Source organism: Schistocerca americana, chromosome 5 (genome assembly GCF_021461395.2).
Source record: "Schistocerca americana isolate TAMUIC-IGC-003095 chromosome 5, iqSchAmer2.1, whole genome shotgun sequence".
NCBI classification, from domain to species: domain Eukaryota; kingdom Metazoa; phylum Arthropoda; class Insecta; order Orthoptera; family Acrididae; genus Schistocerca; species Schistocerca americana.
Genome location: NC_060123.1, coordinates 344902496 through 344974584, shown reverse-complemented (window position 1 = coordinate 344974584; position 72089 = coordinate 344902496).

Here is a 72089-nt window from a genome sequence, read left to right as displayed (position 1 = left end):
AGTGTGACGATAGGAAGTTTCACGGAACCATAAATTGAGCCAGCACTTTGCAGCGGTGTCCGGTGGCAGACAAGTCTTCCCTTTGGTGTTCCTAAATTTTATATTCATTTGTGTCCTTTAATCGTAAAAATAATTGATTCTACTCAGGAAAGTTGATTAAAAGTCATATTTTGTTTTCCGAATGCTGAATTCCTTGGTAACCGCTTATTCTGCATGCTCTCTGCATTGTGTATACTTGTTAATAAACTGATTTTGTTATTTTGAGCACTGAGTTCTCTGGTCATTGCTTATTCTATATGGTCTCTGGAGCGTTTAAATCTATTAATAAATTAAATTAGAGTTGCTTAAGAAGTTACGCCAACCCAATCCCCAGCTACTTCCCACTCTGATAAGAACTGTGTGCCACAATATACCTGTAAATGCTTCTGTATCACACTCAGTTTTCTCTACAGTTCGCTGTAGATCGTCACCCGCTATTCTACACTCAAAATGTACAACTGTTTCAATTTTACTGTTCTACTGCAGCATTCCTTGGCTAAAGTAAAATTTTGTTCCTCGCAAACATCGTTTTCATCCACTTGAACTGTCATTATTCCGAGTCAGAGCTCTCTTCGACGACGAGTGCTGCTGCATGATGTTCTTGTAATTTTTTCGGTTGAACAGTTATGTAACTGCATTCCATTTATCCCGCTCACAGTTCATTAATAAAATTCTGATCCAGCCCTGTGGTCCGTTACGCTGCCCAGCCTAGTGACTTAACAGTTGGTGTCGCTCCCCTGCCTTTCATCCCCACATACCTCTAGTTCTTTCACAAACACTTCATTTTGAGATAGTTCTCTCAGTTCATTACCCCCCTCCCACGCCTAATACTACTGTGCTGAAACTCGTTCTTTAGAACAAAATGAATTAACATTTTCTTCTAATTCCCGTTTTAACTTTTAATAACAACACGACCGGTGTCTTCACAACTATGGGTCAGCTAAATTTGAACACAACACATTAACATACACTCATATTTTTCTACTTATTCGTTTAGGCTTCATTCTGTTCTTATACAGCAAAACTGTTCCTTTATCTAACCCACCACTCCATCTATTTCGCACGATAGCCGCCAATTGACTACTACTCACCAAAGATCCCTGTAAGGGAAAGGATACCTTGCAGCTACCAACTGGTACCCCAGGGAGACATGGCATCCCAAGTCAAGTGCACGTACAGCTTATCGCCGTTCTCCAGACGTTGAGAGAGATCGAATCATTCACGTGAGGGACGTGGGAGCATCATTCCAAGAGACCGCTTATTCACCTGACTGTAAAGCAATGACTGCAAAACAAGTGGTGGCGAGATAGACTCAGGGCAACAGTGTGATAAGAGTGGATACGGATCCTTCAAAACGACTACACCACGAGAAGATGGTAGGATTATTCGTCTGGCCCTGATGGATAGGCGTTTGACAACAGTTGAAATATTGTCAGAGATTACAGGCAGACTGTCCGCAAAGACAGTAGGGAACAGACTAGCGCAAGCTGTGATCTCTAGTTGTCATGCGTCGTCCATTGCTGACAGCTTACCGCAGACCACTGTGACTTGCGTGCTGCAAAGCGCCGCGCGGGATTAGCCGAGTGGTCTTAGGCGCTGCAGTCATGGACTGTGCGGCTGGTCCCGGCGGAGGTTCGAGTCCTCTCTCGAGAATGGGTGTATGTGTTTGCCCTTAGGATAATTTAGTTCAAGTAGTGTGTAAGCTTAGGGACTGATGCCCTTAGCAGTTAAGCCCCATAAGATTTCACACACACTTGAATACTTTTTTGCTGCATAGCTGGCATCAACTGGGGCATGAGTGTCGCTACTGTCTGTGGCAGTCAGCTCGACTTTAACCTGTCGGTAGGCGACAGGCGGCAGTGAGACCCCTATCTCTCTACCTCATGTGGGGAACTATTGTATAAAGGAACAGGAATGATTTGGTAATTGCTGGATTGTTGAAACGCAGCTGAATCTGTGGAGTATAAACTGGGATGCCTGTGGATTCACTGCGTGTAGTACGGATAGATAGTCTTGTGAAGTACATTAGAACACATTTTCCGAAAACTATCTAGCGCATCTAGTTAGATAACCCACACACAACGGAAATATTTTGGACCTTTTAGCTACAAACAAGCCCGACCTTATCGACGGCGTCAGTGTAGAGACAAGGATTAGTGAGAAGTACATCATAATAGCGATGATGCTTACTAAACTCTTAAAACCATCATGTAGGCTAGGAAAATATTAATGCTTTCCGTGTGGAGGATATAAAAATTGTCATCTGTAATGTAGAGATGCAACTGAAAGAGTTGAAAACAATTCAGTCACCATGCCCAGATGTAATCCCAATTCGGTTTTACAGAGGGCACTCTGCGGCATTGGTCCCTCATTTAGCATGCTGTTATCTCGAATCTCTTGCCCAGCTTAAAGCTCCAACTGTCTTGAAAAAAAAAGCGCAGGTGACTCTGTATATCGGCCAGATAAGAAACGGATCCGTATAATTGCATACCAACATTCTTAACATAGGTCTGCCGCAGAATTCTTGAACACATTCTGATTTCGAATATAACACACTTCCTTGAGACAGAAAACCTTTTGTCCATAAATCAGCATTGATTTAGAAAGCATTGCTTTGGCAGTTTCCCACATATCATCTTACAAAAGATAATCAATATGCTGGCGAGAATTCGGTCACGTTTAAGTTTAAGATGTTGAAATTCAGCCGGGATGAGCCTGACCGGTGCGGACAGCAGTGGGAGAGGGAGCTTCAGCGACGGCCTCGCTCTCGCCGACAAAGAGACAGCTACCGGAAGCTAAGCGACTGTTTTTCCCATGGAACGTGGCGGCCAGGGTGGGCTTCTGGCTGGCATTGTGAAAGAGGCTAAGCAGGAAACGTGTGTTACGGCGCTGTTAGCCAGCTGTTGGAATACAGCGACATTCTAACATTCTTGATTCTGTAGTGGTTCACATGGCTCTGGGCACTATGGGACATAACTTCTGAGGTCATCAGTCCCCTAGAACTTAAAACTACTGAAACCTAACTAACCTAAGGACATCATACACATCCACGCCCGAGGCAGGATTCGAACCTGCGACCGTAGGGGTCGCGCGGTTCCAGACTGTAGCGCCTAGAACCGCTCGGCCACACCGGCCGGCAATTCTGTAATAATTAGATGGTTCGTCGTAACACAAATGCAAACATACCAGCGTAGTTAAGGCACTGAGATGCATCCATTGGAATATTAAACTTATGCATATCTTGCAACTATAGTAGCGTCCGCCCCGGTAGCTGAGTGGTCAGCGTGACAGAATGTCAATCCAAAGGGCCAGGGTTCGATTCCAGGGTGGGTCGGAGATTTTCTCCGCTCAGGGACTGGGTGTTGTGTTGTCCTAATCATCATCATTTCATCCCCATCGAGGCGCAGGTTGCCGAAGTGGCGTCAAATCGAAAGACCTGCACCAGGCAAATCGAAAGACCTGCACCAGGCGAACGGTCTACCCGACGGGATGCCCTAGCCACACGACATTTCCAACTATAGTAGCTAGATGTAGACAGCTTATGAATATTATCAAATTAATCAATGAAAATAACTTCTGAATGCCAGAAAATATCTTAATAAAAAAGTTATGCGGTCATAGCCTATCTCTACAGTTATCATTCCCCAACGCCTCATATATAAACTTTTTTTATTTATTGAGCTATTACATCATTTATTAATGAAATATGTAATATCGTTGAATCCAAAAGTCACAAAGTAAATGAATGCAGCTGGGCAAGCCTCGGATTCTACTATACATTACCATGTTGTATTTGTCAACACTGATAATTAACAACTAATTTATTTAATTAATAGTCAGTGGCCAGCAGTGAAAATAATTATAATTTTAAAATGGAACGGTATCCAGAAGATGTGATGGTATCAGTAGTTTGAGTGTGAGATGACGTTTCATTAGAGCAGGCCAAGTTCATTTATTTATTTATTCTAAATGTTCTATCATGTTCATTTGTTATAATCAGCACTGTGCTCGATATTTTATGAAGTATTTATGTGCAAAATTTTGTAAATAGTATAGAGGGTTTGGCATCAACAGAATCGTAAGATAATGAGTTGTGACTTAAGACCTATGTCTAATTTGTATATCTGTTAATAATAAAGTGGCGGTCCGTTTATTAGATGTTAAGTAAAGCTGTGCAGTAATTGGTGCGAACATTTTGGTTCTGGGGAACTAAGAAGGATGTGTGAGGCAGTTTTGAAAGACACTCTCTGTGGGGACTATGGTGAGGAATTATAGTAGATTTGAGTGACGAGACTCGTTTTGAAATGGACTTTTTAAGGGACACTGAGGCCTCAGTGGACGATTTGAATGAGGTAAAGTGTTGAATTAAGGGTGGCAAATATTTTAACGTTTTCTGATACAAATTTTCCGAGTCTTGTGGGACTTAGTCTCAGAGAGTCTATTTTATGGACCAGTGATGCTTACTTAGAGTATGGGTATTCTGCTACAACTTCAAAGTCATTATTAATTTTGTTGCATATTTAAATGAAACTCTGTAGGACCTCCATTCTAACACTTCCGATGTTTTTTTCTGATTGAATAAATCAGTACATCCAACTTAAATCACTTGTTGTCTCCTACGTCAATTATTCACTGGGATTCATCCGTTTTTCTTTTGTTATTATTATCCTTAAAATGTTTCAAATTGTTTTCTTAATACTCGCGCTACATGTCAAAGCTTGGGTAATTCGGCTGTAGGATAAAAAAAATGGTTCAAATGGCTCTAAGCACTATGGGACTTAACATCTATGGTCATCAGTCGGCTAGAACTTAGAACTACTTAAACATAATTAACCTACGGACGTCACACAACACCCAGTCATCACGAGGCAGAGAAAATCCCTGACCCCGCCGGGAATCGAACCCGGGAACCCAGGCACGGGAAGCGAGAACGCTACCGCACGACCACGAGCTGCGGACGCTGCAGGATGACAGGTAAACTACAATACGGCTGTGCAATCTGTCGTTGCGCGTGAAAACAGACGTTTACGGCTCAACCCAATGGCTATATCAAGCCACGTATGTTAATGGAGCTGTACATCGCCCATGTACCGATCCCCACGAGAGTCGCAGATGGCTTTCTAGTCGGGAATTTGGTTAAGAAAACAACCACAGGTAAGTCGCACCTACAAACCATGGGTGAAGGGCAACACTCAGCTTCCATATTCCTAGATTCGCACTGCAGACTGAAGATCCGAACCTACGGCTTAGGTTCCCAGATACTCATATATGAGTTGCTCGAAGACTAAGTAACAGAATTGAGTGAGTTGTCCTCAACGGTGAGTATTCATCATCGACAAGGGTATCGTGAGGAGTGTCGAAGGGAAGTGTGATACGACTGCTCTTATTCTCTATGTAAATAAATGCTCTGACGGGCAGGGTGAGTAGCAGTTTACGGCTGTTTGCTGACGACACTTGGTTTTACTCGAAGGTATCGCTGGGTGACTGTATGTGGGTAGAAGATGACTTAAAAAGAGTTTCTATTTGGCGTGATGAATAGCAGCTTGCTCTAACTGTAGAAAAATGTGAATGAATACGGAAGAGTGGGAAATGCAGTCCTGTAACGTTCGAATACGGCATTAGTAATGTGCAACTTGACATCGTCACATCGATTAAATATCGAGGTGTAACGTTTCAAAGTGACATTAAATGGAATGAGTACATCAGGTTGGTATCAAGGAACACGAATGATCGACTTCTGTTTATTGTAAAAATTTTGGGATGTGTAACTCTTGGGATAGTGTAAGAAGGCGACGTACAGAGCGCTAGTGCGACGCATTCTTGAGTACTAATAAAGTCTTCGGGATTCCCAACAGATTAGGTTAAAGGAAGACATCTGAGCGTACTGCTGGATTCGTTACCGATAGGTTCAGTCTGCATGTAGGTATTAAGGAGCTCCTTCGTGAACTCAAATGGAAATCCCTGGGAGGAATACGACGCTCTTTTCATGTGTCACTGTTGCAGAAATTTGGAAAACAGGCATTTGAGGCCGACTGTAGAACAATTCTACTGCAGCCAACGTACATTTCGCATAAGGACCACGAGGATAAGACGAGAGATATTAGCGCTTGTATGGAGGCTTGTAGTTAGTCGTTTTCCCCTAGTTGTGTTCGCGAGTGGAACGTGAAAAGAAATGATTTGTTGTGGTACACGCTACCCTTCGCCATGGAACGTACGGTAGCTTGAGGAGTATGTATGGTAGATGCAGAATGCTCTCTAGTACTCACATATGGCACCTGTGGTTCCCTGTTGTGATGCCCCTCACGGCCAGTTAACATATGTAATACACCAGCAGGCCCGGGTTCCCGGGTTCGATTCCCGGCGGGGTCAGGGATTTTCTCTGCCTCGTGATGACTGGGTGTTGTGTGATGTCCTTAGGTTAGTTAAGTTTAAGTAGTTCTAAGTTCTAGGGGACTGATGACCTCAGCAGTTAAGTCCCATTGTGCTCAGAGCCTTTTGAACCAATACACCAGCAGGATAATATAAGATCACACACTGCAGTTTTCACAACAAACGCTCAGAGGCGTATACGCGTACAGATCCTTAAGAGGACTGCCTGGTTCCCTTATTTGTCGTCCAAAGAGCATGCCTGGAAGTTCATGGAAAGAAGTATACTTTAATACCAAACTTCAACCAGAAATCTTTATAAACAGACACAGCATGCGCTTCAGGAATGCCAAGATATTCCTCATTCTGATGTTCAGGGTCGTTGCTTCCATGCCACAACGAATAACTCATATGTCTCAAGAAAAATTCATTTCCATCAGAACACAACAATGTTTTCGTCCTCGTGAGTGTTGAATCCTCACACGTATTCCGATGACGTACATCAGTCACGAATGGGATGAAGATTTAATAATTTAACGCCTGATGTGTGGTGGATATCGCAATAAAGTTTGATAAGTAACTGTCTGGTGCCTATGTATATACTTCTATAGTAATACTTGTTACACAAGTTTCGAGTGAACATGTTAATATTACCGTTCTGGAAAGATCGCAATGGACCAGAGACTGAATGTTACCTTATGGACTTCATAGGAAATAGATATACTTGTTTGCGACTACTTATTTGCCCATTTTCCTTTCATTTGTTATTTCGAGGTGAGTGATGATTTTTTTTATTTACTTTCATCATGTCATCATATTCACTTAATGTTTAAAGTGAAGATGATTAGGTAATGGAAATAAATCCATTCGTCAGTTACCTTGAAGTAACACGTGAAAGAAAAATGAGCAAAGTAGTCGTAAACAAGATCATTAAGACTGAGGCCGTAACATTTTTCAGATATTTGACGGGCAGATAAAAACTGAGGTCGTGAGAGAAACCATGATAAAACAGGAGAGTGTTATGGGTCAGGTTCCACAGGAGAACGTATTGCCATAACCCTTAAGCCTCTCCTTGCGAAATAATTAGTTGGATACATTTTTTGCTGTAGATAACCATCGTAGAAAACGTCCTTAATTGCTGTGCAGCTGATATTTCCAGACAGCGTAGAAAAAAAGTGATATTACAGTCCAGTGGAGGGGATAATACACGGTCTTTAGGAACCTCGCCCCCATGAATAGTTTCGGTATCGATAACCGCGGGTCCCTTGTTTAAAGCCCTCGTGCAACCGGCGCGCTTCCATCGGTTCATCGAGTCGTTTCGGACTCAATTCGCCGATCTGAACTGCCTCGCACGCACATTTGCGTGCAAAGGAGTTGCGCTGATTGCCTCCGTTATTGTCCTCCCTGTTTTCTCATTCAGCTCTTTTCTTTGCTTCCATCAACCGCTTCCGAATGAAAAGCAACGCGCTGGAGCTGTGGGAAGTAGCTGGATTTCCCACACCCGCGTAAATGCATTTGAAGGAGGAAATATCCATACCAGTTTATTATCATCGTACTGTTTACATTGCACCCGCGCCAATGTGCACATTAAATAATAATTTTGACAAATTCCAAACAATTCTCCCATTCCTTTCGACTCGGGTATTACGCCTCTAATTCTTTGCGGGAGCGGTGCAAATGCGTATGTTTCTCTCTGACGTAGACTGAAGATGTTAAATACATCAAAGTGTACGTAATCCGAAACGTTTAACAACAGACCTTCTGTAAGCTACCCAAAGTTGGTGCGCTACCATCTTTCCAAACAGCTTTGTCCCCATTTTCGCGATGCGAGTACGTGAACGACATGTCAGTGGAGGGGGAGCGGGGTGGCATGAATGTAGAACTTCAACTAAACTCACCGTCTGCTGAGACTGTAAGGACTAAGACTCTAGAACTAACTCATCTTTCGTCACACCGATTCATTTTCCTTTAAAGAATCGCAAAAACGAAAGAATAATACACATAAAGCGCGTAAAGGATTTCGAGCCAATAGTTCTGTGTCTGTCTACTATACGCTTGATGTGATATTGGTAATGTGCTCCATGCACACAAATGCCACAGCTCACAAAGTACAGGTATCTGCAACACACACATTAACCACGCTGTTCCAGAAAAAGACTCTGCAGATATCCAGAGGTAAGACATAATAAATGGGCGAACGGTTAAGTCCGGAACTTACAGCACTGTATGACCAATACGATACTCAGACTTCGCTTAAAATAAAGATAAATTTTCTTTTCTGGATGAGAGAGACTCTACACAAAAAATTTATGCGAAGTGCAGCACCTAACGCTGAACACCTCAGAACGGAGTGTACAGAATGGCTTCAAAATGGTTCAAATGGCTCTGAGCAATATGGGACATAACATCTGAGGTCATCAGTCCCCCAGAACTTAGAACTACTAAACCCTAACTTACCTAAGGACGACACACACATCCATGCCCGAGACAGGATTCGAACCTGCGACCAGTCTGGAACTGAAGCGCCTGGAACCCCTCGGTCACTCCGGCCGGCCTGTACAGAATGCGTGATACCTCAAATTAAAGCTTTTCCAAGTTTACGCAGCGAGGAGAATCTTAGAGCCCAGTGGCAACCTATGCAGTTTCAGCGAAGGAATGCGGTAAGTCTGGTACCATTGTAGAGAGCTTGGGTATGTCAGGTGGATGATGGTGGTTCGAGATGAGTCAGAGGTCACTCAGAAGCTGTATAACCCTTAATTACACCGGTTGTTTGTAGTACGTCTCAAGTCCACATCAGGCTGGAAGGCAGGAGCGACCCATAGACCCTGACAGAGAACTGTTGTAGTGGAACCCCAACTGCTGGGATGCTAAACTTGGCCCGAGTGCAGCACAAGCTTGCGTAGTCAACAGTTAAGATCACGGCTGAGCAACGTCAGTTTCACATGACAGACTGTCAAGGCCTGTTGAGTGCGGAACGCAGAGTCCCACCCGCCTATGGCAAGTGACGGGCGCCGACGGCCAGGGAACGAAACACGGACTGCCAGCAGATTGGCACAACCAGGAGGGCATCAATTCGACCTTCAGCTCCTCAGGCTGAGGCTGGAACCAGTGACAATCAGACCAGTCAGGATGAGGGGAAAACCGGCGGCAAACTCACGGCAGGAGGCGACGCTGTAAGGAAGACTCGATAACTTGTTGCTAAAGCGCATGACAAGCCTGGCCGGACGGCCATTAATTATTAGTGTTAAAAAGGTTGTTTTTGTGGAGCTTGTGCTGCAGAACTGTTGGGTACTGCATCCACGAGTGTCCCTAATTGCACTAACCATCCAGCCACTGACTGGCACGCCGACGGCGATGCCCAGTGACCTCGTCGCACAACACTGGATCATTGAATTACCATTTGTGGCCAGCTTTATGGCATCGAACCCTAGAGTGGTGGGGCTGGGTGTACTCTGACTCACTCTGCATTGTCGCCAGATCTCCTTATGTAAAGGAACACGTGTACATTCAACATCACATTCTTCCCTTCCACTTCCTCCCCCCAGCCCCCTCACCCCCCCCCCCCCCCCCCCAATTCTCTGAGCTTCACTCAAAGACTTGAGTTGCTATCAGGTCTTCTAATGAAGCGCTAGTGTAACGATTTAATTCAGGAAGTTCATGGCTTTATGGGTCTGTATGACATTTTCGTTAATTTGAAGAGCTGCGTATTAGGCTTGAAGATGGCATAGTGAAATGCTGTAACCGGTAACCTTCAAAAATAAAGACAATAACGTCTGAAGTTGCACGGCTGTCGGTGAACTTCATCGACACTGACAATTACATAACCAGCCGATGTCCACTGTCCATGATGAACCAACAGGGACTGTCTGTTACTGTCGCAGATGCATGGATCCGGGGGTCTTCCCTATCATCCCGCGTCAGGTCATCAGCATTCCTGATACTTCGGCGGACGGGCCAGGGCCTACCTAATCGGCAGGCCAGTACTGTTGTACTGAAGGGCAACACGACAACCGCCGTAGTGGTTAAACAGATAAAGAAGAACGGCAGTGAGTGGAAGGACACAAAGCACCTCCCGTATCAGAATGCGCAAGTCCAACACACGCTCCGCCTTCACTCACTGCTGTGGCATCGCGGTAGGTCCAGCGCCAAAGCCACCGTGGACGGCATCTGCCATAGCAGCAGCCGGTGAGAACTGGGTATGCGGCGTCAGCGTCAGCGAATCAAAACATTGCTTGTAACTTATTTAAATAAATAACTAATTCGGAGTTTTCTTTCACTGCACCTACCTGCGACAACAGATCACCACCATCCTTCCGAAGGAAATGGGCAAGGAGCGAATTGGGAGAGTGCCTTCTGACCCCCTGACGCAGAAATATCTCTACTTACGCCCTTCCAACAGTCGTCTCTTGCAGTTCTGTGATGCAAGCCTATCTCAGAACAAAACCTCTTAACCATGTCGGAAGTGAAACATGTGGCATTATCAGTGATCAATGACATTCGCAGGCAAAAACATATGTAATGATTGTGTGGAAGATTTCGTGGTAACCACCACAGTGCGACGAAATTACGTAAAATGCTAGAAGACATCAACACAGGTTAGAATGGAACAATTACAGTGTTTAGTTCAAGGACATGGACCTACAAAGTCGGCATACGTTATATCTAACATATTTTCTACGGGTTTCAATGCTAAGTATCATATTCTTGTATTCTGTGCCGCCTTGCTTTTAGCAATTGCTGTACACACAGCCCTTCTCTTCTTATGTCCCGTCACATAAAGTTCTCTGTTACTTTATCTCTCGTTTTGAAGACGCCCAAATATCTATCAACTGGTGACGAGTGATGATGATTAAAGACGTATGGGAACAATTCCTGAGGCATTATAATTTTTGGTTTCTTATCTTACTCGGCAGTACAACATACTACCTCATCTTTCTCGTATCCCTTAGTTCTTCTAAACACCTGCGACGAGTCTGTGAGTATAGAACTCACAGGATATGGTTGCTGTTCGGACAAAACTCAATAATGCTCCCCAGGGTCACTGAGAGTTGAAATGGCTCTGAGCACTATGGGACTTAACATCTGTGGTCATCAGTCCCCTATAACTTAGAACTACTTAAACCTAACTAACCTAAGGACATCACACACATCCATGCCCAAGGCAGGATTCGAACCTGCGACCGTACGGTCACGCGGTTCCAGCCTGAAGCACATAGAACCGCAACGCCACACCGGCCGGCAATTAAGAATGACTGAGCTGGTAAACATCAGCGTTATTTGATACTGAACGGCTGAGTGAAACTGAACGTACTCAGACATTTTTCTCTTTAGTTATTCTGATCATCACTAAACTGACACACAATATTTTTACCGCAACGCAGTCTGACTTTCAGTAATCCCTACAAAAGAATAGCCCTGACTAACAATAATCTGCACCCTTCATGAATCACTTACCTCACGAAAATCTTCGTTACTCGAACTACTGCAATTCAGCGAGCGCCAGTACTGCCAGGTAAATAAAAGATTCTAACTACTGAAGGCACTAACTACTGATAGGTATATAGTTAACAAATGAAAGATTTTGATAGAGAACAAACAATGTATTTACCTTAACAGTGTTCAAAAATCATAACATATAAAAATTCGTGACATCCAAGTTGACAAATTTCCTTTTTCCGACGGACACACGTCCAGATCGTCCGCTCATATTACAATCCCAGAACTCTGGCATCTCTCTCCCCACATCCACCACTGCTGGCGGCTCACCTTCAACAGTCCAACGTTACACGCATTTCACAACCAATTGCCCAACGCTACACAAGCGAATATTCCAGCAATGACTCCAACCAGCCACAGACTGCACACAGCGCAGTCAGCGATTTTCGTACAGAGCACTACGTGGAGTTACCAACATAAAAACCTAAACAGTCTACTTACAGTTTAAAGGAGTCGCCTTATGTCCAAATCCCAGCGTAAATTTTCAAAAAAAAATTTGTCATTCCAACTAACCGGCTAATACTCTTACAGTTTTCAAGAGATGTAAAGTCTAAGATTGTTCTTATCCTCTCTGGATCCATAATGGCTCCTTCAGGAGACACCCCGTGACATAAAAGCCGCTTGGTAGGACAGCCTAATTTCGTCTTGCCTGGATTAACTGTGAAGCCAGCTTTCCGAAACGATGAAAATATCTGACAGTAATGCAGGAGGCGCATATCAGTATTCTAACTGTAGAGAACCAAATATTCCTATTACTTTTAACACACACAAATCTCAGAAAATATCTGATTCACGAGTTGCTATAGTACCGCTGCTCCTGTAAATAGCCCAATGTAAACTCTAGTAAATTTATACATGTTTCAATCGGTGGGAGAGGCTGTAAGAGGCTTTGGTCTCTCATCTAAGGTATCTTATTGTAAACCTGATTAAGAGACAGTGTGGTAAATACCTTTTCCTCTCTAAACTATCAACCATCATAAACTAGAATGTAGGTCTGGTGAAGGAACAGTGATTTTCAAGGACGGATTATCTCTTTATGTAGCACTTCTTCAGTAATTTGTTTTAAAACTTTTATTGTTGGTGGCGGTACCCTGTACGAAATTTGCGCACTGGAATATTGTCCGCCAACTCAATGGAATGCTCTGTTAAGGAGGTCACTCCCAGCTCAATAGTTAGCATATGAGTACTTCTTGTCAGATGGCGACAACCTTTTGCTTCACCTCACTTCGTAGATGAAGATATGGGTCATGTTGATGTTGCGTCAAGCTATCTATCTGCGCTAATTGTTGCCCGCTTTGGCTATATTCAACTGTACTGTGCGTCTTTACTCTGACAAAAGGCCGTCTTATATTCCAGTTTAAACTTGAGATAGAAGTTGTTACCTTCCCGATCAGAAATCAGCCCTACTTCGACCAGTAAAATCGGATCGCGAAACACATGATATGGCAAGTCGTGTTATTATCCAGGCTTTAATTTTCGAAGTCCAATTACACGCATACTCTTACTGTTTGCTGCGATGTAGCGTTCGAGCTCATTGAGTACTGACTGCCATTTATAATACATTTTATGTTTGTTATATCACTGTTCATATGAGACCGTCACTGCACTTCTCGAATCTAGTAAAACACATATTAGATCTTTGTTTACTGAACAGCGTACGAAATCAGCTTACCTTTATCTCTATAAGTAATCCCTTAAATCATATTTACTGGGGTGACCGTTTGTTCTTTGCTGTTAATGGCCCCCTCTTTACACCGTCATTCTCTTTCGCATTGAACGTCAGTGTTACTATAGTTTCTTCGAACGCATCCATCCTTAGCGCAATGGCAACCACGCAGTATCCGTTTCTGTTCCTCTTCGAGCGTAAACGTTGTACTAACGGTTTATGGTTACAGTCTGGAACTCTGTCTCAGGCTGATTCACACGCAAAGCAATCTAACCTCGTTTTGGTAGTTATCCCCTTACGTAGCTTTTCCTCGCCTTTCATCCACGTATGTTACCCCATATCTGGCGCACAACTGTAATTCTTTAAAGATTACCGGACCACCCTCCTTCTTTCTTCTGTTTTTAAGCCGTCCAGTATATGTTGCGTAATTTCTGTCTCAGCATATGGTAGACAAAATTGACTTCCCGTTTTCCGTATTCTGTTCATATAACTATCAACTGTTTCTTGCCATCCCTGCTCGCGACGATACAGAGAGTATACTAACGGTTGCAATGATCTAGGTGGTATCATGTCGCAAATTGCTGCCTGCAGTTCATCAATTGCCTGCTTTTGTTGAAATGCGTATAATACTCACTAAGATCAGATTCATTGTATTTCAACAGCCAAAATTTGTAGCAGGTAAAGCTCTGTCTTTCCCGTTATTACTGGTTGGTCTTAAGATCTTAATTAGCGCATCCACTGAATCACCTGACATAGATCCAACCATTAACAAACACACTTCGAAGCGATTGGATGATTTATTAAACATACTTTTCCCATCGAAATGCGTAGGGCCTAACGTCTCTGTTCTCGTCAAATCACATAGTGTAGTACATGACACTGTAACCCCACATAACCACAGACTAATCTCTGCTATCTGATTTATAGTTGTAATTTTTGATGTCATACCCAATCAGGCCTGCCAAGTCTTCCAGTCTTCCTGCATAGTGATCTAAACGATCTTGTAACCTTCTGATTTGTCTGCTAGTAGGACTAGATTCCAGGAACAACATTCTATTGTATTGCACCTCACTGAACGCAGCACGAACAGCAGCGACAGCCAGACGTGCCTCCCTATATTCGCGGAACAGAATAATAAACGGTTTACCCTTATTTTTCCGTAATTACTGTATTAATTCCTCAATGTTTCATCGTGGTTCAGTGACTCTCCTGCGTACTTCGTACTGAAGTTTATCTTTCCTCAAGTAGCCCGGATCTTGTCCAATAGAAGTCGCCTTAATAATACAAAATAACAGGAATAATATCTTGTATTTGTATGTATTACTCTGCCCTAGCTCGCCAGAACTTTTCGGCCTGCCACATGTTTTGCATACTTAAAATGGTGTAGGGCTAGCGTCTTTCATTAATGATCAAAATGTCCTCGGTCCCGGGTTAGAAACCTACCACTGCTTAAATTTTGATTAATAATCAGCATTGGCAGCCGAAGGCTTACGGTGTAAGAAGTTACCCTCATTATGCCAACGGCTTCCTCAAATAGGGCGGAGGAGCGGACAGACGTTCAGGGCTCTCACCTGTCCTTGTGGTGCAAAACTGCCCCTAAAGGCGGAAGAATCAGCAATGATCAACCGCATGAGAATGCAGAAGGCAATGGAAACCACCGCATTAAACACATGTAACGTGCACCCACCGGACGTGTGGCCTATAGCCGGAAAAGTGTCATGATGATCTCTCCATTGGCAAAAGATTCCGGAACAGTCCCTCAGTCGAATCTCCGAGAGGGAACTGCCAAGCCGGAGGTGACCATGAAAAAAAGACTGAATAACCAACGGAAGGATACCGTTTTACGGGTAGGGGTGGGCAATGTCAGAAGCTTGAACGTCGTAGAGAAGCTAGAAAATCTGAAAAGGAAAATCATAAGGCTCAATCCAGATATGGTAGGGGTCAGTTTAGTGAAATAGAAAGAAGACAAGCATTACTGGTTAGATGAGTATAGACAGCAGAAACTGATGTAATGGGAGTAGGATTCGTTACGATGAAGAAGATAGGGCAAAGAGTATGTTACTGTGAACAGTTCATTCATAGGGGTGTTCTTACCAGAATCGATATCACACCAACACCGACAACTCTAGTTCGGCTACACATGCCGACACCGCAAGCTGGAGATGAAGAGACAGAGAAAATATATGACGGTATTGAAAAGGCAGTACAGTAAATAAAGGGAGATGAAACTCTTGGAAAAGGCTAGGTGACACGGAAAGATTTCAGCTAGATTACGTCGTGGCCAGACAATGATTTCGAAATCAGATACTGGAGTGTAAGGCGTACCCAGGAGCAGATATAGACTCAAATCACAATGCAGTAGTGATGAAGACTAGCTTGAAGTTTAAGAGATTAGTCAAGAAGAATCAACATGCAAAGACATGGGATACGGAAGTACTAAGGGATGACTACATAGATATATACATGAAGTTCTCTAAAGCTATAGATGCAGCAATAAGGGTTAGCTCAGTAGACAGTACAGGTGAAGAGGAATGGACGTCTCTAAAATGGGCAGTCAAGGGAATTGGAAAGAAAAACATTGGTACAAAGACGGCAACTGCGAAGAAACCATGGGTAAGGGAAGAAATTCATTACTTAATCGATGAAAGAAGAGAGTATAAAAATTTCCAGGAAAATTCATAAATACAGGAATACAAGTCGCTGAGAAATGAAATAAATAGGAAATATAGGGAAGCCAAGACGAAACGGCTGCATGAAAAATGTGAAGAAATCGAAAAAGAAGTGATCGTCAGAACGACTGACTCAGCATATAGGAAAGTCATAACAACATTCGGTGAAATTAAAAGCAAGGGTGGTAACATTAAGAGTGCAACAGTAATTCCAATTGTTAAATGCAGAGGAAAGAACGAATACGTGGAAAGAGTACATTCAAGGCCTGTGTATGGGGGGAGAACTTGTCAGATGTGGTAGAAGAAGAAACAGGAGTCGATTTAGAAGAGATGCGAGATCCCGTAATAGAATCAGAATTTAAGATAGGTTTGGAAGACTTAAGATCAGATAAGGCAGAAGGGATAGATAATATTTCAACAGAATTTCTAAAATCATTGAGGAAGTGGCAACAGAACGATTATTCACTTTGGTATGTAGAATATATGAGTCTGGCGACATAACATCTGACTTTCGGAAAAATATCATCCACCTGATTCCGAAGACAGCAAGGTCTGACAAGTGCGAGAATTATTGTACAGTCACCTTAACATCTCATGCATCACAGTTACTGGCAAGAATAACATACAGAAGAATGGAAAAGAAAATGGAGGATGTGTTAGATGACGATCAGTTTGGCTATAGGAAAGGTAAAAGCACCAGAGAGGAAATTCTGACGTTGAAGTTGATAATGGAAGCAAGACCAAAGAAAAACCATGACACGTTCATAGGATGTGTTGACCTGGGAAAAGCGTTCCACAGTGTACAATGGCGCAAGATGTTTGAAATTCTGAAAAAAATAGGGGTAAGCTATAGGGAGAGACGTGTAATATACAAAATGTACAAGAGCCAAGAGGGAATAATAAGTGCGGACGACCAAGAAAGAAGTGCTCGGATCAAATAGGGTGTATGACAGGGATATGGTCTTTTACCCCTACTATTCAATCTATACACTGAAGCGGCAAGGATGGAAATAAAAGGAATGTTCAGGAGTGTAATTAAAATTTAGGGTGAAAGGAAATCAATGATACAATTCGCTGATGACATTGCTATCCTGAGTGAAAGTGAGGAAGAATTACAGGATGGACAATCTAATGAGTACAGAGTAGGGATTGAGAGTAAACAGAAAACAGACGAAAGTAATTAGAGGTAGAGAAACAAGAACAGCGAGAAACTTAACACCAGGATAAATAGTCACAAAGTAGATGAAGTTAGGGAATTCTGCTACCTAGGCAGCAAAATAATCCATGACGAACGGAGCAAACGACATAAAAAGTATACTATCTCTGGAGAAAGGGGCATTCCTGGCCAAGAGAAGTCTACTAGTATCAAACATGGTCCTTAACATGAGGAAGAAATTTCTGAGAATGTACGTTTGGAACACAGCATTGTATGGTAGTGAAACATGGACTGTGACAAAACTGAAAAAGAAGAGAATCGAAGCATTCAAAATGTGGTGCTACAACGAGTGTTACAGACGAATGAAAATTAGGTAGACTGTTAAGGTACGGAATGAGGCGGTTCTGCGCAGAATCGGAGAGCAAAGGAATATGAGGAAAACACTGACAAGGAGAAGGGACAAGGTGATAAGACTTCTCTGAAGACATCAGGGAGCTGTAGAGGGAACAAAAAACTGTAGAGGAACGTAGAGACTGGAATATCCCGCAAATAATAGAAGATGTAGTTGCAAGTGCTTCTCTGAAAAGAGGTTGGCACAGGAGAGGAATTCGTGGCAGGGCGCATCAAACCAGTCAGAAGACTGATGACTCAAAAAAAAAAAAAAAAAGTGTGTTATGTAAAGTGTGGTTTGGTTGCAGAACGTACAGAATGTCAAGTCCTTAGCATTTTTTTAATTGAAATCATGGAATTGGGAAATAAAATAATCTCTAGAAATAAGGTTTATTTGTTGAAGAGTAATCCAAAATTTTGCTACGCAATTGCTTACTAATACATTTTTAGGAGCCATTTGTTTTAAGAACCATGCTTATTGGTCCAAAGAAAGCAGTATAGAATTTGTGCAAACTTAATATTGCAGCAATTTGCAATGAAAGCTTCTTAGACGAAGAGCGTCCACGGGTTATAAGGTAAATAATTAATTCCTCTTAGGAGCCATTATAACATTACGTAAGGCAATACTTCTGGCTTTTGAAAAATAACAAATGTTAGCATTGATCAAACCGTTATTTCAATTCATATGGTATCAATTTGAGCCTGTGGCTATTATATTCAGTCCGACCCCGCCACAATACTAGCTGGAAATTACTCTTCAATTTAAAGTAAGAAATTTATGAAAAGTTCTTCAAAATTATTGTTATATTGAGTGGAATATGTACCAATTCACACAGGGCATGTTAATATCCTAATGAACTGGAGAACTAAATAATTCAAGTTTGTACCTTATGAAGTCAGTAACAAAAGAAGTTCCATTTATCTTCTAAAATTCTCGGTATCCCGATAAATGCAAAACATCTCTCAATATTCAAGATACTAACAAGTACAATTTATTTTTTAAATACAGTAATAGTTCTCTCATCATTCATCCTGGACACCACAGTGGTCTATAATATCAGATCAGTGAATATAATAAACATTTAAGTTAAACTTAGGTAAGTCTTGGACATTAATGCCAACTCCGAACGATGACAAGTTGTTCATAAATATCTAGCCAATTACTACGTAACTACCAATGTCAAAGCGGAGGCGCCGCCTGTAAGCTCTGTAGCAATAGTCTGCTTAACTAAGCAGTAGAATTTGGCAAGGAATTTCAGATTCAATTACTTGAGTCTCGAACTCGGAAAGACGGCATTCGAGTACAGTTTAGCTAAATCAAGCACTGTAAGTCACAGACGGAAACCATCAATAAATTTGATGTTCATTGTACTGCTGTAGATCCATAAGGAAACAACTTCACTCCCGAAAGTTTAGCTTTGACGATGTAATCCACCACTGTATAGATGTTAATTCCAAATTAGACAACACTGGCCGGCAATTTTATTTTCCCGCCAAATCATTACCTTTGAATAATATGATACAGTCGTTTGTAGTACATAAACTTTTCACATACTTGTGGGAAATTTATTGAAGAATCTGCGTTCGAAGTCATTTATAAATATACACTCCTGGAAATGGAAAAAAGAACACATTGACACCGGTGTGTCAGACCCACCATACTTGCTCCGGACACTGCGAGAGGGCTGTACAAGCAATGATCACACGCACGGCACAGCGGACACACCAGAAACCGCGGTGTTGGCCGTCGAATGGCGCTGGCTGCGCAGCATTTGTGCACCGCCGCCGTCAGTGTCAGCCAGTTTGCCGTGGCATACGGAGCTCCATCGCAGTCTTTAACACTGGTAGCATGCCGCGACAGCGTGGACGTGAACCGTATGTGCAGTTGACGGACTTTGAGCGAGGGCGTATAGTGGGCATGCGGGAGGCCGGGTGGACGTACCGCCGAATTGCTCAACACGTGGGGCGTGAGGTCTCCACAGTACATCGATGTTGTCGCCAGTGGTCGGCGGAAGGTGCACGTGCCCGTCGACCTGGGGCCGGACCGCAGCGACGCATGGATGCACGCCAAGACCGTAGGATCCTACGCAGTGCCGTAGGGGACCGCACCGCCACTTCCCACCAAATTAGGGACACTGTTGCTCCTGGGGTATCGGCGAGGACCATTCGCAACCGTCTCCATGAAGCTGGGCTACGGTCCCGCACACCGTTAGGCCGTCTTCCGCTCACGCCCCAACATCGTGCAGCCCGCCTCCAGTGGTGTCGCGACAGGCGTGAATGGAGGGACGAATGGAGACGTGTCGTCTTCAGCGATGAGAGTCGCTTCTGCCTTGGTGCCAATGATGGTCGTATGCGTGTTTGGCGCCGTGCAGGTGAGCGCCACAATCAGGACTGCATACGACCGAGGCACACAGGGCCAACACCCGGCATCATGGTGTGGGGAGCGATCTCCTACACTGGCCGTACACCACTGGTGATCGTCGAGCGGACACTGAATAGTGCACGGTACATCCAAACCGTCATCGAACCCATCGTTCTACCATTCCTAGACCGGCAAGGGAACTTGCTGTTCCAACAGGACAATGCACGTCCGCATGTATCCCGTGCCACCCAACGTGCTCTAGAAGGTGTAAGTCAACTACCCTGGCCAGCAAGATCTCCGGATCAGTCCCCCATTGAGCATGTTTGGGATTGGATGAAGCGTCGTCTCACGCGGTCTGCACGTCCAGCACGAACGCTGGTCCAACTGAGGCGCCAGGTGGAAATGGCATGGCAAGCCGTTCCACAGGACTACATCCAGCATCTCTACGATCGTCTCCATGGGAGAATAGCAGCCTGCATTGCTGCGAAAGGTGGATATACACTGTACTAGTGCCGACATTGTGCATGCTCTGTTGCCTGTGTCTATGTGCCTGTGGTTCTGTCAGTGTGATCATGTGATGTATCTGACCCCAGGAATGTGTCAATAAAGTTTCCCCTTCCTGGGTCAATGAATTCACGGTGTTCTTATTTCAATTTCCAGGAGTGTATATGCCAGCATTTCATATAGACTATTTCCCGTAGCTGAGCCGCCAGGTTCTCGATACGTTTTATCTTGAAATTTTAAGTAATTCAGATCCAGAATAATTAAAATCCAGAATTCGAGTCAACTATTTCCCTTGTGTTTAGTTTGCCATACCTAATGTGATGTGTTTCTCATTGTGTTTTCTATAAAATAATTATCTAGTAAAGTAGTAAAGATCACGGTATTATTGTTTAGCTTAGATACACATGACCGATGTCAACATCTGTAAAATAATTGGCTGGTATATTGCTGTTGCAAATTTGGTGTGTAATAAAAGATATGCCTCAACTAACTGCTACTATTCCTTCTTTGGCGTGATGCTGATGTGTACTACACGGTTCAGCCCGAAAGGGATCGCTGAAAGTGGAAGCAAATGTCTAATTTCAAAGTACAATACGACTCACGTACATCTGAAGAACGATTTATCCGTATAAAACTGTACTCAAGAAATACAGAAATCTGAAAAACGATTTATCCGTATAAAACTGTACTCAAGAAATACAGAATCGATTACCGACACTCATACAGAAATCTATTTGAGAGTCACTTTAGATATTTATTAGACTCTCAGCCCGAATTTTTAATTCAGCGCAAAATAAAACTAGAATTTTAATCCTTTAAGTAAAGGATATGAGAATCCGAAAAATCTAAGAATTAAAAATGTATCCGATACAACTCGCAATCTATAAGTTGTGGAAGTAATGTTCATTCTTAATATACTACAGAGTAATAATCATAGTAATTATTATATTCATACTAGCATTCACCACACTGAAATGAGTATCTATACACTTAAGTAATGTCAGGCGTAGAATACTAAATAATCTGAAGCAGAACAGTTTAATCAGTAATGTATCAGATTTTCTTCAAACAGTCCGAGTTGTTAGTATGTCGAATAAGACGTTCGGTTGCAGGCATTTCACTTCATTTTGTTTACGTAAATTTTCGTTTTCTTGGGTGTATCCAGAAATTCTTCATTAAGATCATCTACATGGATATAAAAATCAAAAACGTATTTATTCACGATCTTTTGTATGTATATTGCGAACGAGTTGATACACAGATAACAAAATTGCGTATAAAAGTTAAAAATGTATTTATTCACGATATTTTATGTCTACGTTCTGCATGACTTGGTATTGTCTCCAAGTGGAATGCCACTGTGTGTTATCACAAATGCTTCTCCTTCAGTTGCTAGCTTAAAGCCTAACGTCCTGTCGACATCTATGTCATTGTAGACAGACCGCGGATTGGTAAAGAATGGAGAAGGCTATCCACTTTGCAAAGGAACCATCGCTGAATTCGGCGTAAACGATTTTAAAAACTTACAAATACCGTAAATCTGTCTGTTCGTCCCCACTCTGCACCTGCAGGTAAACAAAACATTGCTTATTGACGCTGCTGGATGTTTAGTTAGCTGCTGCATATCCTGTACGCGAATCCCGTATCTTCCACGTTATATGTAACATTAATTTGGCGATTTTTCACAGTTTGCTGACTGTCGAGTACAGTTAAAGTATTCCTTTGGATATCATTCAATAATAAAGGTCATAGTACACCAGATAGACATGTATGTAGTTTTAAAAGCTGTTTATGACAAGATTTTTTCTCCGCTGCTATATTCTCTGAACCTAAACAATGTCATGAAAGTTTATGTTTGTCATTTATGCCTGTATCTGCAGAACACCGATCGTGAGTAAGTACTGTATTCGGCATCTCTCAGTTGTTGCCTTCTGTGCGGTAAGGTAGTCTGCTAGATTTCCACGGCGTATCCAGTTTGAGCCAGACAGACCTCGTTCTCGCTGGGTCATTCCCAGCGAACGGAGCGACCCCAGCCTCGGGGCGTTAATGGAATCGCCGCAGCCGGCTGGGGATTCAGCTGTGGCGAAAGCGGAGGCATTCCGTCCTAGCATCGGACAGGCTATCGACTGCCTGTAAATGCGAGGGTAAATATTTGATCTGGCGAGGGCGCAGGCAAGCTCTCCTGACGCCTGACGGACTTCCCACGCCATCTCGCGGCCTAACAGCATCCAAGGCATCGCTAAAGTGACAACACAGCGTTGTAGTCTGTTCTCTGCGATGTCGCTATATTTGACGCCTGCTGTCTTGAGGGGATTATACACAAAGCAAAGACACAACGCTCATAAGATGCGTATGACACACTATATTTCCGTGTTTGCTCTGTTTTCTAGATTAGTTCATCACTGATAATCTCCATGGCACCCACATAAATTTTACTGACGTATTCGTGCCAGTTTCGGAACAAGAGAAAGTCACTTTATTAGTCGTATCAATTGTGTGATGGTTACACTAATGCAACCAAACTCACGGACTGCATCATTTTCTGTGTGTTTAAAAATGGTTCAAATGGCTCTGAGCACTATGGGACTTAACTTCTGAGGTCATCAGTCCCCTAGAACTTAGAACTACTTAAACCTAACTAACCTAAAGACATCACACACATCCATGCCCGAGGCAGGATTCGCACCTGCGACCGTAACAGTCGCGGGGTTCCAGACTGTAGCGCCTAGAGCCGCTCGGCCACTCCGGCTGGCTTTCTGTGTGTCTCACGAGTGTTTTCGTGCGACCGACTGTACTCCTCTACAGTTGTTCTGGAAAGGAAACGACAGCTCTCAACGTGACTCACATCACCACGGTGACGTCCAACTTTTTTTTTCTTTTTTTGTGGTCTCCATAAATCATTAACAGCAGATACCTAGACGGTTCCCTTGAAAAAGAGGCTGCGATTTCTTTCCACACCCTTTCGCAATGTCTCTCATAACCAAGTCTTCAATGGGGCATTAAAACACAAATTTTCTCCTTTTAAATACGAGGCGTATTCGTAAAACAGAAGCCTTTCGATAACAAAACATACACTCGTTTCAAAACACCTTTGTTGGAAGTTTTGGTTTACCAGTAGCTTCTTCATACCGACTGCCTAATTCTCCGTCTGGTATTTGAACCAGTTCACAACAGCATTCTTCAGGTTTCTGTAATTTGTCCAGCAAGCAATATGTTCAAGGGCAAGAAGAGGTAATATTCGTTAGATGTGAGGGTGAGTAGTCGAACAGTTCGCAATGCAGATACTGAACCTTATCCTTTGTACTGAAAGCTGTCTGCGATATCCGTTGTCGTGGAAGAGGACATCCTCTGCCGTCGATTCAGGATGGCGTTTGATGAACATTTCAGAGTACTCATCGGCTGCTGGCCAATGAAATCAGCGAAAAGACCATTTTTGTTACAAAATATGGTAGTCCTCAGGTTTCTACCCGGGAGACAGCTTAATTTTTTTTTTCGGTACTGCAGAAATTTAATATAGCCGACGCATTGACGTCTTTCTCCGTTGGCGTAGATTATCAGCGTAGCGTTGCCTGCAAGATTGCCGGAAAGCAAATCATATACATCTTGTCGAGAGTGACACAGAAACGCTCTTCTCCCATGATATTCTTACCTCCTTGTGTTGATCTTGTAACGTGTGTGGTGACGATGATTGCAGTGATGTCTATTCTTTACTTGTTTGGTGACCTCCACTGATTCCAAAAAAAAAAAAGTGCAAATGGCTCTGAGCACTATGGGACTTAACTTCTCAGGTCATCAGTCCCCTAGAACTTAGAACTACTTAAACCTAACTAACCTAAGGACATCACACACATCCATGTCCGAGGCAGGATTCGAACCTGCTACGGTAGCAGTCCCGCGGTTCCGGACTGCAGCCCCTAGAACCGCACGACCACCGCGGCCGGCTCCCCTTTGTTTCCCAAACCTACAAAGAATCATTATTGGCGTCAGCAGTTGTATTTTATTCATTAATCGTAAGCAGTTTTTTAGTTGGAATAAAATGCTTACGGGAATTCGCGTTTAACATGTTAGTTTCCATCGAGTACGATACTCAGGAAACTCTGCTTTAGGTTTTCGTTGTAGTGTAGCTGCAGCAGACTGTATCCGTGGAAAAATAGTTTCTTTGCCCTTAAAGAATTTCAATGTTGATTGTAATATAATTTATACACAGTTAGTGATAAATATTTATGGATACCCCGTTTCCACCCAACTAAAGCACAGTATGCAAAGGCAATGCATCTTTACAATCTGTAAGCATTCTCGCTACCCACTTCGCACACAATTCGAGATCAGGGTTTCCGTTACAATTAAACTAATGTACTTTCGCCCGATAAGAGGAAATACATCAGTCAGAGCGCCAACCGTTAACTGCTGGCCAGAACACGATTTTTGTGCATGACTTCACCAGCCCAACGTTAAATACAAGCAAATGGCCATCGCTTTTCGAATACGTCTCTTAGCTACACCTAGTATTGTATTGTCTCTTCATTATGCATATTTGTGTAGTCACTTCCCAAGTAGGCTACCCACGTCATTTCACAAACTTTTCTTCTCTCATTGTTCTATGCCCTAAAGCAGGCTAAGTTCCTAATGATTTTGGGCAGCTGTAGTACCTTTTGCGCACAAATTGCAGCACATACCCAGCACCTGACAGGAGCGAAGATTTTCGATGCCATTGTTGTTTAGTTTTACCCTCAGTCAGTCGACTATTAAATCACACCCATGACTTGTGTGGCGTCATAAACAATTACTAGGCAACGGTGCATTCTTGCAGCTTTTTTCCGAGTTGCCAACGTTAAATACAAGCAAATGGCCATCGCTTTTCGAGTATTGTCTCACCGTGTATAGTATTTGTTTTAGGAAAAATGTATATTGTGAACAGTCGTCTTGTCTCTTAGAAACTGGCGGAGGTAGTGATAATGATTATAACGTTTAATTTCGTGACTAGGTTGTGCGGCACAACACTTCTTCTTTAGTATGCGATGAACAACACTAGTTACCTCGACCATCGAAAAGGACGTCAATAAATCTCCTAAAGATGTCACAGCTCATGGGATTTACAATAGATATCATTATTTTTAAATGAGTTTACTAGCGCAACGCTGCAGCAATAAGTTTCGGTGAACTGTAGCATGACTTGCAGATAATAAAGGAAACGGTAACACCACAGTTATGAAAAATTTGTCTTTGTACGCTTGTGGAAAATGAGAAATTAACAGCTTTAAGCAAATATTTGTGCTTTGTAAGCTAGTCACATATTATACAGATTGGTCATTGAACAACCATAGGATTACAAAACTACGGAAAGTAGTTACGAAGAAAGGTTTCAACCTCTTACATAGCTTTCTCTGCATTCAGTACTAAAAGGAACGAAGGAAGATCTGGTTTACCGTCCCGTCGACGGCGAGGTCATTAGAGACAGAGCACAAGCTCGGATGATGCCGAGGATGGAAAAGGAAATCCCCCTGCCATTTCAAAGGAACGTTCGCGGCATTTGCCTGGAGGGATTTAGGGAAATCACTCAAAAGCTAAATCTGGGTGCCCTAACGGAGGGTTGAACCATCGTACTCCCGAAAGCGAGTCCAGTGTGCTAACCACTGCGTCATCTCGTTCGGTTATTCACTGCAGTTCTGTAATTGAGTGTAGGTAAGACCATACAGATACCAGAAATTATTGCATTTCGCACTGTTTTTTTCGTTCTGTCATCGGTAATATAGTACGAAACTCTAATGGACAAAGATTTCATCACTCTTTTGAGAAAAAACATTGCGTTAGATGTACATGTAGGCTTGTCATATCCATTTTTGACCCGTCGGGAGTTGGGACGTAGTCGTTCTTGAAAAAGCGAAAGAGGGAACACTTCAAGCAAAAGATAACATTCAATACATTAAATGTGCAATTCTTACTAACATTCGTCAGTGTTGTGTTCAAACATTAGAACTAAACTACAAACGTCATACTTGGTACTTAAAATATTTAAAAGTGAAGAGTGTTTACCGTATACATTGTCCCGTCACACTCATGTATGGTCACGGGGCAATTATAGAAAAGTAGGGACAATCCATACAAAATCGGACAGGTGGCAACCCTACGTAGATACCTTTCAGTCAGCTCGCCATTAAATAGGTGGTACTTCTGACGATTAAGAAAGAAACTGTGAAAGGACATAAAGAGCACGCAACAGCTGGTAATAGATCGCAAAATACTTCATAGTAACTACTAAAAATTACAATTGGTGTCTGCTAAGAAAAAAGATAGTACAGATACACTTTTTTCTGGAAATAAATCTCTACCTAATCTTCTAGTCCACAACAATTCGCATTAGGTAAATATTAATATACAGGATGGTCAGAAAATGTGCGAAATGCTCGTAGGGATGTTACAGGGCAGGTTGTACTGAGACATAAATGTTAAGAAAGAAATTCAATACATTGCGCTGTTTCCGAGTTATTTAGCATTGAAGTTAGCCAATCAGATCGTCGCGCGCGTAAATTCAAGTTTCAGCTAACGAGACAGAGCACTTGATGGGCAACACCGCCCCTGGCAGGCCGCTTGAATGCGAGCGCACGACGCCCCGATTGGCTAACTTCAATGCTAAATAATTCGGAAACGGAGCAACGTATCGAATTTCTTTCTTAACATTTGTCTCAGTACAACCTGCCCTGTAACATCCCTACGAGCATTTCACACATTTTTTGACCACCCTGTATAGACACGCACTATTAACTCACTGTGTGTATAAGCGTGTCTGCTACAGTATGATCTGCCATAGTGCTTACAGACGATCGCAGATGTTACAGGTATCTGGCGATAACGTATAACAGATAGAAGCGTTCCCACCGTACGACGTACCTGCTCATGGGGGACAATTCTTTTTTATCGTGCTGGCTGACGGCTGGCGAATGTATAGGGCATCGTGCTGACAAGGAAAAGTCCCCATAGCATACCCGTCAGATTTAGTGGTAAGCAGGCCTGTTGGAAGACCCGTCAAAATCTGTACATGGACCAAGCATGAAAACAGGGAGAAGGTGTACTGGACTGTGTAGAAAAGAAGCAAAATGAAAACAGTGAACGATCCTACATATATGTGCACTATCGAGCAATGTTAACGACCGTCGTGTCATGGTCATGTGGTCACGGTGTTGTACTGCGAAGTGTAAGATTAAGAACTGTCTGTCCGGTCATTGACGTAACTGTTCGCAGTATTCAGGTCTGTGTATGTGTCGTGATGTAATGTCCGTGGTCTTCTACACTTTTTGCGAATACAACTGTATCATCTAGATACCATGCATTTATTTGGTCATAAACCTCTTCGGACTTAAGAAATCTTCGAGCCACTCACAGTTCTGTTAACCACCTTGTACCTTCTTTAACAGCCTGAAAGGGACACTATGTCAATCGCTTTCCGAAAATTTAGAAATCTGCCTGTTTCTCTTCACCCATAGATCGCAGTATATCGAGTGAAAAAAGGACAAGCCGAGTTCCGTCGAGAGTCACACCCGAGTATTTTGGCTATCGAAAAGGTCGTAATTTTTTTGCTGCAGATTACATTCGACTTTCTGTGTTTCATTCTGTTGGTTAGGTGGAATGAGCTGGCTTCTGCTTTTTCGTTCGGTCAAAATTTTCACTTTTCGTAATATTGCTCAAACTTTTGTAGATTGTTAGTGTGAAGTCATCTTCTTCGAAGTCTGAGTTGCAATCGTTAGGTCGTCGACGTAGCTAAGCTTTACAGAATCAGTGGTGATTATATCGTTGGCGTACAAGTTAAATAAAAGCAGGATCAGCACCGAGCCCTGTGGAAGACCATCAGGTGCCGTGCAAGATTTACTTGTAGTCTCTGCAATGATAACTTTAAAAGTTAGTGCTGTGATCTTTGAGCTTAGAAGGGTTTGATTAAGCTTATGCATGTTGGAGCAAATAAAAGTGTCCTAGACGAGAGGAAACGGTTGGACGTGAATTGGTGACAGACAGCATTACCGGAGGAGGAAAAGACCTACGGTTACTTCCAACAGGATGGAGCAACTACCCATACAGCCAGCCGAAGTTCAGTACATTTACACAGTCTTCATGCCTGACAGAGTTGTTAGCAGAGGTCAGTCTGGTCACGGCCCTAACTTTCCATCCAGGTCACCTAATCTGTCAGTGCGTGAATGCTTTGTGTGAGGAGCCCTCAGGTATAAGTTGTACCACCTCAACCCTCATGATCTTCAACAACTGAAACAGAACATTTCGGATGAGACTTCAGCAATTCCAGCAGTCCAGCTTCGATCTGTCTTCAGTAACTTGCTGACCAGGACCCAAAGTGCCAAGAGATGAAAGATGGTCACTTTCAAGATCTGCTATAGTCCTTTAATGTCTCCTCTACTTTGTTTCATCAGACCCTGGAACTCGGTTCTTCGAGCCACTTTCATTAGCCCCACCCTGTACATTAACCTATCCAGCCACACGGTGGCATTATGATGTCAATAAATAACACTGAAGTTTATTTATTCTTTTAGAAGCCCGCTTCAGTAAATGAAGTTAGGGCGAGAACGTGCTTGCAGCAGCATCGATTCTCACGAAATTCTGATTGGTGTTGGAGGGCCTTGGTATCAATTATTGGATGAATTCAGGTATACAGAAGCCTTTCCAGCATCTTGTAACAAATGCTTAGCAGTGTGATTGGGCGATAGCTCGCTGGTCCTCCTGTGGGTTTTCCTCGCTTGAGAAAGGCAGTAGTTTTTCCAATTTTAGGTTGCTGAGGGATTTTTCCGCTGCCCAGTATTTCATTGTAAAATTGTAGTACCCATTGTCGTGCTTTCCTTCTTAGTTGTGTAGATTAAATCGTGAAATATCCAATCCAGCAGGTTTTCTGTTTCTCAGGGATTTGATTGCTATGACAGGTTCCTGCTCTGTAAAGGGTAAGAGCTCTAAGGGTCCTCAAATTTTTTGTCTCTTGTCCCTGAGTTGTTTATTTCTCTTTCAAAAACAGGATCATTTTGTACGTTTCCTGCGCGTTTCGTTATGTGTAGCGTTACTTGGGAGGATGTTATGTCAGATTCCTGATCCTGGATGATTGTTGCTCCACCTGGTTTCCGTAGGAGGGATCGCGTTTTCCTAAAGCTGTTAGTTAAATCTAGATTTTCTGTAGTTTCTATCGACCTTTTTCTTGCACGATTCATTAATAGATAGTAAGATAATGTCTCCCAGGGCTATGTGGTCCGTCATTTGATATTCTCGATGTAGGTATTCCACCGCTTTGTCCCAGCAGGGAGTGCATTCTTTTTTATACCCTCGTGGAAAACGTGGTTTTGCTGTTTCTATAGTCATTCCAACGAATCTATTGTAGTTGGATAATCTAGGCATTATCAAGTCCACATTTGAATAATTTCTTTCCGGTACGATTCCTAGTCTGGTTTCTTTAAATTCCAGCATGGTTTCTGGGCTGTTAAATAATTTGCACATCTATGAAGGTATGAAGGAAATCAAGAAGAGAGGCACCAATGGATAGAATGGATATGGATCAGCAGCTGAGAGATATGGATAGCGTCTTGAAAAGAGGCTATAAGATAGACATCAACGAAATTAAATCAAAGGTAAGGGAATGTAATCAAATTAAATCAGGCACTGCTGAGGGACTTAGGAAATGAATTTGAGAAAGTAATAGATGAGATTTGCTATTTCGGGAGCAAAATTGTTATTCCATGAAGTTGAGTGCATCCAGTTGACGTTGACATCTTGCCGCGATATATCGGCTGACAGGCACTCAGCCATCTTCAGGTGAATTTTACACTGAGTAAATCTTACCTGAAGATTGTTAACCGAAATATAGTGGCAAGATGTAAACGACATCATGCTACAAACCCAATAGGTCATGGAATACTCATTACGCTAGAAAAACATAAAGTATCATAACGAAATAACTGATGAAGGCCGAAGTAGACAGGATATGTAATACAGAGATTGGCAGCAGCAAGAAACACATTCCTGAGAATACTAAACCTGTTAACATCGATATATAAAATTTAATGTTAGGAATCTTTTATGAAGGTGTTTGTCTAGAATATAGCTTGGTAAGGAAGTGAAATGTGGAAAATAAACGTTTCAGGCGGGAAGAAAATCGAAGCTTTTCAACTGTGCTGAAGAAGAATATTGAAAAATAAAAGGGCCGATACATTAATTAATAGGAAGTGTGGGGCGGCAGTTAGGAAATTTATTGTTTTATAAATGTTCCTGAATGCAAAACACCAGTTCCTATTATTTATGCTGTTGTTTGCCGTTCTCAACACTGGCTCTCTAACTACAATATTGGCAACCAGAAAGTGATTAGCAAAACGTGAAGCCTGTAATTAGAATTCATAGTGCCCACTTCATCTGAGAAATACACTTATAGCTACAGCTTATAGCTCTGAGGAATTAGGAGATTGTCTGGCATTTATAATCGAAAACGATCGTGAAAAAAAAACTTTCTCTATATTCTGAAAGTCACAGATGAAAAAAAAATCCACACAATCTAACTAACAGAGCAGTTCAGAGTCTAATGCGCTGATGCCACTATGACTGTCCAAATTAAATATTTAAATGAATGCTCGCCATAATTTGATGATAATGTTCATCAAACGCCACGCTAAATAATGGTAGAATGTCTGTCCCGCGGCGGCACGTGAAAATACGACATAAGCAAACTGAAGATAGATAATTAAAGTCATCCCAGAATTAACACTTCACTCGAAAATGATTTCATGGTTACGCGTATCCCGAGTAACTTAATACGGCATCCGAGGCTGTTTATAGCAATGATACCGACGCGACGCGATTCCCGACACAGATGGCGCGCTATTCAGCGTCTGGAGAGAACTGGGGCCTTCCTTCCTCGCGCGGCGTTCTTATATATAAAGCCGTGGTGCGGACGGCTAAGGGAACGCCTGATCAAATCGGCTCTCCCGACTAGCCGCTGGGCAAGTAATGCACCACATTAAGTTACCGAATAAATCATAGCTTCTTTTGCTGATGGCCGGTGAAGGTCTTAATTTAAATGTGCATTCAGCACACAGGTAAGTAATCATAATAAAAGTTTGACGTGGCTAAGTTAAATATTTTGGGCGAGAGAATTAATTTAATTACACTGCACGCAGTAGACGAGCTCTGAACTTGCCCTTTTTGAGATACGCTATCGCTACAGTTTTATAGTTATTTAAATGAAACTTCTCACATCTTTATGATTATAGCGGACCTCCATTCTACTCAAATATAAACATCCTAGCCTTATTTATTAGCCTACTTAATCTATCTTGCTTCCTTAAGTTTTAAGACAAAAACCAGAAAATTATGAATTTCAACTAAAATCTTAATTTGTGAGATCCAAAGTACTGTTTCTATTAAATTATTATTGAAAAGGAATCTAAGTATAATTTTTTAAATCTCTAGCTCTTTTCTGTTGCGCCAATGATTTTTACAGAAAAACGTCCAAATTTCGAAAATGGTTAAAGTTATTGAACTGATATTCAACACATATTAATTTAGTATTACTCCTGACATGCTAGAAACATTTTAGGTTATTTACTTGATTTTTAAAGTATTGCGCAACATTTATGATGTCAGAGCTAGTTACAGTGGACTGGCTGGCACACAATGGAAAGACTGGTGTGCATTTATTACGGCGTGAGTAGGCTGCTTCCCTACAGAAGGTACGGAACCGAGTTGGGGAAACAAGAAATTTATGGCAATACCTTACTAAAAGAAGGTATCAGTCGATAGGACATAGCCTGATGAATGAAGGATTTTTCAGTGTACCTTTCAAATGGCTCAAATGGCTCTGAGCACTATGGGACTTAATATCTGAGGTCATCAGCCCCCTAGAACTTAGAAATACTTAAACCTAACAAACCTAAGGACACCACACACATCCATGACCGAGGCAGGATTCGAACCTGGGAGCGTAGCAGTCGCGCGGTTCCGAACTGAAGCACCTAGAGCCGCTCTTCCACCCTGTCCGGCATTGTATCTTTCCTTAGGATGCATCAACAGAAGAATACTGAAACTTTTCACGTGTATGAGTATTTACACTGTTCGGTAAAAATCTGCTATTTTTTAAGAACAAATTAATAAAATTTTAGTTCTGAAAAATGTTTCAGTAATGGCCAGTTTTTCAGACAAAGTTTTAAAATAAAATTTACCATAGGTTCCTTTATAAAATAGCTAGATAGCTAAAAAATATCGGTTCATGTGTACTAAGACAATTCCCTGTTAGAATTTAGTTTTCTTGGGATAAATGGTTCCAGAGAAAAGGTACATTCGTCAGAAAAAACAGTTGAGGTAAAATTAGTTTAAAATGTTATTGTACTTCCAGATTTCTTATCACATTCCTACTACACACTCATCGTTTAAACCCACAGTTCTTTCACTGCATCTATCAAAGATTACTCTTTGCTCAGAAACAAAAAACACGCATGTTTCGTTATTACTGTAGGGAACAACTGAATAAAAGACAAAAAAACCAGGTACCTAAAACAATGAGGTGACAAAAGTCATTGGATACCTTCTAACATCGTCGCGGACCTCCTTTTGACCGACGTAGTGCAGACGCTTGACGTGACGTAGACTCCATAAGTCGTTGGAAGCCTCCTGCAGAAATACCGAAGCATACTGACTGTATAGCCGTCCACAACTGCGGAAGTGTTATCAGTGTATGATTTTGTGCACGAACTGACTTGTCGATTACGTCCCATAAATGTTCAGTGGGATTTATGTTGGGCGATCTGGGTGACCAAATCATTCGCTCGAACTGTCCAGAATGTTCTTCAAATCAATTGCGAGTAACTGTGACCTAGTGACATGTCTTATTGTCATCCATAAAAATTCCATGGTTTTTTTGGGAATATGAAGTCCTTGAATGGCTATAAATTGTCTCCAAGTAGCCGAACGTAACCATTTGCAGTTAATTATCGGTTTAATTAGACCAGAGGACCCAGTTTATTCCATGTAAACACGGCCCACACCATTATAGAGCCATCACCAATTTGCATATTGCCTTGTTGATAACCGGGATCCATTGCTTTGTGGGGTCTGCGTCACACTTGAACTCTACCATCAGCTCTTACCAACTGAAATCGGGACTCATCTGACCAGGTCATCGTTTTCCAATCGTCTAGGGTCCAGCCGATATTGTCACGAGCCCAGGAGGGGTGCTGCACGAGATGTCGAGCTGTTAGCTAAGGATCGCCTTCTGCCGCAGCCCGTTAACATCAGATGTCGCCGCACTGTCCTTACGGATACGTTTGTTGTAAGTCCCACATTGATTTCTGCGGTTACTTCACGCAGTGTTGCTTGTCTGTTAGCACTGACAACAAACGCCACTGCTCTATATGGTTAAGTGAAGGCTGTCGGCCACTGCGTTGTCCGTGGTGAGAGGTAATACCTCCGATTTGGTATTCTCGCCACTCTCTTGGCACTGTGGATCTCGGAGTATAGAAATCTCTAACGACTTCCTTTATGGACTGTCCCATGCTTCTAGCTCAAACTGTTATTCCGTATTCAAAGCCTGTTAGTTCCTGTTGTGTGGTCATAATCATGTCAGAAACCTTTTCACGCGAACGACCTGAGTGTAAATGATAGCTCCGCAAATACACTGCCCTTTAATACTTCGTTTACGCGATACTACCGCCACCTGTATACGTGCATATCGCTATCCCATACTTTTGTCATCCCAGTGTAGATGAAAGCTCAAATCAACGGAAAAAATAACTGCAAGCTCATGAATTCAAAGAACAGAAGTCACATAGCAACAAGCGGATGTGTCTAACTTTGGAAGCTACCATTTAAACTGACATGTTCGACCTTTAAACAAAATTTTAGTCCAAAACACTTTCGCATACACACAAAGTACCCTTAAAACCGTCATAATCACCAATAAAGAGAAATTTCACGTATTATTTTCAAGGCACCGTCTGCCTTTAAGGCATTTAATTATTCTTAGGCCAGTAAACATAGATATCGAACTAGTTGCGAGGACTATAACCGCTTTAAGTGAGATACGAAACAAACCTGGTGTATTTGACGGGATCTTATAAAATCATCTGCGTCCTTTAAAAGTAATATCAACCATTTCAACTAGCTGTTGACAACTATAAAACGACGTGAAGTTTCCTAAGTATTTTGTTTGAAATGACATATTTTTACATCTTAAGTAAATGGGGGCAGATACATATTAATTTCGAATCTAAAAAGGAATGATCCTGACACACTGAGTATATGAAACGTGGGACAAAATCTGGTGAGCCGTTTGCGGCACTTCCGGACATTTTTAACGTGCTCAAATGTGTTCCACAGATCTCAACTTACCTATCTGGAAACGTTTAACAGACTATTCGACACCGTCTGTTCTGGCACTATTTTACCCCTGCCTTGGCACTTATTTGTTTAGCCGTAGCTGAGCAACAATATTTTTCAGTTATTGTAGACAAATACTACAAAAATTACTACCACGTTTGATTTTTCTTACTTTTGCTGACTTCGGCAGTCTGTGATAATAGAAAACAGTATTTTACCGCCTTGGTAGTGTACAATGTGTAGTAATACCAAAGAAAAAAATATGGAAAGAGGTGAAAATGACTCCTTTTGCCTTCGTTACATACAATCTCTTATTTGTCACAACTATATGTGGGATATGATTAAGTCTTACTCAAACTCCGTTGATACCTAAGTTAAGAGAAAAGGACAACAAAAACTCGACGCTCTTGAATGACTGTATGGGTTACTTTAAGTTGACTACTTGCTACAAACTGATCTGTAGAATAAGAAGAAACTGTAAATCTCAGGGGACTATTTTCGATAGAACAGATTGCATATTTTTTTGCTAGAATCATACGAACTGGATTCTCGCAAAATACTTTTTTAGTTTTCTGTACTTAACCTCCATTTAACAAATGCTGGAATTTCGTCAAAGTTTTTTCAAGTAAAGTACTCTTAATTTTTTTTTTAGTCTTTCGTGTTGGAATCATATACGAACAGGGCTCCTGCATTGTGCTTTCTTCGTTCTCTGTACTTAGCTGCCTATTAACGAACACTTGCCTTTCCCCAAAGTCTTTCTCAAGGAAAGTGCATTTATATGTTAACGTATTTTCTAATAGCCCCGTATTATACCATTATTGTATAATGAAATCTGGTATTTCGGGCTTGTTTCTAACATAGTTTCTTATCTACGTTTTCTGTACGTGAATATAGGGTTAATCAGTATTGCAGCCAGATTAAAAGTTTCCTGTCAAAGATACAAGATCTAAGTGCACTACCAATTATTGCTAACTGGAATATTCTGCATCTGGCCCATGAGTGCTATCTGTTGCACACGTAGAGTTTACGGCTAGAGTTTTGTCCTCATTTACAACTTTAAATAATGTGTAAGACTTGCACTTGCTTCATCCTTCACGGGCATGTGAATGTACACAATTCACTCTCGTATGCGCCTCACGAATTGCATTCTCCTGGCAGAGAGAGTTCATTTAGAGCTCCTGCAGCGCTGAATAGCTAACGCTGGACCATTCCAGAATACAGGAAACAGCGCCCCACCTGCATGTGATTACAGTCTGGGCAAGGCAATCAGAGCACAATCTCTGCTGGTCGTTACGTGCAAGTTTGGCTATAAGCGCGTGTCTGCTGGTGTTCCATCGACCACTGTAATTGTCTCGCCATTCCGAAACGGTGTTACGGCAACTGTGGTCTTCTGGGGGCCTATCGGTTCTCTCACCCTTATTTATTGCCTCATCTCAGATTAATTTGCACTAGAATGAATCGTATCACTCAACCGCAGCTTCATCATCCCTTTATTCTCAACTTGGTACCAAACTGTACGTGTTTAACGGCAGTATTTTCGTCAATCCTAAGTGCCGCTGTAGATTACTTATGTGATATATTCCGATCTAACACGGTATTATTCGTATAAGATGTGATTAATGTCTTCATCTTCAATTATCTTTCTGATCAAGACCACACAAACTTTTTCGACCGCCGTTAGTCAGTATCCTTTTCATATCCTCCGAAATAGTCCTAGGATCTTCTATGTTTTTCTTTTACTAAACACTTCTAGAGAGTGTGTGAGTATGATTTGAGAACTGGATCATGACTAACTGAAAAAACTCTGTTAAACTTATTACATTTTTGTGAATTACTTTTATACATTTCACTGTTGCCCGGAAGACGTATATTGTTACCTAACTGGATAAAGTAGTTCATAGCAAAATTAAGCTTCATAAAAAGTTCCAATAATGATAAAGTAAGTGCTAATTTTAGTTAGATTTCTATTTCTTTCTATAAACAATTGTTTTCCCAAAATTCATTCACTGACTGTGCTGTATATCCTCCAGTCTTGACGTTAAGAATTTTGCTATTTTAATGTCTACCATTCTTCTTTACATTCGTCTTGTTCATTGTTAGTTAAGTTTATGTCTTAAGCGGCTTATTCATTAAATGTTTCCCATCTTTTACTGCTTTTCCGATAAACACTTCTAATCACGAATTTGTCTTGCCCGTTTTCTCTTTTATTAATTTGTAGAACTTATAGATAACTCGTCATAGTCTGTACCATGGTAACATTTATCTGACCACATCGAACGTCTTGTAGTAGTTTAGGCTAGGAAAAGAACCTCTAGGTCTAAAAATTATATCTCTGTTTTTCTCCATCCCCATGAGTAAAGGGTGTCCCGAATCTCTACTGTTCCTAAGAATTACTCCTGTTCCTACACCTTTATTCCTTCAACCGAGAAAAGAAAATTGTCAGTTTATGCCGTAACTAATATAATAAAATTCCAGGAAAATAGCTGGGATGAAATTGGAAAATTCTGTATTAATTGTCAAATAGAGTACTCACTAATCTTCCCGATATTAGGTACTAGCACTTATCAGTACCCTTGCTGGAATTGTAATGGCTAAAAAGGCAGTTCAGACTGAGCTACTACAGAGAATGTTTAGAAATAAAACGATAAAGACGAGTTAGCTCTGTGCAAGCTTTTAATCTGCGATTAGAAGCTGATAGTTATGAACTTATTGATGCTGCTGTCAATAAACATATTCATACAACGCACATAGAACACATTTATTTTTATTAGTATTCACCAGACACTTTGGATAATCGTGTTGCACCAAGTGACGTGTTGTCTTGGCATAACGAATAAATGTGATTATAACTGAAGATAGTTGAAATATTAGTAGAACTATAAGACCAATTTCAAGCAGTACACCTGCTATTCTTTATACTTCAATTTCAGAAGTTAGATAAAATCTAAACTCAGTGAAGATGGCGTATAAGTGTAGAAAATATCTGACTATATGTGTTTCCTAAAGCAAAACAGAGCGAAAGAGAAATAAGTTTGCCACTAATCATTAGCTGATGGTGATGGATAGTTGAGACTCGTGAATTATCAGAAATCATAAAATTTACCAACTGAAATAACATCTAAAACAGTACTTATTGATCGATCTTGATATGACTGGTCTCTTCAGGTCCTTGAATACGTCGGACCAGTATCTGTACACATCAGTCTCTGATAAAAATAGTTTTTCAGCTCCTTTTATGAAAAATTTCGGAAAAAAGGCCGCATTCTACTATTACTTGTTATTAAAAAATGTTTAGTAACCCCCTTGACTGCAGGTATGTCGTTAATGACAAATTTTAGTTTCGTAACTTCACTGCCTTTAAATATGAAGAGCTAATTACACAAGTGACACGTCTACATTTTAAGGACTGACAGGACATGCCCAAATGAAACTCAAATGGTTATAGTAACTTAAACCATCATTTGCTATATACATTGAAGCGAAATTGTTAATAACGATTTTGTAATTTTTCATTCAATATATATGCAGTCATGATGCATAACCAGTTACATAATACCGATGACAACAGCTGTAACAGTCATCATCAGCAGCATTATCACTACAGCCTTATCCATTAACAAAAGTGGTATCTCCCATTCTCAAACTAAATAGACTTGTCTAATGCATCACCAATGTGCTCATCCTTCCTAAATCCCGTTCATTAGGTAGGATGTTGGAGAACTTTACAAGGTAACCTGTCGTCCGGCATGCAAATAACATGTTGGAGTCATTGGGACTGGCACATTTGAATGTCACATACCATTTCGTCAACTTGCCACTATGTTCTTAGATATTCACTTCTGACTATGTCTCTAAAATTTACACCATTTATTCAAAGTATGAATCTATTTTCTGCACTGTTTATTCTACCTTTATCGATCTGGTGGAGAGTCCAACATTCGTTTCCATGTACAAGAGCTAGTTTTAGTATCACGTTGTGAAATCTGATTTTAATTCCATTCCTCAGCTGTTTACGACAGTTAATCAAATTAATTTTTTATGCCCTTTTCTACTCTTCTAGATCTATTTGTTTTGAAAAATACGGCTACCCATATGGGAAAAGTCTGTCATATGTTTTATTATTCTGTTATTCATTGAATTTTTTTTTTTCTCTTCAGATATTTTTCTAGTTGCAGCGATTGCCTTTCGTTAACTTCATGCAATTTTCGTATTGCATCTTAGGAGAATATTTTGCAGTTTGCGTTCAATCATCATCACTCTCATCCTTCAATAAACAACTGGCCATTAAAATTGCTACACCAAGAAGAAATGCAGATGATAAACCGGTATTCAATGGACAAATATATTATACTAGAACTGACATGTGATTACATTTACACGCGATTTGAGTGCATAGATCCTGAGAAATCAGTTCCCAGAACAACCACCTCTGGCCGTAATAACGACATTGATACGCCTGGGCATTGAGTCAAACAGAGCTTGGATGGCGTGTACAGGTACAACTGCCCATGCAGCTTGAACACGATACCACAGTTCATCAAGAGTAGTGACTGGCGTATTGTGACGAGCCAGTTGCTCGGCCACCATTGACCAGACGTTTTCAGTTGGTAAGAGATCTGGAGAATGTGCTGGCCAGGGCAGCAGTCGAACATTTTCTGTATCCAGAAACGCCCGCATAGCACCTGCAACATGCGGTCGTGCATTATCCTGCTGAAATGTAGGGTTTCGCAGGGATCGAATGAAGGGTAGAGCCACTGGTCGTAACACATCTGGTATCTAACGTCCACTGTTCAAAGTCCGGTCAGTGCGAACAAGAGGTGACCGAGACGTGTAACCAATGGCACCCCATACCATCACGCCGTGTGATACGCCAGTATGGCGATGACGAATACACGCTTCCAATCTGAGTTCACCGCGATGTCGCGAAACACGGATGCGACCATCATGATGCTGTAAACAGAACCTGGATTCATCCGAAAAAATGATGTTTTGCCATTCGTGCACCCAGGTTCGTCGTTGAGTTCACCATCGCATGCGCTCTTGTCTGTGATGCAGCGTCAAGGGTAACCGCATCCACGGTCTCCGAGCTGATAGTCCACGCTGCTGCAAACGTCGTCGAACTTTTCGTGCAGATGGTTGTTGTTTTGCAATCGTCCCCATCTGTTGACTCAGGGATCGAGACGTGGCTGAACGATCCGTTAAAGTCATGCGGATAAGATGCCTGTCATCTCGACTGCTAGTGATACGATCCGTTGGGATCCAGCACGGCGTTAAATATTACCCTCGCCCGCATCTCGTTGTCGTGCGGTAGCGTTCTCGCTTCCCACGCCCGGATTCCCGGGTTCGATTCCCGGCGGGGTCAGGGATTTTCTCTGCCTCGTGATGGCTGGGTGTTGTGTGATGTCCTTAGGTTCGTCCCATAGTGCTCAGAGCCATTTGAACCATATTACCCTCCTGAAGCCACCGATTCCATATTCTGCTAACAGTCATTGGATCTCGACCAACGCGAGTAGCAATGTGGCAATACGATAAACTGCAATCGCGATAACCTACAATCCTACCTTCATCAAAGTCGGAAACGTGATGGTACGCATTTCTCCTCCTTACACGAGGCATCACACAAACGTTTTACCAGGCAACGCCGGTCAACTGCTGCTTGTGTATGATAAATCGGTTGGAAACTATCCTCATGTCAGCACGTTGCAGGTGTCGCCACGGGTGCCAACCTTGTGTGAATGCCCTGAAAAGCTAATCACTTGCATATGACAGCATCCTCTTCCTGTCTGTTAAATTTCATGTCTGTAGCATGCCACATTCCTGGTGTAGCAATTTTAATGGCCAGTAGTATATTAATATTCATAGTAATGTATCCTTTTCCATTTTTACATCAGATGAATTTGTTTCTTTCTTTTCGCGTGTTCCTTTCTCCATACAGGGTGATCAGAAAGAGTCTGAAAAGTTAGTATGGGTGTTGCTGAGTAGGTTGAAATGAGAAGTAGCTCCTAAGACGAAAATTCGATACGTTACGCCGTTTCAGAGTTAATTAGCATTTAAGTTAGCAAATCAGGCCGTTGCACGTACAAATTCAAGTGGCCCGTCAGAGACGGTGTCGCCAAATGGTTTCTTCGTATGGTTTCCTAAAATCGGACAAGAGAGCAATACAAAAATTGGCACGGTAGTATGACACAAACCCAAGCCGATGACTGAGCGGGCTCGTGCGTTATAATCTATGTTATGAGAACAATTAACATTAATTGTCTTTGGTAGACCGCTCGAATTTGAGCGCGCAACTGCTTGACTGGCTAAATTCTATGCTAATTAACTCGTAAGTGGTGCAACGTATCGAAGTTTTTCTTAACGAATATTTCTCAGCACAACCTACCTTACCACACCTTTACAAGCTCACCAGACTGTTTCTGCGCACCCTATATGTATAATTAACAATGGTAGTGACAGACTACATTCTTGTGTAAATCCCTGATAATTTCCGTAATTTCTGCCTATTTGCCGTTGTCCAATCTAAGTTTGATGTATGTATATTGGTATGAGCTTTCAACTGATTTTTTTTTTTTAGATTATCTACAACTTCATAATTTTCTGATAGTTACCACGAGCTATGTGTCCTTTAACATACACGTAAGTCTTTCACAATCTAAATATTAAGATTAAAAAAAACATGAATCACATACATTAATTCTTTTATTATAAATTTGACATCTATGCGTAAGCTGGTCGAGACAGCTACCCGTGTTAACACACCGCTTCTGAGATTCAGGCAGGTGTGCAGGCCCCAGCTCGAGTCCGTCTGGTAGACTAACGACGACGGCCGTTGTGTCAGCCAATCTGGATATGGATTTTTTTCCGCATTAAACTAGGTGAACGTCGGGCTGGTTCCCAGCACCACCTCAGTTACATGATTCGCAAGCACTTTCACGTGGATAACACTACAAGCAGTCAGTAAGGGTGGCGACAGGGAGGGCATCGGGCCACCACTTAAATTAACCTTGCCAAATCCAGAAATTTTCCCAAAGGAGAACGTACAAAATAGTCGCGCCACCATCTACCCAAATTATTCACCCACTACATGGGGCCTGTGCTTCCTCTATTGTAATAATTGGGCACATGAGGTCCATGTGCTGTATGTGCTTTGGCAATACAGGAAGAGAGTCATTAGACATATCTATCGTGCGGTCCACGGCGCAAGGAAGCTCCTCAGCCAGATGCGTTGCCAAAGGCGTTTGTGGAGCTTCACGCAGCGCAGACCTGCTGTTTTTCTTCTGCTGCAAACGCAAAGCAAAGAAGATGCAACAATTCTTGCAGCACCTTGTACCGATACGTGGTACCAAATATTAAATTGTGAGACAAGTCAGACACAAAAGTCTGAAAATGGGCGTGCAGTCAACTGTCATAACGGTAATTTACAATGAAAAGAAAAAATAATGGTACAAACAGACTCTGTAAGATAACAGTATAGGATCTTTGTGGTAATTAATTGTTCTTTTACTCGCTGGCGAAGGAAAGCAGAGACAAGCGTTATTACTCACTCTATGTTCTAGTCTCGAAGCTAACGCACGCTGCGGCAGCCATCTCGCATTGTAAGTTCTGACTTTTAAATAATGTATGGTAATTATGCTGATTGTGCATTTTTCATTCATGTGCTTGGAGACCTTCATGCAAAAGTTAAAATATTATTTTTAAGGTTTAGAGAACGCAGTATAAACAACAAGAACGGTCGAACAGTCGATCATTATTGCCAGACATCATGCGTGGGTATAATTTCATTATAATTTCATGGCGTCCCGTCATCAACGGACGCTTTAAAAGATTCACACCATCATTATTAAGGAAAAGAAAGTGAATATATAAATTTATGTCGTATCAAGGTAAAAACTAAGAACATTCAGTTCAGTTCAGACATTGGTCGCTTCTCGGCAAAACAAAGATAATTACTTTTAAAAATGGGAAATACTTTCATTAGTTCAAAAGCTTATTTTAATTAATTGTCGTAAGAGTAAAGGTATCCTGCAGCAATATTTTAATGTGATAACACGAAATACAATCCCTGAGATTAAGTTTACTTTTCTTTGTCAGTATGAATGCTCCACGTAGACATCAGTTTTATCAAATTCTAAAAGTGCCTCGCGCAAGCCTATATTAATAAGGCGGTGAGTCGAGCGCTGTTAAATAATCAGAGCTCAGAGGACGATTTTGCGAAAGTATAGATTCCGGTCCCCCATATTAACATGATTCTTTCTTATGTCTGCTCCGCCAAATAAGCGCTCTATTCACGCCCTTGCCGGGCGTAAATATCAGCAATGTTAGGCGGTAAGATCTTCTTACACACTTTTCGTCACATTCGTTGTGTACACCGTAAGTATACTTGAGACGGTGTCCGGAGCGGGTCGGTAGCGGTCCAACCTCTTATGAACAGTTTGGTTATTCATCAACAGTTATGGGCAGCAGTAATCGTACGGCATATGGGAGCAGCTAATAGGCCTACGTTTACTATAAATCGTGAGCAATTAAGGAAGTAGTAACGGTGCGAAATACTTCCCATCGTGTTCCCCAGACTCCAGCACAGTCGGTTCTCTGCTCGCTCGGAGGATCGTATTAGCTTGACGCATGAAACGTCTACGAAGAACAGTATCCGCGCACTTCTCAATGGTCTGCAGCAGTGGCGATTTTCACATTTGATCAACTGACAAATTAAAATGAATGTACGAATTCGAAATCTGAGGAGACGAATTTAATAGGAATTTTTGCATGAAGTACATAAATGAAACCTACAGCAGATCTTACGCATATAAAACCTGCAACAAATCTTTGCCTTCTCTGACATTGTCTGCATACCTTTGTTCATCGGCTAAATCGGTAACTATAGACAGACTGTCCTTCGGCCTTCTGTAATCGGCATCGACTCTATGGCCGTAGATTAATATCTAGTTCAACATTTTGTCCAGAATTTCCCCCGCTTTCTGGAAGTTAACGAGTTCTATCGTGAGATTCACAGTTTTGTCCGTTTCATTTACATGCAATTCGTAAGGGTCGTGAGAATGAATCAGGCCTGTCAGGTCTCGACTCAGCGGAGCCATTAGCGTTCCTACTTAGCTAAAAGCAGTTCTTCTTGGGGCACTGGACACTAAGAATATGGCGGCTAAGTCTTCCTCTTTGAAGGAATTTACAGCGTGTGGTATATCTTTAAGGTAGCTCGTATTTTCGTCCGGCCTACCATTGCATGAAATAATAAAAGGGTTTATTTATCTTGACTGTCCTTCACAGATGCCTTGGAAGTCTCACAAGACGAAAGCCTATTGAAATCATCAGGGCGTGATGTCGCCTTAGGCGAAGCGCTTGGCACTGAGGTAGTAATATAGCTCCACCTACCGTGTGTAATAGCTTCAGGGCAATCCATATCATTAGGTTCACTTTCACAGATAGTGTACACATATGAGATTAATTTTTTTTTTTTTGCAAAGCAATCACGAACTCGTGATCGTGCAGAGAAGCTTTGTGTTCTACGTGTAAGAGCAATGAAGCCCGTGTGTTTACTGCTGTTAGTCCAATGGAACGGAAGCATGTGCTTTATCATCCGGGGACGAATAAATAACTTAATCCGGACCGAGAACTCAAGCAATTGTCTCCAGTGACCTTACTGCAGACATAAAAAATGCTGGTCTGCGTGCACAGTATTATGATCACCTTGTGGGCAGCTGAGCTTTACGGCAACGGTCACAACTTCCCTCTTCACCTCGGAGCTGTTTCTTTTCCTGAGGAGCAAGCAAATATGTGTGCCACTTCTAGATATACTGAATCCGAGTTCTAGGAGCTTCGTATATACACTCCTGGAAATTGAAATAAGAACACCGTGAATTCATTGTCCCAGGAAGGGGAAACTTTATTGACACATTCCTGGGGTCAGATACATCACATGATCACACTGACAGAACCACAGGCACATAGACACAGGCAACAGAGCGTGCACAATGTCGGCACTAGTACAGTGTATATCCACCTTTCGCAGCAATGCAGGCTGCTATTCTCCCATGGAGACGATCGTAGAGATGCTGGATGTAGTCCTGTGGAACGGCTTGCCATGCCATTTCCACCTGGCGCCTCAGTTGGACCAGCGTTCGTGCTGGACGTGCAGACCGCGTGAGACGACGCTTCATCCAGTCCCAAACATGCTCAATGGGGGACAGATCCGGAGATCTTGCTGGCCAGGGTAGTTGACTTACACCTTCTAGAGCACGTTGGGTGGCACGGGATACATGCGGACGTGCATTGTCCTGTTGGAACAGCAAGTTCCCTTGCCGGTCTAGGAATGGTAGAACGATGGGTTCGATGACGGTTTGGATGTACCGTGCACTATTCAGTGTCCCCTCGACGATCACCAGTGGTGTACGGCCAGTGTAGGAGATCGCTCCCCACACCATGATGCCGGGTGTTGGCCCTGTGTGCCTCGGTCGTATGCAGTCCTGATTGTGGCGCTCACCTGCACGGCGCCAAACACGCATACGACCATCATTGGCACCAAGGCAGAAGCGACTCTCATCGCTGAAGATGACACGTCTCCATTCGTCCCTCCATTCACGCCTGTCGCGACACCACTGGAGGCGGGCTGCACGATGTTGGGGCGTGAGCGGAAGACGGCCTAACGGTGTGCGGGACCGCAGCCCAGCTTCATGGAGACGGTTGCGAATGGTCCTCGCCGATACCCCAGGAGCAACAGTGTCCCTAATTTGCTGGGAAGTAGCGGTGTGGTCCCCTACGGCACTGCGTAGGATCCTACGGTGTTGGCGTGCATCCGTGCGTAGCTGCGGTCCGGTCCCAGGTCGACGGGCACGTGCACCTTCCGCCGACCACTGGCGACAACATCGATGTACTGTGGAGACCTCACGCCCCACGTGTTGAGCAATTCGGCGGTACGTCCACCCGGCCTCCCGCATGCCCACTATACGCTCTCGCTCAAAGTCCGTCAACTGCACATACGGTTCACGTCCACGCTGTCGCGGCATGCTACCAGTGTTAAAGACTGCGATGGAGCTCCGTATGCCACGGCAAACTGGCTGACACTGACGGCGGCGGTGCACAAATGCTGCGCAGCTAGCGCCATTCGACGGCCAACACCGCAGTTCTTGGTGTGTCCGCTGTGCCGTGCGTGTGATCATTGCTTGTACAGCCCTCTCGCAGTGTCCGGAGCAAGTATGGTGGGTCTGACACACCGGTGTCAATGTGTTCTTTTTTCCATTTCCAGGAGTGTAGATCAGATATGGTACGGCAAGTCCGAACGACTTCACACCATCGGAACTCTTAGGCAGAAGCCCCGAATCTGCGATACTCTTACGAAGATCTGATTGTTGCTCTTCGAAGCGCTGACCTCAAGGGGCAGATCGTAGTGACGATGATTTAGTTGCTTCAGGATTCTGAGTTCAAAATTCTTACATTGTAGTTTTATAAGATTCCCTGTTGTTTTTTGAATAAACAGTCTGCTTTTCTTTCTTTCAAACCGCTTTTTCGCACTGACCGTTTTCCGTCGAAGCTCCACTATCGTTTTGTGTTCAGCGCAGTCAACAGTTAAAGAGTTTCTGCGGCGCTCTGTAAGGTCAGGTTTCGTCGGATGCGGAGACATTTCCTCCTTCAACTTGCCTTGTTGTGCTGATTTCATTTTCGTCATCGCTAATTTAATAAGTTGCATTTTACATTCTTTAAATCGTGAAAGTTGATCTTTTTGTTAATAATTCATAACTAAGACGCCGATTAATTTGTGATGAGAAATGTTACATAGGTACCCAAACCTGTCACTCTGTATTACACAATAATGTAGAAATGTATAAAGAAACAACGTCGACCTACATGAAGGACCCTTTTCATTACCATTAAGTATGTTCGTAAGATTAGCTTGTGGAGATGTTATAGGATTTTAGTAGAACATGACACAGAGGTCCTACCCTCACTTTCATTACGCAATTTCATGAAGAACGATTACCCTGTTATCTAAAATCATAAAATGACAATAATAAAAATTATTAATTTGATTATGACTTATGTAGTGTGTTTTGTGCGCAAATCTATAGACTAAGTTTAGTATAATGATATCTGGCAAAAAGCTAGGTTTCACAGTAAAAGTGAGTGAAAAAATTCGAAAATTCTTAAACTGTAATTACATCACACGAAAGAAAAGTCTTTTCTTGTTGGATGTTACCCGACTATCTGTTCGCACGTCTGTTAATACCTCCTTTTTTTCGGAAAAGGGTGGACTTTTCAAGATGAAATTGATATCAGAAGCGTCTACATTAATGTAATAAAGGCTAAGGCTATTTATTTAATTATTCACAAGTCAATTTCCGTAGGACCAAATTGAGGTGCAAATCTCCAAGGTCATGGAACGTATCAGTACATGAAATCACAACGTAAAAGTAATAACAGATAAAAATAAATGTTTATGAACCCGAAAAAGTAAGTCCATAGGTTAAAGTAAAAATACAATCAACAATACAACAAGAATTAGCTTAATTTTTCAAGGAAATCCTCGACAGAATAGAAGGAGTGACCCATGAGGAAACACTTTCGACTTGAAAGCGTGTGGATTACTGCTAAGATTTTTTAATTCGAGTGGTAGCTTATTGAAAGTGGATGCAGCAGTATACTGCACACTTTTCTGCACAAGAGTTAAGGAAGTCCAATCCAAATTCTGGTTTGATTTCTGCGGAGTATTAACTGAGTAAAAGCTGTTGATTCTTGGGAATAAGCTAATATTGTTAACAAGAAATGACAGTAAGGAATATATATAGTGAGAGGCCCATGTGAAAATACCCAGACTCGTGAACAACGGTCGACAAGAGGCTCGTGAACTTACACCACTTATTGCCCGAATCGCCCGTTTCTGAGCCAAAAATATCCTTTTAGAATGGGAAGACCTACACCAAAATATAACACCATACGACATAAGCGAATGAAAATAAGCAAAGTAGATTAATTTTCGTGTCGAACGATCATTTACTTCAGATACTGTTCGAATAGTAAAAATGGCAACATTACGTGTTTGAACAAGATCCTGAACATGGGCTTTCCACGACAGTTTACTATCTAGTTGAACACCTAGAAATTTGAACCGTTCAGTTTCACTCATCATTGGCCCATTCTGTGAAATTAAAACGCCAGGTTTGTTGAATCGTGTGTTAAAAACTGTAAGCACTGAGTCTTAGTACACTTTCTACAAGGCTTGAACTTTTGTCAACCGAGCCAATGTTGCATACATCCTTTACTACCAAGCTAATGTCATCAGCAAACAGAAATATTTAAGAGTTATAAATAAGGAACAGGAGTGGCCCCAACACTGTGAATAATGAACTTTTTCTGTCTGTTGCTGAAGTAAGAGGTAAACCAATTGTGAGCTACTCCCCGTATTCTGTAATGGTCCAACTTCTGGAGCAATATTTTGTGATCAGCACAGTCAAACACCTTATTTAAATCAAAAAATATGCCTAGCATTCGAAACCTTTTGTTTAACCCATCTAGTACCTCAAAGAGAGACTATTTTCAGATGTTAAACGACTTCTAAAGCCAAAGTGTACATTTAATAGCAAATCGTGTGGTATAAAATTATCAATTATCCTTATATACACAGCGTTTTTCAATAACTTCAGCAAACACTGATGGCATAGAAACAAGTCTAAAATAGCCTACATTATCTCTTTCTCCATTTTTATAAAGCGGCTTTACTACTGAGAATTTGAATCGTTCAGGAAACTGACTATTTCTGAAGGAAAAATTACAAACGTGGCTAAAAAAGGGCTGACATATGCAGCACAGTACTTTAATATTCTGCTAGGCACTCCATCATATCCATGAGAATCCTTAGTCTTCAGTGATTTAATTATTGACTAAACTCTCCTTTGTCTGTATCACGGAGGAGTATTTCAGACATCAATCTCTGAAAGGCATATGCCAAGAGAGTTATTTGATTCCCTGTAGAAACTAAAGTTTTATTTAATTCACCAGCTATGTTCAGAAAATGATTGTTAAATATTGTACATATATGTGATTTATCAGCAACAGAAATACTTTTACTACGAACTGACGTTATATCGTCGACCTTGTGCTGCTGATAAGACAGTTCCTTCACAACTGACCATATGGTTTTAATTTTGTCCTGTGAATTAGCTATTCTATTTGAATACCACATACACTTTGCCTCCCTAATAACGTTTTCAAGAAACTTACGGTACTGTTTGTGATCACATGTGTTGATGTCTTACCCGTATTGATATCGATAACATACAAAACTCGTCAAAATTGTCGATTCCCATGATGGGTGAACAATCTATATACATAATAAACTTTGTACGGAACTCTTGGTATGCGAGTCCTACTCGCTCTTATCCGGATTTGTATCTCTGAATAAATATAAAATCTGTCTGGTATTATTATAATTCATGTAGTAAATCTAACACCCCATTTTCTTTATTCTTCGCACATCTATGTTACCAATTCCAAAAATCGCAATTCCTTTTCCCAATACCCTTTATTTATCCATCTGATTTGTTGCTTCAGTTGTCCTTCAGATTAAGTGCCTCTAGTCTGGAGTACCGATCCATGAGGTTTTCATTTCGGTGTCTCTGGCCCTGCATGCTTTTCTGGATGGTGGCGGCAGGGAGGGGCAGCTCGACTTTTCTTTGAACTGCTTTTTCCGCCAGGCAGATGTTCTTCCTCTGTTAACCTAGTGAGAAGTGGGTTGCCTCTTGCACCGCACTAAGTGTTTCCTCTCCGCCGCTATTTCCGCTGAGGGCTTGCGAAAGCCCGAAGTAGACAGCTGCCCTATCTGTTCACCTCGTCGCAGAATGTACTGAACAACCCACAAGTTAGTGAAGCTAGTGTTCCTTGGTAGAACAGTCCGCCTCATTGTGTCCTAAGCCCAGCAACTACGTCAAGCTGACAGTCTCAACTACCTTAATGATATTAACGTCATTTTTTTTAGTCATGCCCGCCACGAATTTCTCTCTTGTGCCAACCTCTTCATCTCAGAGTAGCACATGCATACCTGCTGGATGTATTCCTATCTCTGTCTACAGTTTTTGCCCTCTACATCTCCATCTAGTACCATGGAAGTTGTTCCCTCATATCTTAACTAATGCCCTATCATCCTGTCCCTTCTCCTTATCAGTGTTTTCCACATATTCCTTTCCTCTCCGATTCAGCGTCGAACCTCCTCATTCATTACCTTATCAGTCCACCTAATTTTCAAAATTCGTCTATAGCACCACGTCTCAAATGCTTCGATGGTCTTCTGTTCCGATTTTCCCACATTCCACGTTTCACTACTGTACAATGCTGTGTTCCAAACGTACATTCTCAGAAATTTCTTCCTCAGATTGAGGACTGTGTTTGATACTAGTAGACTTCTCTTAGTCAGGAATGCCTTTTTCGCCAGTGCTGGTTTGCTTTTCATGTTCTTCTTGCTCCGTCCGTCATAGGTTATTTGCCCGCATCTCGTGGTCGTGCGGTAGCGTTCTCGCTTCCCACGCCTGGGTTCCCGGGGTCGATTCCCGGCGGGGTCAGGGATTTTCTCTGCCTCGTGATGGCTGGGTGTTGTGTGATGTCCTTAGGTTAGTTAGGTTTAAGTAGTTCTAAGTTCTAGGGGACTGATGACCATAGATGTTAAGTCCCATAGTGCTCAGAGCCATTCATAGGATATTTTGCTGCCTAGGTAGCGCAATTCCATAACCTCATCTACTTCGTGACCACCAAACCTGATGTTAAGTTTCTCGCTGTTCTAATTTATGCTACTTCTCATTACTTTCGTCTTTCCTCGATTTACTCTGAGTCCATATTCTGCAGTCATTACACAGTTCATTCCATTCAGAAGATCATGTAATTCTTCTTCACTTTTACGCAGAATAGCAATGTCATCAGCGAATTGTGTCATTGATACCACTTCACCTTGAATTTTAATTCCACTCCTGAACCTTTCTTTTATTTCCATCATTGTTTCTTCGATGTAGAGATTGAACAGTAAGGGCGAAAGACTACATTCCTGTCTTACACCCTTTTTAAACAGAGTATTTCGTTGTTGGTCGTCCACTCTTACTATTCCCTCCTAGTTCTTGTACATATTGTATATCATCCGACTCTCCCTAAAGCTTACCCCCATTTTTGTCAGAATGGCGAAGATCTTGCACCATTTTACATTGTCGAACACTTTTTCCAGGTCGACAAATCCTATGAACGTGTCATCAATTTTCTTTAGTCTTGCTTCCATTATCAACCTCAACGTCGATATTGCCTCCCTGGTGCCTTTGCCTTTCCTAAAGCCAAACTGATCGTCATCTAACGCATCCACAATTTTCTTTTCCATTCTTCTGTATATCATTCTTGTTAGCAACAACGATGCATGAGTTGTTAAACTGATTGTGCGATAATTCTCGCACTTGTCAGTTCATTCCGTCTTCGTAATTGTGTGGATAATATTTTTTCGAAAGTCAGACGGTATACGGACAAACTTGTACATTCTACACACCAAAGTGAAGAGCCATTTTGTTGCCACTTCCCCTAATGATTTTAGAAATTCTGATGGATTGTTATCGATCCCTTCTGCCGTATTTGATGTTAAGTCCTCCAAAGCTCTCTTAAATTCTGATTCTAATACTGGATCCCCTATCTCTTCTAAATCGAGTCCTGTTTCTTCTTCTGTCACATCACGAATATCTTCCCCTTCATAGAGGCCTTCAATGTACTTTTTCCACATATCTGCTCTCTCCTCTGCATTTAACAATGGAATTCCGGTTGCACTCTTAATTTTACCTCTCTTGCTTTTAATTTCACCGAAGGTTTTTTGACTCTCCTGTATGCTGAGACATTCCTTCCGACTATCATTTTTTTTTAGATTTCTTAACATTTTTTACGGAGCCATTTCGTCTTAGCTTCCCTGCACTTCCTATTTATTTCATTCCTCAGCGACTTTTATATTTGAATTGCTGAATTTCCCTGAACATTTTTGTACTTCCCCCTTAAATCGATCAGCTGGAGTATATCTTCTCTTAGCCATGGTTTCTTTGCATTTACCATCTTTGTACCAATGCTTTTCTTTCCGGCTTCTGTGATTGCCATTTTTAGAGATGTCCATTCCTCTTCAACTGTACTGCCTACTGGACAATTCTTTGTTGCTGTATCTACAGCTTTAGAGAACTTCAAGCATATCTCGTCATTCCTTAACACTACTGCATCCTGTTCTTTTCGTAATAATTCTTCCTGATTCATCTCTTAGACTTCAGCCTACTCTTCATCACTACTACATTGTGATCTGAGTCTATATCTGCTCCTGGGTACACCTTACAATCCAGAATCTGATTTTGGAATCTCTGTCTGACCATGATGTAATCTAACTGAAATGTACCTGTATCACCTGACCTTTTCCAAGTATACCTCCTCCTCTTGTGATTCTTGAACAGAGTATTCGCTATTACTAGTTGAAATTTATTACAGATCTTGTAGCGTTGCTCTTGGGGGACGAAAATAAAAAGAATTGTTACTTTTTTTTAATGTCGAAAAAGTGAATACTTTGGTGGGCCACTTGGCAACAGAATCAGGGATTGATTACGCTATTATAATAACATACGTTGACCATTAAATACCTGAATAAGAGCAGCATATTGATATATATATTTGAGATCGTTCGGAAGAAACATTATCATTTCTGTGCATTTTTATAGTCGCGATGTAGTCATACCCGGATCAACACTAAGGGACCAGAAGATTTATAGACTTTAAAAGAAATGCAACACTACACAAAAAAGTTGGCTCAGAAATAATAGGAAAACGATAATGTTCCTTCTGCCTCATGCTGCGTTCGGCCCATCAGCGTGATCGTAATTTCTGGTGATGAAGAAACACAAAATAATTATAATTCAAGTAAATGAGGAGATGGAATCATCAAGGTTAATTTACGAAAATATGCACACTTATCTTTAACACACGTTTTTTTAATGCTACGTACCTTTTCATATTAAATTACAATAGATGACCATTGTGGTTAAATACTTTATACATAACAGTCAAAATGTCCTCTTGACGCTGTCTGTTCGATATCAGTTACAAGGAACTACACGTTTTCTGATTGGAAAAAATAACAATTAGCATATTCACTCAATATTTTCACATAGAATATAAAATACTGTTACGGAACGCAGCAAGCCCGAGTCCGCCTTTCATAGAATACAAACAGTAAAAGGTGAGGCGCCAAAAGCCTCATTTGTCTTGAAACAACAGAATTCTTTTTTATACCATTAATCGATACATGTACATAGAGATTTACAGGCGCCGCGCAAGAACGGCAAAGATAAAGAACAATAGATTCTGTCGCTGCTATGCGATGGTTCATTTCTTTTACTTTACAATTGTTCGATAACTTTAGGCCATCAGGGGTTTACTATTGAGCGTATATTAAAGTTTGTGAGACGAAAATTACTAATATTACAATCTCTTTGCCTTTCTCCTCTCTCATTACTCGTCCCAGGCCCGTATTCTCCTGTATCCTTTTCCTCTATTCCTTCCCCTACAATGCATTCCAGTCCACCATGAGTTTTTGTTTTTCATCTCCCTTTGCGTATTGTATTACCCTTTCCATATTTTCAAATACTTTCTCTGTCTCTTCATCTTCAGCTTGCGACGTCGGCATGTATACCTGTACTAGTGTTGTCGGTGTTGGTTTGCTCCCCATTCTGATATGAATCACTGAACTGTTCACAGTAACATTCTCTCTGCCCTAACGTCCTATTGATAACGAATCCTACTCCCTTTATGCTATTTTCCGCTGCTGTTGATATCACCCTATACTCATCTGACCAGAAATCTGTCTCCTTTCCATTTCACTTCACTGACCAGTACTATATCTTGACTGAGCCTTTTCATTTCCCTTTTCAGATTTTCTAACTTCCCTACCACGTGGATAATATACGCCTGTTAATGTCGAAATAGAAATTGTGGTGATCTCTGTACAGCTTCTAACCAACGAAATAACGCATACGATACCATAATGTGAATCGAAAGAACAACATCAGAAATTCTCCACAAGCAAGTGTCTTTCTTGATGATTCTTAAAGTTAAGGCTATAAGCACACATACTTACAAAATTTATAAGGAAATAGAGTCACACTTCATTTTTCATCGTTGCAAAAGTAATTTGACTATCACAACTGGTACACAACTTTCTGTTTTGACTGTATTCATTATATTGTCATCGTCTTGTCGATTGATTGCCTTGTCCGTTGTCGCACTTAATTATACATTTATCTTCGTCGCACATACACTATTTATGATAGATTGTAGAGCGGCCACTGGTGATGGCTTCGACAAGGAAGTCCATATCTTTCACTTTCAGGGCTCGAGTGTGGCTCTCCAAATTATTTCACATATGAAACAGATAAAATATCTTATATTAGAATAGCTTACAAAACTAATTTTATATACATGTGGGATGGGATATAGGAGGATGAGATCCTTTGACGTATTTTCGTGTGCTTATTTTCATTCGTATCGTGACCTCTGTTAAAGTTTGCATTTCAACAGTGTTCAGAGGTGACCTTGTGACTTGTCTCTGTGTACAATCAGTCATTATAATAATTACGCTAACTTCTCTATCTAAGAGTCTCTCGGAAGGTTTATGATACATACAAAAATGTTTTCAGTACTGGGTGTGAATGTTTTTGCTACAGAATGTAGCGCACAGCAACCGTGTTGGCGGTTGAACGTTTACATTATTTCGTCACATGGTGGCTGTCCGCCTCCACTGTTGCGAGCAATCTTGAAATTCAGTCTGTGCGCGCGGACGTGAACGTAGCTTTCTTGCAGAGCGTTGATTTCGCGCTTGAGGTGCGTGTGTCGCTTTTGTTCGGCGGATCGTGGCTTTGTGCTTTTTAGATTGCTGGATGGAGCTTCTGCCACCGAAACTGCCTCACATCACTTCTTGTCCACTATCCAATTACCGATTCACAGGTAAGTGGTAGCTACCGCTGCAACTGCATGTGTGGAATGACACTGATTATTACACACTGCACACATCTATGAACATTTCACACATATGGTGCAGTAGAATACTACCACTGAAAATCGTCGAACATTAAAACTTCACTTGTACTGTGGTGAGCGTCTGCGTGAACGGTGTATTAAAAGAAATTCTCGCTTCATAACATCACACGGTGTTTACAAGTTGATTTACGTACTAATATTTACAAGAGTTCATTTAAATCGAGAAATAATCTAATTGACCACTTTGAATCAGAACAATTGTTTCTTAATTAGTCTTTTTTTATTTATGCCTACGGTCACAGGTAAGCTATTATAAGACCTTTTTCTTTGACCAAATTCATTCCAATCTCCTTTACAAATTAATTTCATTCATAATAATCTTTATCACGCTTGCTTATTCATTTTGTAGGCCCAATACATTTTTTTAGTGCTCATCTTATTTAGTGACTTGTGTGGGGAGCTTCATTTATGTCAAAGTTTTTCTCGTATGTGCTTGTCTTTAAAGAAAGTTCGAGGACAGATTTGAAAATAGCAATTCCGCCTCTGAATTTCGTGCAGAAATACAAACAGTCGAAAAAGAAAAGTGGGCAAGGCGGGCCTACTCGCAGATCGTCGACAGAATTTAAATTACTCCTCAACCAGGTCGAAAATTTGATTTACATTACGCATTACAAAAGCAATTTGCGCGTTGCGAACCTAGTCATTTTTATATGTAGTGCCTCACTTCCCAAGCACACGTGCATCTTTACAAGTTGATCCTGAGGAGTGGATAGGATCACGGATCTTAAAGGATTTACACTTAGGAAAGTGATTCATTAATCACAGAGAAAACAATAATTATTGCAGTGCGCACTTAATATATAATCTATCACTTCAAGCATGTATATCTAATATGTATCTTGCTGCAGCTTGCTTACTACTCTTTGCTCATTTCTTAGACTAAGTCAAGTTTATGCATTATGCATTTGGGTATTAATTATCATTTGTATATATAAGCCTCTCACTAGAGTGTTGTTTGCTGCTGTCGCGACCTGTGAAGCTTGGGCGAGGTTCTTATTATATTTGCTGCTAGCTTGTGAATGTGCAGTATCGCTAATGCTCAATAGTACCGTGAAGTTGGCATAATAAACCATGTTACTCAGCTTGTTTATAGTCTGGAATCATCTTACTTTGCGTTATATAATAAACTTCCTTTTTATTCCATCACGCTTTTACTTAAGGTTAACGTCAGGCCTTTTTAGAACAATTGCACTGCGTTATCAATCTGTTCATGCTTAATACTAGGTATCTGTTTACTTCAAAGAGATGTTATTTCATCGCTGGCACAGCACTGTGCTGGAACTTGCAAGTTAAATCTACCGACTGTTTTGCGCTAACAGGTGGTGCCTTATTTACGTCACATTTGAAAATAGGGAATAACCTCATGGAATCGAATCTTTTCACACAACTTTCCTCTTTTGTCTGGACCTTTAAGTATTTCCTTTTAAAACAGGTCATTAATTTGTCCTCGATTAAATTTCACTTACTAATACTAAGCACATATAATCATCATTTTCATATTACTATTTAGCGAGAGAAGTGCATTATTCGCTCCTTCCTTCTCATTCTCAAATTACTATTTAGCGAGAGAAGTGCATTATTCGCTCCTTCCTCATTCCTCATTGTAGTACCTCGGGGCTAATTAATACCTCTCGAGTACATCATTTTTCTTACATACTAACTTATAACTAAAATTGAAAATCGCCTCTAGAACATGTCCTCCTGTTTACATAAAGATATTCATGTAAACACTTGTCTACAACTTATTCTGTATTTTATTTTCCAGACACGTTGTTTTAATACATAAGGTTTCCTTTTAGCACCGTTTAACGTCCGTAGTCAGTTCAGTTCAGTTCTTGTTACTCATTGGTTAATCCTGATCTCCAATACCTTAGAATTTTCTTACAGCTTAAATTAACTTAATTCCTGGCGTTATAAAATTTTCTTAAGTCATGATGGTGGAACAATCCTTTGATTTTATTCGTGGCAGGGTCAGATAACAAATAGCTACCAATGTGTGGTTTCCTCATTATCACAAAGGGAACTTCATAAATGTGTTGCCACTTACGATTCTTCTTTAACAACAGGGATGGTTTAAAGTGAGTCCTGACTAATACCTTTTCTCCTTCTTTGAAATCTATAACTCTGTTTACCTTCATATCAAACGCCTTTTTTCGGAGGTTAGCGTACGTTGTCAATGATATGAGAGCTTGCCTGATTTTTGCGTCTAGGTCCAATTCGCTGTCTTGTAACTTTGGAAGGAGGTCTATCCATTCATTCCTTTCTTTTGATCTTGACATTAACTCATGTGACGTGAATCCGGTCGACAGATGAGGAAGGTGGTTTACAATCTGTTCGAAAGGTGTTACGAAATCTACCCACTTAGATTGATTATTCGGAATGTACGTCCTTATAAATCTGTTAAATTCTTTGAAGATTCTTTCTGTCGGATTCGATTGCGGTCGAAACAGGGATATCAAAATTTGTTTGATTCCATGGCGAGCAAGAAATGCACGCCATGGGCGTGATGTGAAATTTGAAGCATTATCGGACAAGATTGATTCTGGAACCCCGAATCGTGGGAAATATCCTTTACAATGCGACGAATTATCGGATTTGCACAAGAAGATTTCACTGCGTACAGTCTTATGTGCTTAGAAAAATTGTCCAGGATTGCTACTAAGTATTTAGCGCCTCCCCTACCGGTGGGTAGTGGACCTTCCAAATCAATACTAAGAAGCTGGTTTGGCCTTTCAGCAATTATTGGATTTAGTGGGATTGAAGTGGAAATGTTTAAGGATTTTGCCTTTTGACAGATGACACAATTTCTCAATAATTTGTGGATTCTCTGATGTAGATTCGGAACATAACAGTAAGTCGAGATTTTCCTTTTACATTTTTCTGGTCCGTAGTGACCCCATGAAATGTGAGTGTACCACAGAAGATGTTCAATGAAATTTCGAGGGATGCAAACACACCACCTCTCAGATGACTCAGACGTCTTATGAAATAGCACTTGGTTATGAACTTTATAAAACTTGGACAACTTGTGGGCTGGATTTTCGTGAAGAATTTGTCTAACCTTTTTCCATTTTGGATCTGTATTTTGAAGAATCTGAATCTGCCTACGTAACTGAAGAAAATACTTTCTGTGAATTGGATCTTTCATTAACAAAACTTTATAATTAGACATTTGTTCCACCAGTTCGCTGGTTTCTGGTAAGCCCTCAGGTGAGCGAGAAAGTGCGTCTGCTATAACATTATCTTTACCTTTTATAAATACAATGTCAAAGTCATATTCCTGCAGGAATAAGCACCATCGAGTAAGACGAGGGTGTTGCAACTTGCATGTAAGGAGGAATGATAAGGCTTGATGGTCTGAATAGACTTTAATTTTTCTTCCATAGATATAATAGTTAAATCGCCTAAAAGCCCATATTACGGCAAGTGCCTCCAACTCCGTAACCGAATAAGACTTTTCACACTCAGATAACACTCGACTCGCAAAGCTAATCACTTGGATTTACTCGTGTCCATTTACTAATTGAATCTGGAAAAGACAAGCGCCGATACCCACAAAGGAAGCGTCTGCAGTAATACAAAATTCCTTATCCATCTGAGGATGATGGAGAATGTTACTGTTAACCAGACTGTCTTTAATTTTCTTAAATCCGTCTTGGCATTCCGGCATCCAATTCCAATGTGAATTCTTTTTTAAAAGGTTGTGAAGAGCGGGATTGTTCAATACCTGATTGGGAACAAAACGCCTGAAAAATGACGTAAGACCGATAAATCCTCTCAGTTGCCTTTTTGTAACAGGGGTGGGAAAGTTTTTTATAGCAGACAATTTTTCCGGGTCAGGTTTAATTCCTTCAGGGGTGATGATGTGTCCTAAAAATTTAATTTCACTTTTTCCAAACTTGGATTTCTTAAGATTTGCTGTAACACCATACTCTCTGAATCGTTGAAATACCTTTTGCAGAAGGGCCACATGATCTTCCCAATTTTTCGATGCTACAAGAACGTCATCCACATAGACTGTTACCTCATCTAAAAGTTCAGGACCTAGTACATAGTCAAGGGCAGAAATAAAAATTCCGGAACTCACATTTAGTCCAAAAGGTACAACTTCGAAATGGTAAGATCTACCTGCAAATACACTCCTGGAAATGGAAAAAAGAACACATTGACACCGGTGTGTCTGACCCACCATACTTGCTCCGGACACTGCGAGAGGGCTGTACAAGCAATGATCACACGCACGGCACAGCGGACACACCAGGGACCGCGGTGTTGGCCGTCGAATGGCGCTAGCTGCGCAGCATTTGTGCACCGCCGCCGTCAGTGTCAGCCAGTTTTCCGTGGCATACGGAGCTCCATCGCAGTCTTTAACACTGGTAGCATGCCGCGACAGCGTGGACGTGAACCGTATGTGCAGTTGACGGACTTTGAGCGAGGGCGTATAGTGGGCATGCGAGAGGCCGGGTGGACGTACCGCCGAATTGCTCAACACGTGGGGCGTGAGGTCTCCACAGTACATCGATGTTGTCGCCAGTGGTCGGCGGAAGGTGCACGTACCCGTCGACCTGGGACCGGACCGCAGCGACGCACGGATGCACGCCAAGACCGTAGGATCCTACGCAGTGCCGTAGGGGACCGCACCGCCACTTCCCAGCAAATTAGGGACACTGTTGCTCCTGGGGTATCGGCGAGGACCATTCGCAACCGTCTCCATAAAGCTGGGCTACGGTCCCGCACAGCGTTAGGCCGTCTTCCGCTCACGCCCCAACATCGTGCAGCCCGCCCCCAGTGGTGTCGCGACAGGCGTGAATGGAGGGACAAATGGAGACGTGTCGTCTTCAGCGATGAGAGTCGCTTCTGCCTTGGTGCCAATGATGGTCGTATGCGTGTTTGGCGCCGTGCAGGTGAGCGCCACAATCAGGACTGCATACGACCGAGGCACACAGGGCCAACACTCGGCATCATGGTGTGGGGAGCGATCTCCTACACTGGCCGTACACCACTGGTGATCGTCGAGGGGACGCTGAATAGTGCACGGTACATCCAAACCGTCATCGAACCCATCGTTCTACCATTCCTAGACCGGCAAGGGAACTTGCTGTTCCAACAGGACAATGCACGTCCGCATGTATCCCGTGCCACCCAACGTGCTCTAGAAGGTGTAAGTCAACTACCCTGGCCAGCAAGATCTCCGGATCTGTCCCCCATTAAGCATGTTTGGGACTGGATGAAGCGTCGTCTCACGCGGTCTGCACGTCCAGCACGAACGCTGGTCCAACTGAGGCGCCAGGTGGAAATGGCATGGCAAGCCGTTCCACAGGACTACATCCAGCATCTCTACGATCGTCTCCATGGGAGAATAACAGCCTGCATTGCTGCGAAAGGTGGATATACACTGTACTAGTGGCGACATTGTGCACGCTCTGTTGCCTGTGTCTATGTGCCTGTGGTTCTGTCAGTGTGATCATGTGATGTATCTGACCCCAGGAATGTGTCAATAAAGTTTCCCCTTCCTGGGGCAATGAATTCACGGTGTTCTTATTTCAATTTCCAGGAGTGTATAAACGCAGTGTACTTCCTAGACTCCTGCGTAAGTTTTACTTGCCAGTAACTGCTTTTCAAATCAAGGGTGCTCAAATACTTAACTCCATGAAACTTCTGCAGATGCTCTTCAAGAGCCTCTGGTCTCGTTCTTACGGGTACTATAATTTTATTGATTAATCTTGCATCTAGGACTAGCCTTACGCTACCATCTGATTTTAGTACAGACAACAAAGGACTCGAATAAGGTGAATGAGATACTTGTATCACATTCCAGCGTAACATTTTCCTGATCTCGCACTTGACAACTTCGCGTCTCGCATATTGAATGGAATAGCTTGTTCTACAATAGGTTGAATGGGGCAGGACATCCATTCGATATCAAAGCCTTTTATTAGTCCAGGTTTCTTAGAAAATACTTGAATGTAATCTTTTAACAAATTGTAAAGCTCATTCTTCTGTTGTTTGGATAATTTAGTGGACTCACTAGCTTTACCGTATAATTCACTCCGACTGGGAATTAGGTCTTTATACTCATCGTCATTAACACTTTCAGGATCTGTCACGTCTTCTGTCTGACTGTACTGTTGTCTTTTAGTCCATGGCCGTACTGCTATTTGAAGCACCCCAAAGTTTGTCTTCACCTTACTTCTTAACAAATTTACAGTTACTTGTTGCTGGCTCGCTACTAGAGTACAGATTCCACACTCGATGTCAATTTTAGCTTTCGTCTGCCTCAAGAATTCCATACTCAGGATACATGGCACTGATAGGGTTTTAACAATAAGAAAAATGCACGTTACTGAAATAGACTCTATCTGGATTTGAAGCTGAGTCTGAAGATTTACACGTTGTGTTAGTGGACCAATTGCTCCCGATACGGTGCAACCTTGAATTGGAAGTGATAAAACTTTGCATACAGAGGATATTTGCTTAAATAAACATAAAGATAAGTCATTTATATTAGCTCCTGTATCTACAATGGTTGTTACTGGTATGTTGGCAATTGATACTCTTATGGAAGCTTGAACTTGTTCGTCCCATACGTCATCATTGCCTTTCGTCTCAGTGTCTGCTACTAGATCATCCCGTAAGTTTGTCTCTTTGTCATACCTAATTGCTTTAATTTCGTGTGGACTAAGGGACAGGGTGCCCTCATTCAAACCTGCAGCATCCTCTAGGAGGCTCAAAGGTGCTGCTTTTAATTTTCCGATCGACGCTTACTTTCCTGCTGATTTATATTTCTTAAAGTTTCTTACGTCTGGAACTGGTGTTGGTTTTGTGGTACGAACTCGGTTGGAAATGGATCTTGTTGTCCTGGCGTATTCGCCTGCGCATAATAAATTTGCGTATTATGCGGGCGTTTTTGGCTTCATACTTCCCGAAGGTCCGTTCGCTTGTTGCGTGAAGTGTGTATTTTGTGGCTGAAAGGTATTTTGCTGTGGCTTGTGTTGATTGTAACCTTTACTGAAAGGTTTACGTTGATCTCCACCTTTATTATGTCATTTATTTCCTTTCCACTGACGATTTGAATCGTAAGACTGATCGTTTTGATAATTACCGTTGATCGTTTGCGTGTTTCCATATTGCTGGGGCTGTGTATTATAAAGTGCATTTCCGTACTGAGGTGGTATATTGGATTGTATCTCTGGCCGTTATTGTACTTATCTTTGTATTTACTGTTGGAGTACGTAGTGTGTTTATTTTTGAAACCTTTGTGGGGTTGGTACTGGCCGTCGCTGTGACGCGCTTTCGCTCGGCCACCACTGTTGGCTCTAAATGGTTCAAATGGCTCTGAGCACTATGGGACTTAACTTCTGAGGTCATCAGTCCCCTAGAACTTAGAACTACTTAAACCTAACTAACCTAAGGACACCACACACATCCATGCCCGAGGCAGGATTCGAACCTGCGGCCGTAGCGGTCTCGCGGTTCCAGACTGTAGCGCCTAGAACCGCACGGCCACACCGGCCGGCGGCCACCATTGTTGCCTGCGGATTCTGCATTGTGCTGGCCGCCTGCACTGAAGTGGGCGTTGCCAACATCAACTCTAGCGTCCTCGTAAATCAGATCTAACGAGTCTAACACAGATAGGAAAGTGTCCGTATCGTCCTCAGACACGTTTACTAACTTTTCTCTGATCGCAATCGGTAGCTTAGTTTTTAGAATCATAATAACGTCTTTGGCGGTGATCGGCGAATCCCAGAACTTGATTTTCGCTAAATACTTTTCAAAATATCTTCTCAAACTACCGTGCTTACTGTTAAACACTTCGGCGTTGTAAACCTCTTTTCTCAGGCGCTGCTGCACACCAGAACTCCAGAATTTAGCTAAAAACATCTGTTCAAACTCTTTGTAACTTTTACAAGAGTCGACCATTTCGGTTCCCCATAAGGCAGCATCGCCTACGATAAATCCACTAACGAATTGAATTCGCTGGCGGTCACTCCAGCTATTCGGGAAAATTCCTGAAAAATTTCGGAGGAACACTATAGGATGAATTTCTCTTTTCTGTGGGTGAAAGGTCGGAAAAATACGATGTTTGATCACGCTTTCCTCCTGCATCAAACTGACAAAAGTGGGTGGGCTGGTAGTCTGGTTAACTTTTGCTTCTATAGAACTATGAGTTTGAGCGTTATCAAATGGTGAGCGGTAATGTACCTGCTGTTGTTCATTACATCGTGGTGAATTATTCCACTCTCCTGACACGGGAGGTGGGGAATTTTCAACTTGACAATTCAGTGTACGAACTTCATCAACTATCTGTTGACGCCATTCAGGTAAATCTTGAGCTAACGTTCGTCTTATCTGGCCTAATTCTGACACGACCGTGTCTCCTGTTTTTCCAGGGGCTGCCAATATTTCAAAGATCACGTTCTTGACAGTTTCCCTGAGTTCGTTCTTGACCTTGTTTTCTATGAATCCGTCATTGTTTTTAATCCACTCTTGGTAGTGGTCGGACAATGCTTCAGCACGTGCCTTAACAGTATTCTTTATTTGATCCTCTACATTAAGAGTCTCAATCTGTTTGTAAAGATCATCAACAACATTCTCGATCGTGTCTACTGCTGTTTTAACTCCTTTGACCTCACCAGAGATTGCAGTATAATCTTCTTTTAAGGTCGCAGCTTGTTTTTGATATTCCATCACTTTTGAATTTATTTCTCCCTTGGCTGCTTCGATTTTTTCATCTAACCGTTTTGAAATATCCTCTACTTTTGACTCTACTTGTGTGTCAATTGCTAGCCTCATGGTCGTTATCTGACTACTAATTTGGCTTTGGACATTACCCAACAGGGTATTTAAATCAGCTGTTATGTCTGCCTTTAGTTCGGCCTTTACCGAATTTAACCGTGTATTTAGGTCATTTATCTCCGTTTGCAGATCTGTTTTTACTGAATTTGTGTCTGCTTTTACTGAATTGCACAGATTTGTAAGGACCTGATTTTTATTATGCCGTCTTTCGGCCTTCTCTTTTTCTTCGCGTGCCTTTTCATCTAATCTTTCCTGTTTTGGCTTTCGAACTTACGTTCCATTATTGCTTCGATCATTGCAGCCAAGTCATTTTTTTCAAAGGCGGGAATAGTTTGCACACTAGGACCAGCTTCTAAAACTTCGGTCGAGGCTGCTTCTGCCTCCGCTCGTGTACCTATCGCGCGTGATCGTAATGGATAGTGAGGTCCATTCCCATCACTGCTATCGTCTGCTTTTGTTTGTGTCCGCTGTTTACCGTCGGCCATGTTCATGAATTGTCAAACGTCAAAATGCTACAGATATTGTTTGTCACTGCCGTCAGTCGTTTGTCTGTGACGTAGTGCTATGGCTTACTAGGACCGAAGATGAAATTTTAACTCTGGGTAACAACTGACGTTCATGTACGCCAAGAAGACAAGATGGTTCCTACTAATTACAAATAAATGAGATATCACACGTTTTACCAGTTTTGAGCGTAGTTATCCGCCATATCGTAATTTTTTAATGGTACACTTTCATTGAATTTAACTACATAAGAATGGACTATGGACAAATTGAAATAAAGCTGTTTCAAGGCAAGGAAAGACAGGTTTACGTTCTGATCAAGTCGAAAGATGCAACGTCACTACGAAAGCTTGGTTACTGCGTATAAAAATTTGACTTACTATGGCTGTCTTGATGATGATACGGCTGGATACTCGCGTTCTTTTGGTAATTTCATCAATCGCTCTTCTGAATTAATTAAAAGGTTTTCCCACTTCTCTTTCTCGGTTGAATTGCATCCACAAGAAAAAATGAAACAACTATTTGAACAAGCACTGAAAAATTTGTAAACATATATATGAAATGATTTTTTGATCAAGTCCCTGTTCGGGCGCCAAGTGTAGCGTTGCTCTTGAGGGACGAAAATAAAAAGAATTGTTACTTTTTTTTAATGTCGAAAAAGTGAATATTTTGGTGGGCCACTTGGCAACAGAATCAGGGATTGATTACGCTATTATAATAACATACGTTGACCATTAAATACCTGAATAAGAGCAGCATATTGATATATATATTTGAGATCGTTCGGAAGAAACATTATCATTTCTGTGCATTTTTACAGTCGCGATGTAGTCATACCCGGATCAACACTAAGGGACCAGAAGATTTATAGACTTTAAAAGAAATGCAACACTACACAAAAAAGTTGGTTCAGAAATAATAGGAAAACGATAATGTTCCTTCTGCCTCATGCTGCGTTCGGCCCATCAGCGTGATCGTAATTTCTGGTGATGAAGAAACACAAAATAATTATAATTCAAGTAAATGAGGAGATGGAATCATCAAGGTTAATTTACGAAAATATGCACACTTATCTTTAACACACGTTTTTTTAATGCTACGTACCTTTTCATATTAAATTACAATAGATGACCATTGTGGTTAAATACTTTATACATAACAGTCAAAATGTCCTCTTGACGCTGTCTGTTCGATATCAGTTACAAGGAACTACACGTTTTCTGATTGGAAAAAATAACAATTAGCATATTCACTCAATATTTTCACATAGAATATAAAATACTGTTGCGGAACGCAGTAAGTCCAAGTCCGCCTTTCATAGAATACAAACAGTAAAAGGTGAGGCGCCAAAAGCCTCATTTGTCTTGAAACAACAGAATTCTTTTTTATACCATTAAACGATACATGTACATAGAGATTTACAGGCACCGCGCAAGAACGGCAAAGATAAAGAATAATAGATTCTGTCGCTGCTATGCGATGGTTCATTTCTTTTACTTTACAATTGTTCGATAACTTTAGGCCATCAGGGGTTTACTATTGAGCGTATATTAATGTTAGTGAGACGAAAATTACTAATATTACAATCTCTTTGCCTTTCTCCTCTCTCATTCCTCGTCCCAGGCCCGTATTCTCCTGTATCCTTTTCCTCTATTCCTTCCTGTGACATTACAGCCTTTATCACTGCGATTTTTAACATGTAAAAGTTTTTTTTTCTGTATTCGCGTCAGTATGTGCGAACTTTTAACATATACCAATGAATGTTGTAACCAGATATCGCCGGCAGAAGTGGCCATGCGGTTAAAGGTGCTGCAGTCTGGAACCGCAAGACCGCTACGGTCGCAGGTTCGAATCCTGCCTCGGGCATGGATGTTTGTGATGTCCTTAGGTTAGTTAGGTTTAACTAGTTCTAAGTTCTAGGGGACTGATGTCCTCAGCAGTTGAGTCCCATAGTGCTCAGAGCCATTTGAACCATTTTAACCAGATATCTTTGCCGCGCTCCTGAAAAGCGCAGAATATCACGATAGCTATAAACTGTTATACGCTGCTATCGATAAGTAAAAAAAAAAAACGATGCACCTATGTTTCAAAATAACATTTGCCAATTTTTACTTCTGCAGGGAGCCGCGCCGCTCTCTAGCTGTTCTGTGAATGTGTTGCGAGTCGGACGCAAAAGTATTGTGCTCCATACTGATATAATCATTTTATTGTAAAGTTAAGAGTTTAAGTGATTAAAAAATATATGTAGCAACAAACAAGCGAGAATGTATATCACGAAAATTCGCTCCACCGCCACAATGGGTGGCCATGTTAATGTAAGTTTCCGTTTCATAATATAATGCTTGAAGCCTTGAAGTTTATTTAATTTTAAAGAAAATCTCTCAACCTTATTTTCATTAAGTATACTTGTGATAATCTTTTCTGTTTAAAAGATTTATGCAGCTTATGATCCAGCGTGTGTTCTGTCGGAACAGGAGGCTGTCGTGACGACATCGTTATAGTATTTATTCCAAGTGCTTTCAGTACCGTTTATATGTTCGTACAAATCCAATTAGTTGGTCCCTTAGGTTTCTTTCATGTAACTTCTGTCTGTTTTCTCCGCGCGATCTTCCTCCGAAAAAAGTTTCTGTTCATTTTTTAGTAATTTTCGATATCGCGAATGAGAAAAGACAGCCGCCTCCTGCTCCGAACGGAACACCACGACTTTTCTAACGTCGGAGAGTACCGCACGAATTTTCCGCTAAAAGGTAATAGAATTTCTTAAAGCTGGATCAATTACACATGTTGCTGCTGTTCTCCGACAAATCTGGTGTGATTAATAGTAATTTATTCTGTCACGACAAAAAGAACCAATTTTATTTTTACCAAAGCAACAAAGCTTTCAATTAAATTACTAAAAAAAAAAAAAAAAAAAAAATCATACCAGATTCCCCTACGATGCATTCCAGTCCACCATGAGTTTTTGTTTTTCATCTCCCTTTGCGTATTGTATTACCCTTTCCATATTCTCAAATACTTTCTCTGTCTCTTCATCTTCAGCTTGCGACGTCGGCATGTATACCTGTACTAGTGTTGTCGGTGTTGGTTTGCTCTCCGTTCTGATATGAATCACTGAACTGTTCACAGTAACATTCTCTCTGCCCTAACGACCTATTGATAACGAATCCTACTCCCTTTATGCTATTTTCCGCTTCTGTTGATATCACCCTATACTCATCTGACCAGAAATCTGTCTCCTTTCCAAAATGGTTCAAATGGCTCTGAGCACTATGGGACTCAACTGCTGGGGTCAATAGTCCCCTAGAACTTAGAACTAGTTAAACCTAACTAACCTAAGGACATCACACACATCCATGCCCGAGGCAGGATTCGAACCTGCGACCGTAGCGGTCTCGCGGTTCCAGACTGCAGCGCCAGAACCGCGCGGCCACTTCGGCCGGCGGTCTCCTTTCCATTTCACTTCACTGACCAGTACTATATCTTGACTGAGCCTTTGCATTTCCCTTTTCAGATTTTCTAACTTCCCTACCACGTGGATAATATAGACCTGTTAATGTCGAAATAGAAATTGTGGTGATCTCTGTACAGCTTCTAACCAACGAAATAACGCATACGAGACCATAATGTGAATCGAAAGAAGAACATCAGAAATTCTCCACAAGCAAGTGTCCATCACCAGCGACTTACATGGAGTCTAAACGAGGACTGGTATTACTAGGAACTGAGCAAATTTCTTTTAAGCTCTAGGGCTAAGTGGTTAGTTTTATGTCTCTGCTGTCCACGGAGACCCAATATATCTCAGAGCCTGTGGATATGTACTTGCATGATTCATTAAGCACTTACCTCACAAAAATCTTCATTACGTGAACTGCTGCAATAGAGGGAGCGTCAATATTGTCAGCTAAATAAAAGATTCTAAGTACTAAAGCCACTAAATACTAATTTGCATGTGGTTAGCTAAGGAAAGATTTTGTTGCAAACCAAATAATTTATTTTTTACCTTAATAATGCGACATCCAGTTCAAACACGAACATAAATCGTCATTGACATCCAGTACAAAGATATATGATCATGAATAGTTTTCAATCTCTAAGTCGGATACTTCCAGATCGTTAGCCTACGCTAACACTTCAGGCCTCTACCGTCCATCAGTTCTAAATTCTCTCATTTAACATCCATCACTGCTGGCTGTTCACCTCCAACTAACCAGCAGTACTTCCATCACTGCTGGCGACTAACTTCCAGCTGCCGAACACTACTGGCGATTAACTTCCAACAACGAGTCCAAGCAGCCACAGAGTCTCTTACAAAGAAGCGCAGTCAGAGATCCAATGCAAAGCGCTGCATAGGGTTGCCATCACAGAAGCAGCCCACTTACAAAGTCCACAGTGAAATCTGACTGCTCTCAGGTAAATTGAACTCAAGTATTACTGAATTATATTAAAAATGACAGTTACAGAAGAATAAAAATGTTAACACTCGTTAACGTGGAATGATAAAAGCAATTGTTCGGCTCGTTGGAGCAAACGTAGCACAGCATATCTCCATTTTGAAATAGTTCAAGATCGGCCTTACCCGGGGCAAGGGGGGCCGCACCCTTCCTCCCTAGGTCTCAGGAAACGAAAAAATATAGTGTAGCTAGGTGTTTAAGAATCGGAATTGAAACTTTTTATGGCTACTTGGAGGTCATCATTCACCCTCTAACATATTAAACGTGGTTTAAACCCACCAGTTTCGCCACCTCCTACAAATTATCTCACGGGCGCTCTTGAACTGATTATTCCCGACGCACTCACGGTGGAGTATGCGATACAAGTGGGAATCTCTCTACATATCTTGAGGGGAGAGAGAGAGGACTGGCTAGTGAGTTGGCCAGTCAATAGTACTGAAAAAAATTAGAAGTTTTAGAAGAACCTTATTGATTCCTCTTATCGTTATACAGCTGATTTCTGTTCTTCAGGCACATTCATTAGACAGTAATAGTATGTTTGTGAATGCTTCTCTGTTAGTTGCGTAGCATAGAAAACAAGACTTACATGAGCTTGCAAAAAATAAGGAAGTAATAGAGTGATTGCACTCCTGCAGAAGTTTACAGTAAGTTGTTCACATATCAGAAAGTCAAAAAATATTATGAAAATGAAGGCATGACCACCAAGAAGCTACTATATCACTTTATTTATTTACATTTTTTTCATAATCCTGCTGTCTTGTTCTACCAATTCACACCACACCATGATTCAAAATTTACTAATACAGTGTGATTGACGACACCGAAAGACACATACAGTAGCTTGGTGGCAAACACCCTTTTGGCTTACTAGGACGAGCCATTGCCATCTTATATCGCGAATCGTTAATCATTCCATAAATCTTTTGTAGAAGTAGCTGAATATGCGTTCATCAGGACGAGAATTTCTCAGTTTCGCAGTATTAAGTTTAGCACAAAAATAGTGCAGTATTAAGTTCACAAGCACAAGGATAACGCAAGAGACACATATGAGGAATCTTGGAGGAAGTTGAATAACAGAACATCAACAATAAAAACATTTCTGAAAAAGAAAAATTTGTTAACAGTGAATTTAATTTTAATTGCTGGGAAATCTGTTTTTACGTATTTCCTGAAATATAGCCTTATACGGCAGCAAAATGAGAACGATAATCGATTTATATAAGAAAAGGATAGAAGCTTTTGAAATGTGGTGTTACAGAGGGATGTTGAAGACTGGATAGTTAGATCGAGTAACTAATGTCGTGGTACTGAATCGATGAGGCTTGCACAGCATGGTTTAGCATGGAGTGCTGCTTCAGATCAGTCTTCGGACTGCTAGTAACAACACGATGTGAATGATATTTTCTGTTAGTAAAGCCATCGTACACAAAACGTATAAGGAACAAAGTAAAAAGTAACAGGGTGATTTATCTCCTATGTAAAGGCGTCCGACTGGTACTGTATTCTCCGTAATCTGTACGGGTATAATACGAATTACGGCAAGTTGTACCAGTAGCCAGGCTGGAGGGCGCCCTCGTTTTACTATCGTGTGTGTGTGTGTGTGTGTGTGTGTGTGTGTGTGTGTGTGTATGTGTGTGTGTGTGTGTGTGTGTGTGGTTGTGTGCGCGCGCTTGTGTATGTGTGTTTGTGTGCTTGAGATAGAGAGACAGAAGTTCATACTTATGTGCTCCAGTTCCATTTGGTGATTACGTTTCTTATTCGAAATTAGAACAACTAGGCCACTTGATTGTCACAAACAGCTTCGTCATATTCTGCTTAAGATGCTATATATTTGTTACATGTAGCCTGTAAACAAAGACCAGGTCGACAGTCCTTTTTTTGTTTTTTTTATTCCTGGTGCAACAATTCACTCTTTTTGAGGTATTAATATTGTAATTGAAACTCTTTCCGTTTCCAGCTGCAGACCCGAATCATACGCGACTTCATTTCTTGTAACACAAATTTAAATGAAAATGGTAGTAGTGTGTCTTATAAAGTGTGATCTGTCCTGAGACAAACGGTAGCCTGTAGCGTAATGTGCCACTCACATCGAGGTTGAATATGGTGTTTCGTGTACACAACATGTTTCAATTGGTGATACTAACGCTCAGTAATTTATTTCCTTATTTACTTCATTAAAATTTTAATCAAGCTACTTGACATGATGCTTGAACTAACAAGGGCTTCTGCACTCACTGTATTCCTGTTCGCCAGTATTCCCGATGACTGCAGCTTTCCTCTTTCAGACTTCTCTTCCACATCATTCAAGTTACTCCCACTCTCCCTGTTAATCTCGGCCGTCGGCGCTTCCACGTTCTCGGCAACGACCATTCCAATCAGGACTGCTTTTAGCCATCGTCCTTGCTCCATTCACCACACATGGCCATATCACTGAAGAACTCTTTTCTCAATTCTTTGCACGACCGGATGTTCCATATCCATTAATTCCCTTTTTCCCTCATTTCTTCTCCTCACTGTTGTAGTTATTCTTGGTGCCTTCCTTATTCTATCGCTACTACCTACACTCTCTTTTTCTGTCGCTCCTCCTTCTGCACCGTTTGTTGGTATACGTTTAACTATTGTTTGCAGAATCTTGTTCTTTGTCTTTTTTGATATTACCCTGCTCCTCGGAATTTCATTTAGCATCTCCTATTTCTTGATGGATCCTACCTTCAACTTCTGTCTCACACCTTAAGAGGTATTCAAATTGATTTACCGCTTCAATAGTTCTTTGCTATAGCACTATAGCCCTTCCATCTCCTACTGCTATTAAGATCTGTTTTGCTCATATTTATTCTAAGCCCGCCTCGTTCAAATACTTCCATTGATTTCTTTATCATAAACTCGATATCCCCCTTAGCAGTTATACGGGATCAAATATATTCGCCATATAAGTATTACTCTTACTATAGATGCATCACACCGTTATATGTTTATATAATTTTGAACTGTCGAAGGGAGCAAGAAGTACCAACGTGGAAATAAATTTTTAGCAGGAGAATAGCTGGAACTGGAGACGTTCCAAAGAACATCTTGCAGTGAAATAGGGACCGAACACCATCCTTTTACGCTTATGTTTCTGGTCCTACACAAACGGAGCCATCAAGACGCACTAACATTAATACAGGACTTGTCACAATCAAAGAAGGTCAGGAGATCAGATGCAACATTCGTGTCACGTTATCAGAATAGCTATATCTGCACGGGCAGCTACAGAGCGATAAAC